At 34.8% G+C, this 72,089-nt stretch overlaps 1 protein-coding gene and 2 long non-coding RNA genes across 3 annotated transcripts; all 3 read left to right on the top strand.

Annotated features, from left to right (window-relative positions):
* The first annotated feature begins 42,248 nt into the window (after window positions 1-42,248).
* On the top strand, window positions 42,249-44,042 carry LOC124541568. Its single transcript, XM_047119486.1, has one exon. It carries the CDS (start codon window positions 42,989-42,991, stop codon window positions 44,027-44,029), a length of 1,041 nt encoding a protein of 346 aa, XP_046975442.1. The 5' UTR covers window positions 42,249-42,988; the 3' UTR covers window positions 44,030-44,042.
* Window positions 44,043-51,451: 7,409 nt separating this feature from the next.
* LOC124541573 lies at window positions 51,452-54,569 on the top strand. Its single transcript, XR_006967262.1, has 3 exons — window positions 51,452-51,703; window positions 52,008-54,103; window positions 54,382-54,569. It is a non-coding gene; the product is annotated as an uncharacterized LOC124541573 (long non-coding RNA).
* Window positions 54,570-60,261: 5,692 nt separating this feature from the next.
* On the top strand, window positions 60,262-61,871 carry LOC124541572. The gene is made up of 5 exons (XR_006967261.1): window positions 60,262-60,379; window positions 60,705-60,872; window positions 60,947-61,193; window positions 61,366-61,629; window positions 61,712-61,871. It is a non-coding gene; the product is annotated as an uncharacterized LOC124541572 (long non-coding RNA).
* The last annotated feature ends 10,218 nt before the right edge of the window (window positions 61,872-72,089 follow it).

Here is a 72,089-nt window from a genome sequence, read left to right as displayed (position 1 = left end):
CTTCGTTTTTATACTTCTCATAGAGGTACGGTATGGTGTTCAGTAAATACCTTATCTGCTGCTTGTCTTTGTTATATGTACGACATTCATTTTTCCCAGCCGTACAGCGGCTAACATCGTCCCTGACGTAAAATTTTACTATTTCTTCAGGTACAAGACTAGCATTCTTCGGCTTCGGTTTCTTGATTTTTCCTTTTAAGCCGATTAATTTGGCTACGTAAGATTGTACTTTGGCATTTGTAATAAATCTTTTTAGAACTGCTTTTTGGGAGCGTTGTTCACATAGGTTGTAAGTTTTTTTCATTGTATCTCCTAGAACTTCTTCTCGTGCCATCATTTTTTGGATTATACTCTCTCGCTTTTTGATGTTTTTCTGCATCTAATTTTAATCTATAGTTTCTTTTTTTCAGTTTATCGCATAAAGTTTGAAGTTTTTTTTATCCGTTCTTCTTTTTTCTTAGACTTACTGCTTAATTTAAAGCACTTGGATCTTAAATATTTCACTTTGGAAATTACGGCCTTGTTATCATTTTTATTTGATTCTTTAGTCTCGTCTTCTTTTAATTTGATTTCCGTTGCAGTCGGTTTTTGTTTTTTAGCACGTTGCTTACGTTTCTGTTCTGCCTACTGATCTCTCTGACTTTTTTTTCCGTAGCATTTAATTCCGAAATCTCTTTTGGCTTACGTTTAAGTCTTTCCATATCCTTCTTACTATACTCTTCATATTTTTGAGGATCACTTTTTATGCGTGCTCTGTACCGCTGCATTTTTTCTACGGCGGTAAGTGCCATTCTGATACCTAAACATAAAATCCATTCTCTAAATAACATTTAGGAATAGTCAAATTTTATTAGTAATTTCAGTAAGTATCTCAGTGTGCCCACATACTAATACTGTCCTGCCCGTTACTATTTTGGTCTGGCTATAGTAATTTACCAAAATCTACAAATAATTTTGTCACGTGAAACTATCATTGCCTTAACATAACATTACAAAAAATCATTTTAGAAACGTCAAACACTTACCGGACAATGATGGAAAAAGCTCTGCAAAAAAGTCCGTTACCGGTCCAAACGTGCACTCTCAAGACTGACACAACAAATACTGACATTTAAAATGGCTGCTAATGTTACCAGTTTGATTTGGGGTTGCTATTTAGATAAAAAGTCGGAGAGTGGTAGAAAAAAGTCAGTACAAAATTAAATATCATTTACAGTCACGGTGCATGGACATGTCCAGTTGACAAAAACGAGGGGACATGATATAAACATTAAAATATTAAAATATTGTATTTAAGTGTATAAAGAGTTAGCATTACGTTAAAACTAAATCTGATCTTACATTATCTAAAATGTTTGAAATATGTTATAAGTAGCAAAATCCCAAAGAAAAAGTGTATACTAGGCCGTCTTTCTAAAAGGGGACAGTACTGGGAGACATAGGATGTCACATTTCTGAGTTTAGTTTTATTACTTTGTTTTAGGTTTCTCACCAAACAACATAGTAAAAAAGAAAACTTTAGTAATTTGAAACCATTTAATAATAACACGACACTTACAAAGTCATAAAAAACGTTAGTTAATGTTGTCTCAAATTTTCGCGATTATTACACATTTAAATAAAACTAATTATAACGGATGAATCGCGTATATTAATTATTTTTAAACATCCCGACGTTTCGAGCACTTTGCAGTGTTCGTGGTCACGGGTAGACTAAGATGACATTTGTCTATTTGAAGAACAAAGGATATATTATTAACAACTACCGCCAACGGTTTCTCAATTGATATCTTGAGTAACGTTCCGGTTGCACGCAGAAGGCACTAACTGTATCTTTAGGTCTTGCCTGTCTTGTCTGTTGGATTTGGGATTTTAAATTTTTAATAAGTGGATCCCAGGTGTTAGAAAGTCTCCAACCATCTTCTCTATTGAAGTTCGGATGTTTTTGAATTTCAATAGCCTCGCGTATCATTCTAGGAATGAATCTGTGTTCTCTAGCGAGGATCTGTGGTTTATCAAATTGGATAAAATGGTTAGGTTTATCCAGAGCGTGTTCACAGACTGCAGACTTAGAAGAACACCTATTTTTGACATCTCCTATATGTTCCTTGACCCTGGTACCGATACTTCTCTTTGTTTGGCCTATGTAAGATAAACCACACTCACATTCGAGTTTATATACTCCTGCAGTTTGTAAAGGAATATTACTCTTGATAGGTCTCAAGAACTGGCTCACTTTCTTATGAGGCTTGTAAAAGGTTTTAATCGAAGCTCACTTCAAGATGTTGCCAATCCTGTCTGTAACTCCTTTTACATATGGTAGAAATGCAGGTTGTCGCTCAACTGTGGGTGGCTTCATACGGCTTCTGCGATGCTGGCGAGGCACGGGCAGCTTGTTCTGGTGGAGCGCAAGCTTGACCTGACGTAGCTCGTCCTCTAGGTGTTCAGCATCGCAGAGATGGTGGGCTCTCTGAAACAAAGATTTGCCAACGGTAGCTAACTGACTAGGGTGGTGGTGCGAGTCACCATTGAGGTATTTGTTGGTGTGTGTGGGTTTCCTATAAACTGTGTGACTTAATGTATTATCAGGATTCTTGATAATAAGGATGTCAAGGAAAGCTAAAGAATTATTTGCCTCTAATTCCATAGTAAATTTAATGTTTTTATTTATAGAATTAAGATGTACTAAAAATGCAGATGTCAGATCACTAGGTAATATTGTGAAAGTGTCATCTACGTACCGTTTATAAAACCTAGGTGTTATTGGTCCGGAGCGAAGAGCCCTCTCCTCCAGGTCTTCCATGAATAAATCGGCGACCACGGGGGATACTGGAGAACCCATGGCTACCCCGTCAACTTGTACATAGAATTCATCATTCCACAATAAATAACCTGATGTGAGGCAGTGATGTAACAGCTCTGCATATTCAATAGGCATGTTGTGTGTCTGTAGCTTCCTCTTGACAATTTCGATGCAGTCTTGTATGGGTAAGCATGTAAACAATGACTGGACATCAAAACTAACGATTGTCTCGTTGTTGGTTAATTTAAGGTCTTTGATTTTGTGATTTTTTTGTTGAAAAAAAATCACTCGTGCCTACATGTGCAAAGCCGCCAAAACATTATGGGTTACCTAAGATCCATAAAACTGGTGCTCCGCTGCGTCCTATTGTAAGCCAAATCGATACACCAACATATAGACTGGCTCAACACATAGCAAGGATATTATCACCCCTCCGAGGACACACTGCGGCGTATGTCAAGGATTCTTACCAGTTTGTTGGTGAAATCAAATACCTTAAATTAACCAACAACGAGACAACGGTTAGTTTTGATGTCCAGTCATTATTATACGTGGGATTAGATTCGACGGAGGGCAGCCACGCCACGCTGGGCAGGCGGGTTGGCGATCGCAGAACGTAGCTTCTCTCACCGGTGACGCTGCTGCCCGTCATCGGCCTGTGGTATTTAGTCTCGCCTATTTGATGGTTATACCGCCATCAGTCGGTCACCAGAGCCCCTTTTGCTGGTCGGCAGGATGCACCACGGGCAGGTGAGGTTGGCTTGGGCGCTGAGATGAAGTTTGTGCCCCCTTACATCCCTTGAAAAGTCAGGAATAGATTTAGCTGAAAGTTCTTTAGTGCTACAATTAATGGTTCTTCCTCTTTGGAAACAGATTTATGAATGTGGCATCGTTGATTGTCTACATATTATGTTGCATCGATTTATCACCTTTATATATTTTAACGGGTGTTTTCAGTTGAATTCGTTTCATATACAAATTTGTCTCTTATTAAATCTTTTTGGTATCTTTACGGTATCAATGAGATGGCACTTTTGGAAATGAATCTATGTGATCACTAACGAACTTTATGTTGTCTTTGTCAATTTTGTTGCGGGATGTGTGTGCGTGTATGAGGACCTCTTTTGTCATGTCAGGGGAAGTAATATTACACGCTCTTCGACGCACTTCGTTCAAAGAAGTACGGAGCATTTTGTCACTGATATCCAGTGTACAAAGAAAAAAAAAGTAGACAATAAATGACTATCTTGTCGTGTACCTTTAACAATTTTTTATAATAAGCTCGTTGACATTTACAGTTATCATTGCAACACTTTTTTCTTGATAGGACCATGGCTTGACATATATATTTCACCGCCATTTTGCGCGATGAGCCGTTGATGGTATCTGGTCATGAATGGTTACTAACTAAGTATAGCATCAATTCACAATGGAATTCATACCGTTTTTGCTTAGCACTATGTACTGTTTTCATTAAGAATTTAAATAATTAGGAATTAAGCAGACTAACTGAATGACATGAGTAATGGTATGAGTTGGCGTTCGTTTTAAATTACGAATTTAGAAAAAAAATAGCAGTATGGTGCAAACCGTGAACGCAGCGTCCAGAAATGATATGAAACTGATGTTTCAATGCAAAAACTGAAGCAGTGTAAAGCGGCCATCAACGACAGCAGTAGCAGCAGAAGCAATAGTTTCAGCAGGCAGCAACACTGAGCAAGAAGCTTCCTAAGTAAAGTAATTCCTCCACAAAACAGCAGCTTCAACTCAGCAAAATGTTTGTCTCTTACAGCTTCCCTTTTTTTAACAAAATAATTGGGCGATTTTATTTCAATTTTCCTATCTAATCTAGAAAATATTATTTCCGGAAGCATGCAGTCAAGACAACTTTTTTGTTACAGTCGACTCTCGTTAATTCGAAACTCGAGGGACTCTTAAAAATTACAAATTATCGAGTGTTTGGAATAACAAATGGTTCGAAATTTGTGACAGAAAATAAATAAAACTTCGAATTATTAAGTGTTGATCAATTATTATTTTTTAACGGCTATTCTATAACAATGCCAAAAGTTTAGAGGTACATTCGTGTATGTACATATGTTATTCATAATGTGAATTAATGAATTTGTCGAAAGAACTCTTTTATACTAATTTGCTTCAAAGCAGATGGTTGCTGAGTCTGAGCAACAATCTGCTTTGAAGCTTATAACTTTTTTTAAGAAAAAAAGTGCCTGAAATGCTTTTCCATCACTTTTGTTTTGTAGACAGAAGCTTTGTAAGGTATTAAATGAGGATCTTGCTTCCCTAACTGACACCTCTTCCAAAGGTTCTGATGTATCGTCCTCATCTTCATCGTCACTTTTTTCAATCGTATCTATCGCAGATAAAATTTCACCATCGGTTAGTGAACCTGAGACAGCAACACCTTCATCCACTTGAACAAAGTCAGAAAAACTCACACCGCATATGTCATCTAATGATTCTGCTGCTCTATCATCCATAAGTATTGGAAGATCATCTTTTAAGAAACCGGATTTCTTGAAGCAATTGAGAATCGTTTGAGGTATTACAGTTATCCATGCCTGATTTCGAGAGTCGACTGTATTATTCTTTCATATTAAACAAAGAAATTATATTCAATAAATAAATAATAGCTTTTTCCCCGAAGTAGTAGTCTTTTTTAATTAATTCAAATTACCTACGCAGGTCGGAACTATTAAAATGAATTCGTGTTTTAGGGTGTTGTGCAATTGTCCTTGGATTTGATTATACCAGTCACGATTAGTGTTCATTGCCAGATCTGTATGATTGTGTTTCCGAAATTGTTTAATTTTTTTCACGTCAATGCCATGATTGATGGTAATCATTAAACAGGAATATGGACACTTCATTTTGCCAAATTTCCATCGGGATTTAATCCTAAATAGTCTATTTCGGCATTTACAAATAAAACCAATTTTGTATGTTCCAAGGACCTTCAAAACTTTTAGGGCTTCTAACTGCTCTAGCGCAATATGTTCATGATCTTTGCCATGTTGGATTAATTGATAACATTTTCCAAATTTGCTCAAAGAAACAAACTTTTTACTAGATGTTCGCATTTAATGAGGCCTCTTTTGCAAACTTTTCCGAAACTAGAAACGTTCAATCGTTGTCTTCTTTCTTGGATCCATTCTATGGAGATTCTGTGAGATTATTTTTTTTAAATGATCATATATGCGAGTTGTGTAGTTCATTTAAATCTGGCTTTTGACAAAAATAAGCATAGCATCATAATAATAATTTCACTCTGTCACTTTTGATGATTTTGATTTTATTTGCGGCTGAATTTTGATTTTAATAGCATTTATTTTTTTACTTTAATTATAAATATTTAATTTATTGCAGTAGTGAGTCTGGCTGATTTGTGCTAAATACCACAACGGACGTTTCATAACAGGCTGAATTAGTACGATTGTCTTCTCGAAAAATGGATTCGTTTACATCCGACAAATTTTGTTAAAACTCTGTAGAATACTTCAGCAACTTCCGTTGAATTTGTAGATCAAACTTTTTGCATTATTGACTAATTTTGATACTATCTTCACTATGCATTGCAAGAGGTGCAAGCTTTCACTGCTCGTACTAAGTTTCAATGATTACTCGTCTCATTTTCACTTTTGGAATCCAGATGCTTACAATGGCATATAAACTGCGTGATTACCAAACACGTGATTTGGTCCATTCAATAAATCGGTTTTGAGATTTCCAATTCTTTGGTAAAATGTGTTTTTAAACATTGGAATTTTTGTACTGAACAGCCAGTACCATTCCGCTTATGGAACCACTACAGTTTTTAAAGCAAATGTGAAAAAAGAAATATCTGTTCGATTATTTTGCTTGTCGATGACTTCTTCGATGACTGAATATTGGAGTTAATTTCAACAGATGGTTGTGGAAGTATTCTCTGTGTGATGGTTACAGGGTCGCGTGTTTCCTGTCCCGGCACATCCGCAATACGCAATTCCCGTTCTGGAGTTGTGATGCGAGGCAAAAGTAGGCTGTGATATAGAGTGATCTTCTTCTGGTATAGACACAAATTCATAATCTTGAAACACATCGGGATCAATGGTGTATATTCCTGATTTTAGAAAACCATTTACGATTGATGCAGTACGCAGTCGTAAGCCTTTCCAAATAGCATTGAAATTTGGTACTGGGTGACTACTGGATCAGGATTATGCATAACCATTTTACAAATTAAACAAAAGTCTAAATAAGTATGAAAATTAATTAAACAATAAATTCAAAATGAGAAAATATATTTTATAAATAATATATCAATAAAGGTCTAAGAATATTTCAATGAAGTTTGAATTATGTTTCGCGAATGTCTAAATTATATTTTTTTTTTAAAAATTGAACTCCAAATTTTTAATAAGGTTATAAATGTATATAACTATATCCTACGCAGTTGCGGTGAAACTAAATATGTAAAAATTACACACCGAAATCCAGTGGTTAAATTAGTGTAATAAAGTTTAACTTCCTTTAAAGTTTCCAGAAATAGGTACGTTTCCAAGAAAAGTTCCATTTAAATCTTCAAAACATCCTATGAAATAAAGTTGAAATGTTCTTCGAAAAGCGTCATAAGTAATCCAATTGAAGATAATGCCAAAGAAAATGATTCAATGTAAAATATCCAAGAAAACAAGTTGAGAAAATAATTGTAAAAAATAACTGAGAAATAATACTCTAGTGATTAGAATCTAAAACGAATCTCGACAACCTATAGGTCACTTTAAGATTTCAGACAACTTACCCGGTCAATCCCGGTTATTTTCCAATAATAACGAAATGCATCGTAAGAAATATTCTAAAAATTCCCTGTAAAGAACCACAACCGTTGTTACGAAACAGAACAATTTAAATTAATTAGAATTTCGAAAAAAGATTCAGGACTTAATTTTTATAATCCGATATGGATTTACTTCCAATTCTTCAAATTAGAACACATTCTTCTTTCTTTAAAATTGTTTTTTTTAAATGCAAAAATATGTATATATTTTATTATACCTAAATTTGACGATTGATATATAAGATCTGAAAATCTGATTCATCTAAAACAGAGTTTAATTTTGTTAATAACAAATAAGTTTTACAATACCAAAACAAATGGATGACTAACACAAACATAAAGCAGAGAATCGATAAGCGCAATGTTCATGCTTTATTTAGCATATTTAAAAGTCTACTGGAATTGTCCTTTCCACTCTAAATGAAAACTGATTAATAAAAAAATACGTTAATAACTGTCTTAAATAAATGTTTAAATAACAATTTATGTCGTTAAAAAATTACCCTATATTTTGACGTTTACTAAGGCACCCTACGACTCCACTGCCAACACAAAGCTTACATATACATATTGAACTATTGATACGAGAGATCCAGTTCGTAAGTTAGATGATCATTGGTGGGATAGCGGTGCCAACAGCATTAACACATTGCTATGGTAATATTTTCGACATGCCAGGTGCAATCAAATGGACTCGACGAACTCGACGAACTCCTTTTTGCGCCAAAACAGTTTGTTGCTGATGAGTAATGAGTCTACACTGCTTTTCATACATATTATTGAGTTGTTACGGGTTTTGAAGAATGTCTAATTCTTCATATAGGTCTTTTACTTCTTGGAAATGCTGAGCGACAATAGGGCGGTTTAATTTCTGTGCTCTGCCTGGATTCATAAAATGGGCTCTTCTTTTGGAAATTTTTGGGTTCCTTTTCAAAAATAAATTAAGCCCGCAATGCCAGAGTCTTTATTGAAATTATGCTTAATATAATTACTATCGTGACTTGTGGAGTAACAGGGACACCGATGTTAGCAAATCGTGCAAAGGTTTGGTTTTTTTTTTATTGTTTGAGTTTTATTTCTACAGGCTCGTGGCCCGTACCTTGGATGTTTAATATATTTTGTTTGCAGTATATTATTTACTATTTTCATTACTTATCATTCTATTTCTACGGAACGGTACAGTCCCTTGTTGAATATCTTATCATATTATCTTATTACAGAAAATCCCTATGTAAGAACAGGTGGGAGAGGCTTCCAGGCAATGACTGAGTAATTAAGTCCAGTTAGTTATGCTGATATATAATATATAATGTGTAGGTTCATTATATCGCTCAATTATCGCCTTTAGGTTAGGTCATTTGTTTTATTAACTACGTTGAGACAAAAGGCGAAAATCCGTCATGGACGCCTGGGAATGGATGGCCCAGTCAGTGCCGGACTCTTACCGGCTAAATACCCCGTTTGTCACCAAATCAAATTGTAGGTTACTAAAATTTTACTTAATAATACAAATAGTTTTGCGTCGTACAAGGAATTTTTTTGGTCGATGTTGAATATGGAACTACGATCTAAGTGCTTAATAGTAGTTTTGTCATTTATGTAATTTCGGAGAGTTCGTCCTGGAATGTTGTAACGTGTAGCTACAGCTCGCTGCGTCAGCTGCCCTCGTTCTATTGCTTCCTAAATCGAGAGTTCATTGGACAGAAGACTGTCCTGAATTGAATGGAATACTGTAATTGAGCCCAAATTAATTCTATTGGATTGAGCTCGTAATGAGGAAGGACTAATTGATTTTTATTTAAGCTATATGATTATATTTGAAATTTTTCATTATTGAATTTATTTAAAAGTTTAGCTTTTATCTCGCCCTGTTGGAAACCTCTGTTTAAAAGACACTTGTATTTCTTCCAAGACGTATTTGGCAGTCGCTCCACCTGTCGTAAGTAGTACCGGTCATTGTCAATTACGACGAATTACCCGATTTCACTTTATCCAGCAACCTTAGGTACCTTAATATAAGACACATATTTTTAGATATTATTGCTGTTATAATATACTAAAATTATTATGAATATCAAGGAGCATGAAAGTAATATTTAGATAATTTTCAAAATAGTAGTCCATTTCCCCGTGGTGCGATTACCAAGGTGACTTCTTGTTTTTTGTTTAGTCTGGCGTCATCAAGAAACCCGTTATTGCTTCCTATATAACGACCATAAGACGCTTGCCTTTTTCAAGATGTTTTAGGCCTGTTGACTATTTATATGGGTCCTATGGGAGTTCTCGACGTCGTTGTCCATCTAAACACAATTAACAGTGTGTGCTAAAAATATTTAAAAGTTTAAAACGGAATATAATTTATTTCTATTATATAACAAGACTTACCTTCATTAACCCAAGTTTCTTTTAAGTAATACATTTTACGGCTTTCGCGCCGATATATTAAGGCTTATTTTTACAGAGTCACAAACCGCTCTCAGTCGTAAGGCTTATTTTTTACAGAGTTACAATCCGCTCTGAGTCTTAAGGCTTATTGAAGGAGTTACCAACCGCTCCAAAAGGATATTAGGATGAGGAAAAGGAATAAAAGGATGCCTAACGAACACAAACGAAACCTAACGACACTATCATACCTTAATAAACCACCTGTCAGGACTGATGTTTCATACCTCTCCACTCTGCTGTCCGGACGATCAACACTTTGCAATACCTAACGACACTATCATACCTTAATAAACCAACTGTCAGGACTGATGTTTCATACCTCTCCACTCTGCTGTCCGGACGATCAACACTTTGCAATACCTAACGACACTATCATACCTTAATAAACCAACTGTCAGGACTGATGTTTCATACCTCTCCACTCTGCTGTCCGGACGATCAACACTTTGCAATACCTAACGACACTATCATACCTTAATAAACCAACTGTCAGGACTGATGTTTCATACCTCTCCACTCTGCTGTCCGGACGATCAACACTTTGCAATACCTAACGACACTATCATACCTTAATAAACCAACTGTCAGGACTGATGTTTCATACCTCTCCACTCTGTTGTCCGGACGATCAACACAACAAGATGAAACATTAATAAATAAGTTTACTTTTTAAGGTTTCTAATATGCCAACAATCTGAATGTTTGCCAATATTAAAATCTTCTAATTCGTAAACCAATGGGCTTAGTTTACGTACACCGTACGTACCTGACACTTTTCGTAATTCGGAGCCAGCTTAGCTGTAAAAAATTTTGTAGCGTCACTAAGTAGAAAGGTTTTCTTCCAAATGTCTCCAACGTTGAACTCTAAATGTCGCCGAGACTTGTTATAATAAATTCTGCTTCTATGGTGGGCCTTAGAAAGAGCAGTCTTAACCTTAGAAGAAATACCTTTTAACGCACCTAATCCACTACCATAAGCCTCCAAAGAAGGAGTACCCTGTTTAGAAAGACAATCTCTGGCTTCCACAAGATACGGGTTCCCTACCGTGTACCAAGAAAAATGAAGAAAAGCGGGTGGCTTCGTTGACCGCAGAATTCATTGCAAACAATACCTTAGGCACAAAAGAATCCCAAGAGCAATGATCCTCTTTAACAAGCGTAGACAAGGCCGTAATGATAGTACGGTTATACCGCTCCACAGTATTTACTTGGGGGCAATATTTAGGTGTAAAGTGAATTTCTGGAATCTGATATTTTTTGATCACGGATTTCATCTCACTACCTGTGAAAACCGTTATCTACAATAATAATAAGTCTTGTACACCAAGGTTTAAAATGTGAAAAAAGCACCGGAAATGTTGATTGTCTGAATCAAAGTTTGGCGGCAACTGTTTGCCGAGTTCATACATAAATTTGGTATTTGCAGTTGCGTTGTCGACCGTGATACCTTGTATTTTATCAATTATGTCATATTCCAATAAACATTCATGGAAAATCGTTGCAATATCTTCCCCAGTATGTCGACCGCGTGATGGTATAAAATCAAGAACTACAGGTCGATACTTCCATTCGTTGTCTACATAATGCACAGTAACCCCGTTGTAACTCGTACCAGCAATTGACGTCCACCCATCAATGGTAAACGACATTTTTGATGATAAAATTGTTGAAGTCGTTCCTTGAGATTCAATTGGAGCTCTTCAAATCGCTCTTTGACTTTCCTTCTAAGTGTAGACCTTGTAGGAAACACCATATTAGGGCAAATACGTCGAAAATATACTGGTGTAGCTACGTCATCGAAAAATGAGAAGGGAAGATATTTTTTCACCACCCAGTCAACTGTAGCTATCGTGATGTTGTCACTGCAGTTTTCCGACTGAAATGAAGCAATAAATCTTGTGTTATTATTTAAAACATACTAGGTTTGAGCGTTTAAGAGGAGGAGGTTTTCTGTTGTTAAATCGAGAAAATTAAGGTTGCACTGTAGGTACTGTAATTTACTAAAATAAAGTACTTGGTTGTTACTGGCCGATTATGAAAACAAATGAAAATATGGGTGTTTATAAAAAATATTTAAGACGATAATTACATACTTAATATGTCGCACCCCTTTTTTTTTATTTTTTTTCTCTGGAAAAACGCTTTACGCGCTTCCCCCACGTGATGGAAGTGGGGGGGGGGGTGTGGGACTCCCCAGTTTCCTGGACGCCGAGTGCACCCAGGACCACCGGGTTTACCCACTAAAAAACCAGCGGTACCCTCTCCGTCTTTCGGCGGGCGCCACGGGATCGCTTACGCATGCTACCGTGACGAATATGTCGCACCCCTAGATGAAAGTACGTAAGTACGAAGTTACGTAAGTTAATGGCGTTTTTGAAAGTATCGCTTGAATAGCTTCGCGGAGTTAAAATTCCCGTAGCGACAACTTCGACCATTGTTAAAAAAATATTCTTACCTGTCCACTTCTTCCAGCGGTTACTAAAGAGCTTGTGATATCTCCACTTAATTTTGGTTTAACAGGAAGAAATATTTGTGATTCCTTTTTGTGGAAAGATATTAAATGTTTCCTTAAGCCTGAAGTGTTTTTGTTTTTCATTTTTATTTCAATCTTTTTATGTTGGCACAATTTACACAAGGCAGTTTGTGATGCATTAATTATTTCGAAAAACTTCTCAAATTTGCTTTTGGGTCTTTTAGATCTGTGACTAAAACTCACGTTACTCGGACTAGAATAATTTGAATCTTCGTCACTCATATTCAATTGTACACGTGATACGTTTTTAGAAAACAACAAGAATTAGTAAAAACAATTATTAAGTTAGACTCGAAGCACAGCTCAATTGGAAATGACTGGAATTAAAATAATTCCTTTATTTATAGAACGTTTCCTTGCTTTTCCTTGCGCAGCCTCGCCACGTGACGGCTCTATTAAAAGGATGCCGCCGCAAATCAAACGATGCCGCATGTGCCGTACAAACACAGATTATTTATTAGCTACTAACATTTAACTAATTTTTTTTTCAAAATTGAGTTTTATCCATATTTAGAATCAGTAAAAAAGACGCATCTGCCAGTATTTTTTGTATATTTCTTAAACTGACACAAGCTAAGTTATCTGCGCCTGAATAAGACGTATTATCGAATTATTCAACTAAGCACTAAGGTAAAAGGACATTTCTAAGTTGAAATGACGTAAAAATGTAAAAGCGTTAAATTTACATTCAAATCATCAATGAAATCATACAATGAAAAGTAGCTTCTACTTGTTGACGGATTTTAAAGACACAACTACCCTGTTGTGATTGTTATACTAATAGAGAAAGACATTTCTGCGTAAATTTGACTTTTCGTCGTAGTATTTTCAAAATTAGTACAACGTAAGTGCCAGATACGTCTGCTCTTCTAAGTATCAGTTGTTGCGCGGGGTGAAGTGGGGTGTGCGGTACAAAGGTTTCGTAGTCACTTGCTCCCAGGCTCAATAAATATTGTAAAATGGTAATTTTGTTTTAAGCGATATTTGTTTGTGCGCTATAAATTTCATTTAATATTGTTATTTATACGTGATGTACACGTTTGTACATTCTCGACGTTTGAGTCGGTTTTAATAAATACTCCGTCTCGATCTACAGGAAAAAGAGATTTATGTCCCCTCCTATTTTATATTTAGAACCTTTTTTATTTTTTTAAATTATTTATTAATATCTTTGTATTTTCTTATTATGAATTTATTTTTAAAGATATTTTTCTTAATATTAAATAACTATTAACAACTACGCGTACTTCAAAGTTAAAAATAAATCATTACAGACTACTTTACAATTTTGGGTTCACAGCAACTCATAATGATATTTTGTTTTTCTTGTTTAGTTCAATAAAGTAGAAGGATCAAATGCATTGATTGTTGTGCGTAGGTAATGTAAGTGTACAAACTGTTTATATTAATAACTCAAGCGAGACTGTTAATTAATCTTATGAGTTCCACTATATGCTGTTTGCTTCTCGTGAATGAGTGACAAATATTTTGTCTCCGAGAACTTTCCTGATTATTGTGGATGAGTGAAGTGAAGCTTGTGTTTGAAGGATGTTGATATTGACGTGTGTATCTGCTTCTCGCAGTACCGCTTCAAGTTCTTCGTCACGGCGCCCGTAGCTCCCACTACAATTGGGATCGTCATGACTGTGGTTTTTCATAATCTGGAGAGTGCTACTTTCAGCCGATGATATTTGCTCATTTTTTCTTTTTCCTTTCCTCCAATGTTATAGTCGGATGGTGCCGCAACATCAATTAGGTATGTTTTATTGATGGTTTTATCTATGTATATAAGGTCCGGTCTATTGTGAGTGATTGTGACGTCTGTTTGTATTGGAATTTCCCACATTAATTTGGCTGTACTATTTTCCTTTACAATGGGCTGCTTGAATTCCTCTCTTCACTGAGTTTCGTCTTTAGTTGCACACAAACGGCATTTACCATCTACGCTTCGTTTCAGTATATCGCGTTCGCGCTGACGAGTTAATACCGCTTGATCTTGTATCGCAAATAAAGATGATTCCAGTGAAGCTGAAATGGGTCGTTTCTTCAGCCACCTGAATGTCTGTTCTACATATGTCCACATTAGCCAAGTCAAGCACCTTTTTGGGGAATCGGCCATGCAGGTTCTTATTTCACCAGGATTCGCTTTGCTTTCTTTATTTTCTTTATTATGCTCTTTTTTATTCCTATATCGGTGTATCTGTCGCTATATTTTTAGCTTTTTTTAAATATGGAATAATTTTCTCTTCTTTGATCCTGTTGTACTATAATTGCTTCGATTAAGTAGTAATTTTTTTTTCAGAATTCATAAGATTGTTCTTTTGTATTTTTTTTGTCTTAAACTGCATCCAATATTAAGAAATTTAATTTAAGATGTACCTAAGCGATTTTATATACATTTTTTTATAAACCCTTGATAATATTATGTTCCTAAGAATTTCTTTGGTAAACAATTTGAAACAATTTGGTATATATGATGTTTTATTGAATAGCATATCCCTAGGTTGTGTTACATATTTATTTTTAGACAGTTTCAATTATCAAATCAAAAAAATCAAGTTAAAGAGTAGCAATGCTGTTTTCTAGTTATCTACGAATTGTCTAGATACTTATGCCTACGATTAAAAGACGTTTTATAAATCACTAAATTGAAAAAACGCTTATACCGAATTGCGTTTTTTCTATGTAGAAAAAAACTTATTTATCGATTATTTTTTCACTAAGATGAAATAGAAAATGTTATTTATTTACTTTTTTATATATGATATATATGTATTTTTTAGTACTATATTTTGGATCAATTTAAAACACGTAATACACCGCGAAAATACTTTTATTTTCTATTTACTTCCCGCAGCATGTTTTTTAATTTCATAAGTATAAATCATTTAATATCTTCAATTTTTAGTTGTTGTAGAAACGTCTTTTTTACATATTACGGCAGTATTCTTCACATATAAGTGAATGTTTTGGCGTACATCTATACTAATATTATAAAGCTGAAGAGTTTGTTTGTATGTTTGATGACAGAAGTTTTAAAATAAATAAATAAATCCTGAACGTCACTATACCTCCAAAGTTACTATTCCTCGTGGACGAAGTTGCGGGCACTGCTAGTAAATACTTACTCTCTTATCGCAGGCTTTTTGTTTTATTAGTAGGTAAGTATCTACGCTTTTTATATTATATTATTAGTATTGTAGAATTGTTTTACATGCTTCAGGTATATTTAAAAGTGGCTACAATATTTCTCAAACGGGTGATATTTGAACACTTGTTTGCTATTTTTTCTTGCAAAATCTTAAGAAATATAATGACTGAATGTACAATATATAGTACCTAAATAATTAGTTTAAAACCATATAATCAATATTATAATATATACTTACTAGAATAAATTATTATGACATCTACTACCTATCCTTACCATTTTATCGTAATCATAATACTACTTTCGTGATATTATGATGATAATGTATTCATTTTCATTCTAAGCACTCTGAAACTTATTTATTCTTTGGAACACACTGTAGGTACTCTTAAAATTCGAAATTATTTTGCATGAGTATACCTACGCCCTGTGGCGGCCATAAAATAGTGTCAAATGTTGTGATTTCGGTGCGGCGGCAACGATTGTTGTATATTCGAAAAGTTGTTGGATTTCAAAAGAAGCCACCGGCGCGTGTATCATAACCATGTACTTCCGAAAAACGGCAAATTTCTTTGAGAAGTAAGTATAAAAATGCGGCATTATCAAAGTGCCGATGATTAAAACATAACTATGCATGCACTCAGTTTGATTTTAATGGATATTTTTTTATTCGCTATGTAGGTATGTTTATGGTATTAGTCGTAGTGCGCATAGGTCCAGTTTTTCATATTCTTTGATACAGTTTTTTGTGTCTCATAGAATTCTTAACCCTCAAAGCCTACACTACACTGCCTGGCGTATACAGTATTCCTACACAGGGGTGACAAGGCACCCCAAAATAAAATAGTTAGTAAAGTATAGAAATAAAAACAGTTATAGAAAATTATACTTTTATTTATATTAATTGGCATTATGAGATCGCGAATCAGCCTTACAATTTTACATTACACATCAATTTGAGCACTTTTGGCATACTTTAACTTGGTGTTCCAAGCAAATTGGAATTTTGCACTTGGTTCACCTGGTCTTGCTCTTCCGATCCCTGTTTCTCGGACAGAAACCATAACGCCCCTGTGTGAGACGTTCAGACCCGGAAGAATCGACAGACATGGGTTGCTTGAGAATCGCCGCGATACTCTCCCTTATATCTCTCGTCAAAGTTGGTGTTTGTAGGCGCATTTTCAAATGTTCATCTATAAGATTCATACCCAATTCTTTTAGAAAACTCCGACGAAGCTTTATGTCAGGCTTATTATTTGCTTTTGAGCATTTGTAGAGAACCCAAGAGTTAATACCAACTCCATTCAATAACCCATAGAAAATGCACATTGGTCAACGTTTGGTTCTTCTTTGGACAGAGTATTTTTTAGCCATTGCATCAAACACATCCACTCCTCCCTTTGTTTTATTATAAAAATGAATAATTTCTGGAAGCTCAACTTCAATGTTGTTATCTGGAAAATCGTGGAGCGTTGACAACATGATGATGACTTTTTTCTTTGTCGATTTCGGTGGGCAATAGGACAACAGAGTGAGAGGTCCATCAGACGCAAACCTAGCGGTATTTCTTTCTCTGTTTGTTAACTCCAAAAAGGAAACTGGTATTTCTCCTTTATTTTTTCGCGTCGTTCCGACCATGGTCAATTCCTTTCCAACCAGATTTTTTGCTAAGGGTATGCTGGTGAACCAGTTGTCCATGGTTATGTTGCGACGGGATCCATACAATGGCTTGGAGAGTTCCATGACGTAGTAATCAGGCACTGACATATTTTGAGGGGAGGGTGTTTGACCCACGTAAACAATGACATTCAACATATAAGCTGTCTTCGAATCGCAAATCATCAAAATTTTTATCCCGTACTTATCGGGCTTTGATAAGTACGGGTTTTCGGTACATTTTAAAGACACAGCGCCCTCTAAAAGCCAATAATTGTTCGTCGATAGTACAACAATCAGTTGGTGTGTAGTATTTGTCACACATTTTTACAATATGATCAAACACTTCACGAATCGGAGCTAAGCGATCGGTAGCTCGACGTTCTTCGCGGGTGTCTCTGTCATCAAATCTTAGGCAATTTGTCAAGAATTCGAATCGACAACGGGACATTATGGCTCTAAAAAGCATCACGTCAGTAAATTTGTCAAACAACTCTTTGGTATTTATGTCATTCATTTTAAATACTCCTGCGAGATAGTAAAGTCCAATTAAAGCCTTTAACTCTACCAATGATACTGGTTTTACAAATGATGGTAAACTGGACGAGGCGATATTCTCTTCACCATCTTCTTCCTCCTGAAAGCCTTTATATTTCTTACGCTGTTTTTCAATTTCTTTATTTGTATGATATGCAATTTTATTTAGTATTTCGTCATTTAGAAAGACAGCCCAACCTTCTATTGGCTTTGTAATACTTTTCGTTTCACCTTTGTTTCCAGATAAATGCATAATAATGTTGCGCTGCTGAGTTCTACGTCTCACTGGCTTTTCTCCACTCCACTTGTGTGTATTATTTTTTCCTTTCCCCTAAAGAACTCTTGGAACATTCAATACCTTTAGTTTTCCTTGTCTTCTTAAATCCTGAGATAGCTCTTGCAAAGTCATATCATCATCGCTACTAAAGGCATCCTCTTCATTATTTGTTTGATCAATCACATTCATATGACGAAAATCTTCTGAAACACCATTGGGTTCATCATCAGAATCTTCTGTAACTGAACCACGAAAAACTAGGTCTTCCTCGTCACTTGATTCCTGATTTACTATGAGAATTTTTCGTACAACCACGCGGCATCTCAGTACAACGCAGAATGAAAGAGGGGAGCGCAAACACCAGCTAGGCGCTCGCTGTTTATGACGTCATATCGTGGCGATGTGGCCGCGGTGCCGCCGCCGCGTGGCGGCGTTGCCGTCGCGATGTGATTGCGATGTGTTTGTAACTTTGTATTACGTAAAGCTTCTGCATACCGCAAGAGTTCCTCCTCAAGTTTCCGCTGCTCTTCCCGAGTACGATTCCTTTGTTCACGCTCCTCGTCTTGTCTTTTCCACTCTGCTTTCTGGTCTTCCCAACGATCTTCGGCAGCTCGACGAGCGGCTTTTCCAGAGTTTCCATTGTTATTGTTTTTCCACATGGTAATCACCATATGTCGAGAGTAATTATGCTGATTGACTACATAGCTTCTGGCGACTCTATATGCTAATGATTGGTTGTATAGTACTTCTGCGCAATTTATACTTATTTGAAACCTACCTAATAAAGGACTGGTCGGAATTCCTTAATTATTGGGAATTTATTTGTGTTTTAATGTCTTCCCTCAAAATCTGTTTCTTTTAACATTATAAATCAATAGTCAATCATACTATAATTACGTAATTTGTAGTCTAAGTTCTGAAGAAGAAGTCTTATGTTATAATTTGATGACACAACGAATATAATCAAATTGGTTGAATGTTGCATCAACAGTTTGTAAAGTTCCGCAAGCACTATTGGTTAAAATACATATTTATGGCTTTCTGCCTTGCTCTTTATTATAATGTGATGCGTGAATATTGTTTGGATGATTATTTCGTACAGTTTCAGTTACTGCATCTTTACTTTTTACGGCTCTTGTCGTAATATTTTTAGAACAAGCAGTGTCACTTGAAGGGTAATATACATTATTCGATTGCTTTGGTTCCTAAATGAGAACTAGCCTAAATTATGTTTAAATTTTATAGTAATTTTATGTGCGGTACTGCTGTTGTCGACATCCCAATGTACTTTCTCTATTTTTCCAATGAATCCGTTTACCAGTCCTTTACTGACATCTACGTTTCTTCGTAACATTACACGTGCACCTATTTTTATCATGATGACATTTTCTAAGCCAGCAGTTAGCGATGAATCATCCTCGTACTTTTTGTGAATTTCATATCATCGTTTTTTCAAATACCGTGGACAGTCTATTTCGTCTAATAATAACAATAATAAAGCCTTTTTTATTTCCTGTAATGTTAACATATTTTATAAAAAAAAATACTTATATCTATGTTAGTGTTGTATTTGTATTATTTCTGTTTTTTTTTTTTGTTAAATTATACTGTAGGAACCCCTTCGTAGGGTATAGGCCACCTCCAATTCTTTCCATTTTTTCCTATTCAATGCTAATTTTAGTATGCCTATTTCGTCTACCGAATTTAATTTAATTTCCGGTTGCTCCATACTTGCCAACATTGCAGTATTGAACTGGTTACACATATTTTTAGTGGCAAATAAACATACTGTATCATAACATAACATCAGACAGCATTCTAAAATAAGTTATGATTTCTTTAAGACGGTCGTTTTGATTTTTAGCTGTTAATTTGATGAGTCGATTAAATAAAGTGCAACTGTCTTGCCTTGTTAATGTACCCACTCTTAAACAATTCAACATTTCGCCGAAATGTTGGTCATTTTTTTGACGCATATTAACAGTTAATCCCAAAATAATTCTTTCCATAAATTTGAAGCACTAAGGGATCCTAAACATTTAAGGACATCTGTGGACTTCAAGCTTTCGAACGGTGACAGTTGTCTCACTGGAGGCAGTTGGAGCAGATCGCCAAATAACACTATATGAATCTTGCCGAACCATCCGTCGTCAGCGTCACCAGTATCAAATATTTCTGTTAAGCGAAGATGGATGTACATTAATGTTATATTGGAAATCATAGATACTTCATCAATTATTAAAAGTACTACATCTTTTAAATCACATTTTAAAACTTTTAATACTTGGTTTGATAAGGAAGTGTACTTGGGACAGTTTCTGTGCTCTACCGGCAGCTGTAGGTGCCTATGTATTGTTAGACCATCTACATTAAAAGCGGGGATACCTGTGGGTGCAGCTACTGCAGTTAACTTATTCATTCGTTTCTTAACTCAGTTTTTAATCGTATTGATTAAATTACTTTACCTTAATCTTCGCTCTCAGAGTGATAATAAATTAAGCATACCTTTTTGTAATTCCCATTCCTACATGTATTTCGTTCACGGCAAAGGCGGTTAGATTGTGGAATGCAATACCTACTCAAGTCCGTCAGTCTCCAACACTTCATTTATTGAAAACCCGTGTTAAATTGCATTACCTGTCAATAAATTAAACCTCCTCTAACCCTTTCAGGGTTGCATTTGCAGAGCAGTGGTTTTTGCACCTGTCTGTTGTATTGACTATTGTATTTTGTATGTATGTATATTTACTTTTAATTTGTTAATGCACTAGCCCACTATGTTTTCTCTTGTAAGACTCTTTCAGTAGGGTTGCCTGGAAGAGATCACTACTTAGTGATAGGGCCGCCCTTTGCATACTTTTGTAGTGTTTTTGATTTTATGCTTTTTCTTGTATTTTGTTTATTTCTTGTGTGCAATAAAGCTGTTTAAATTAAAATTAAATATTATTTTTTCTCGTGCCGCATGTACCACTAACAAATATTCTCATGATTTTAGATTCATAGAATAAAGCTTTACAAATCTACATTTAAACCATTTATAATTTGTTCGGACTCATCTTCAGATACCAAATCTTTAGTATTTCTGAAATCTTCCATTGCATTACAGCTTCAACAGGTAAGAAGTCCAATGGATTCTCTAGACCATCATCTTCGTGATCATCTTCCTGTCGATCTCTTTGAATTTCCGCTACTTTTTCTTCGATCATTTCAAACGCTCTCTCTATGTCATTTAAGAATTCTGTCTTTATTTCTCCGTAATCAAGTCCATCCTTAATTTGATCTTTTAGAACATTAAAGGCTTCAGTGTAAGTATTTTGATGATAATTTATAGTTTTATTTTATTTTGCTTTATTAAGGCACAAACAGTTCACAATACACTTAAATTATAAATAAAATTACAAAAACATACACCAATGAAGCTGCCACAAATAAAAAAAAAACAAATACAATAGTTATAAAAATCAACGAACGTCGCATTGTTATCTTACTTACGGAAAAGGAATACATATTAAGTAATTAAAGTTTTTTAGTAAACTAGGAAAATTTATTTTTGGGTTTCAAACAACATTTTTTTAAATAACTGTAAGGAAACATTGAACATATCAATATGACTAAAACTTTCATTATATTTTACGCAAACTCTATTGATAAATGAGTTTTGAGCGTAATATGTTTTAACTTTAGGAATATAAAATAATGGAGCAATTCTTCAGGTGGCTATTTTTCGAGGGCAGTTGATATTAATTTTGCTTGTAAGGTAAATAGTGTTAATTCTATTGTTTAAAATTTTAAATAAAAATAATTGGTCTCGAAAATCACGTCGACTTTTGAGAGTATTTTTTAAGTTAATATTACATTGAGGAAACCGGCTTTTTATACAATTGTATAACTTTTCTAAACTGTCTATACGAATTTGGTGATATGGATTCCATACAGTAGATGAGTATTCCAGAATAGGTCGAATCAAAGAGTGAAACAATAATAAATGTGTTTCAGGTTTTTTAAATTCTTTACTTACTCTAAGAATACATCCCAATAAACGATAAGACCTAGAAACAATATCATCTATGTGTTTATTGAATAGTAATTTAGAGTCAATAGTAATTCCCAAATCTCGTATATCCAAAACTGATAATTATAAATGATAGGGTTTATTTTGCGTGAAAACGTTATAATGTTACATTTCTTTATGTCTAAATATAGAGAGTTAAGCGCACAATAATTACAAAAATTGTCGATGTCTAATTGTAGGACTTTGCAATCGTTAATACTTTTTATAATTTTAAAAATTTTAGTGTCATCTGTACCCCTAGTACGAGTTTCAATACTTCTTGCGTTAATAACGTATCGTCTATTCGAAAACGTTTACGAAGTATTTGAATTCGATAGTATAAGTTTGACATTACTCGTTTGCGTTAAAACCATGATAGCCATCGAGCTACTCGAAAAGGACTACCACACAATTCATATTTCCGTCTCACTTACACGCGCTAAAAAGAGTGAAAGAAAATATTTTGTCATTTTTATTGTATTTGACATTTCTCGCAAAGTATTGTCTAATGTCTTTAAAAATTTAAAGGTTATATTATCGTATTTTACAATGTTTACATTACTATAAGAAATAAAACGGTGAATGCTTTAATTTTTAAGTGTTATAATAGCAGTGAAAAGAGAAGAAATTACACTGAAACATTGTTTGAAAGATTAATTATATTATAAAATTCATCAAGAGGTACGTAAACATAAATTTATTATTACATTAAGTAAATAAAACGATACGTAATAATTGTAAGGACCGTAAGTTTATAATAAAGATTCTAAACGTTTAAAAAATATATAAACAGTGAATATTGTTATTAATATAGAGGAATTTGTGTTAAACTATAACTAACCTACAAATATTGTTAATTGAATTCTCCTTATAATTTTACGTTGATATACTTATACATATTTAGAGCATCTATTAATAAGTAAAATTAGTTTGCGAACACTTTTATTCTGTATTTAAATTATTGTTTTTATTTCCTGTTTATAAAGTTTAATTTAAAATAAAGTGACTTTCATCTCAATTCAAAAAATTTATTGAGTATAATAATAATGTATATATAATTTAATATAAACATATAATATACATACATAATAGTATAATAATGTACCTATAGATGTTTCTAATATAATAATGCATATTTTTTAAATCATTCTCAATTCAATTTAATTTTACAATATCGTAGAAAATAATAGATATTCAATAAAGAGACAAATCCACTTTTCAGTATATTTATTGTTTGAATTAAATCAAAAGGAAATTATATAGAGACGTAGATAACTGTTCAATGCATGGTCACTTGTTTCTTGGATATTGTCTGCACCAAATCATCATTAATAATAGTATAGCTGCTCCAAATAAAGGATTGATTCACTCATAGCCTGAAAAAAATATATATTTTTATTAATAATGATTACACTAAAGAATGACAGTTAATTATACTTCGCACGATCCCCATCATACCTTCAAAGCATTCTCAACTGCTACCAATATTGTTAGGAATAATAACAAAAATAAGTTAAGTATTTTTGATGTTTTTGAAAATACTCATTTAAACAATATACATTTTTCAATTATAACTTGTTTTACTATTTTGTTTAAGCGATTTTATGATATTATGATAATTGAATTATACTCTTTTACATTATTATCATTTATTTTCGATGTAATTAAATAATACATTAGCATGCCATTTAGAAATATATGTTATATTTAGACTCACCTTGCGTTTGTATCATATTTGTAAATATATTGAAAATAAGTCAGTATTTATTACTCATTTCTCCTTCACATGTTAACGCTAAAAATATTAATATTTTCTAAGGCAATTCTCAAGAAAATATGTTAGTTTAAAATACGGCTAATTAAAGATAAATTTCACCGCAGAATTCAGTTTCGTTGCTTTTTAATGTTCTAAAAGACTACCGTAACAGTTGTAGCTAGTTTTCAAGCATTATATTGCCTCACATGTTTAGTAATTAATTTTCAAAAATAGGTTTCACTGACGCTCACCGAAATAAATTCAGTGAGTTCAAACTCGATAAGAAAGTAACGAAAACGTCAATTTACATGCGTAAATCTGTCAAAAGTATTACTCGTACTACCAAAATGTCGAAAGCCGCGGGTTATTTCGACTTCGAAGTCGATAACGTTAGTAATAAAAACTCGTACTGCCGATTTTAGTTCCTCTGCGTTTACGCTTGGGGCGCTGATAGGATTTGTATGAAAAGAAAACCGAAAGTAAATTACATGAAGTTAACTGTCAAACTCGTACTAAGGGTACTGCATATAAAAGGATGTTTGAATTCTTGAAATTAGTAATAATATCGTTTATAAAAATATTAAAAAAGAGAGGTCCTAAATGTGAGCTTTGCAGAACACCTGATGTTACTGGTACAAACGATGAACAGAAACCTTTAATCGTTACTGCTTGACTTCTTTAAGTCATCTAAGAAGGCTACCATGTACACCGAATCTTGCTAATTTAGTCAACAATGTTTTATGATTTATTTTATCAAATGCCTTCGACCTGTACCGCTGTAGCTGAAGAAGGTGGGGCTGTAACTATGTCAAACCATCGAGCGAAATTATATAAATTTATACTCCCTAAGTATTGAGGACGTTGAGGATAAATTGATCCCATGATTCGAAATAGATGTCAGTAGAATCTGATTCAAGTTCAATAATCTCTTTTTTAGTTTTTACTCTTCGGTTGCGATATATATTTACATCGAGCCATCGGATTGTGATTGTATCACTTGCTTCTAATGCACCACAGAACATAACAGAGAATCTGTTACTGAATGCTCGGAGACCTACATTAAAAAGCCTACTAGCGAGAGATTTGGTAGAATTTATGTTGTCAGAAGTGTCTACTGCGTGACTTTTTTACTTTTAATTGTATATTTGGTAATATAATAATTGAGTACAGCTGTTTTTTCGCCCACATACTGTAAATCAAATGGAAAACGGCCAATGCCTGCTCGAAATTAGTTTTAAGCGGTCCGTACACGCAGTAATCTAAGGGCTGCATACGGTGTGTTGTAAGTTCTAAGAACTCTTGTTTTGACAGCCCGTAAAACAAAGCATCCATGTGGAAGACGTATTCTAGAAGCTCAGTTTCTTGCTGCGTTGAAAAGACAGTAGTAAACCTACGGAGCTTTATTTCACACGAGCCCGTTTTAAGATGACGTTGCAATGTCGTTCTTGGGATCCTATATTTAGTTGCTACGTTTTTGACAGGTTTTCCTAACTCTTGTACTTCTCGCATAGCCTGTTGCATACTTGAGACTTGCCATGATGCCTGCGAAGTTTTCCGTTTGTATTTGTTAACCATCTGAAAATTAAAAAAATACATAAATTGAAGGTTAATACGTTTGAGCTGATGGGTCACAGCGGGCTTGTGTCTGCTTTGCCCTGCCCGCTTTGCCTTTATCGACATTTAAAAAAATCGGAAGAATTCTAACCTCAAAATTTTGAGACATGATGTTTTTAATGCAACCAAAATACTGCCAGATAAACACTTAATAACCAAAATATTTTAATAAAAGGATTGTAAAATTCAAAACAAAGAGAACACATGTTACCTACCTTGAAATATTAAAAAAAACTCGTGAAAATCATTTCGCTGTCGCAGATTCTACACGCGTGATCGCAGGCGGACCGAGCGACTGAGTCGAGGTGGGAGGGGCGCGGGGAACGCGCTCACGCGTCGATAGCGCGCCATTATTTGAAATGGCAATACTGTACAGAATACCCGCTTTGAGCACTGTGCCCTCTTTGGGCCCCCTTCCCCTAATTTTGAGATTAAGAGAAAGGAGTGGCCTGATTTAAATCTCTTCGAATATTACGTCCAAATCGTTGATACTCCTTCCAGTGATTCTCTTCTGCATCCAGCGTTGGTTTGTTCAGAGCATCGTACAAACTTACAGCATTTGCGCGAGGACAAAGAACTGCCAATGCGAAGGATGGTAGTTCTATGTATCATTTGCAGATCTCAGAATCGGTCAGTTGAGCAATTTCGTTGCGTTTAACTCTCAGAACACAGATGACTGTTTTGACATGACACATGACACAAAGATAATCTTTGAATAATTTTAAATCAGCAGCAAGTGGCACCGTAGTAGTTTTATTCCACTTCTTCACATTAAGGTCATCAACAGCTTGGCTAGAAATGTCAAACTTCCAATTCTCTTCAATGAATTTTGATAGTGTTTTTAAATCTGCTTGAACTGAGGCTTCTCTTTCACAACTTTGCAATAAAGCTATAATACTACAACACTGTCTTATTAATGGTCATGTCCATGGCATATGTCGGTGCATCAAATGTTTGTGACGCGTCATTGTACCGAGCTACGGTTTTGGTTGCCTGTACTAAAGTGTCATAGTATTGTGATTTTAATACTTGTTCAAGACTATCAATATTCAGGTTCAGTTTAGTTACTTCCACAAGCAATTTCGGGATTCTATATCTCTCACCTTTCTCAGCCGTGAGATCATGCAAATTATTAATGACTTAGTCAAGTATCATATGATTGTTTGTGCGGAAAACTATTTTTAGTGAAAAAATCCTAGATCAACAGAAAATTCTAAATTCAAATTTGATCTTGATGATACTTACTTAATAAATGATTCATTGTTACAACTGTCGGTTGCGTATATAATAGGTCCTCCTCAAGTTTCCGCTGCTCTTCTCGAATACGACTCCTTTGTTCACGCTCCTCGTCTTGTCTTTTCTACTCTGTCTGGTCCTCCCAACCTCCTCGGCAGCTCGACGAGCGGCTTCTCCAAAATTTCCATTGTTATTGTTTTTCCACATGGTGATTATATGTCCAGAGTAAATATGCTGATTGACTATATAGCTCCTGTCGACAGTGTCGAAGATAAACAGGGTTATTGGTAATTCGACGTATATCCGTTAGGAGGTCATAGGGGTGACAATTTGCAATAATTTTAACTCCCCAAATGCTTAATCCAAAAGTGAACTATTTTTGATTTATCACGTTTTTTAGCTTTTTCAAAATTTGACAAAAATGCAACTTCAAAAATTTTTTTTTAAAAAAAGTATCAAATAAAATCATATTTTTTTTTCAAATATGAAAATGCTAAATTCAAATTTGATCTTGATGATACCTACTTAATAAAGGATTCATTGTTACAACTGTTGGTTGAATATATGATAAATATTATTTTGTTGATGAACAAGGTGCAAATAACACCAGCTACTGTTATTATTTGAAGCTGTTGCAGAAAATACCTATACATAACTAGAGTGTTCTTTTGACTTTTGTTTTTCCTTCTAATTCCTAAAGTATTTACTTATATGCCAGTATTATTAAGCATACAACATCTAGGTCCTTTTCTCGTTTTGATATTAAAAGCTTGTTTGGCACCCTGCGTCTGATTTCCTTTATTTTATATACATACAACGCAGCCTTTACAGAATCTGCCACCACTTAGACCATTCTAGAGCCATGATCAACGGTTGATATGTTTCTGGTAAACCAGCTCGTAACAGAGTCCCTAACCACTCGTAATCCAACAGAAAATAATAAGCCTGAGCTTATGTGCTGATGTCATAATTTTGTAGTTCTTCTTTATTTTGAATTTTCTAATGTTGTGCTTATCAGTTCACATAGCAGACCAAACCGTCGCTTCTATCCTATACCATCAGAGATCTTGACGAGATTATCTCATTGTTGCTTCTTGTACATATACATAACTAGCTTCTGCCCGCGACTTCGTCCGCGTGGAAGTCATAAAACGTAAAATACCCTTTTTCCGTGTTCCCAACAAACATGCTTGCAAACTTCCCTGTGTTAGATGGTAACTGGCTGTTGCAAAAAATATTCTACACATTTATATATGTCATTGTACTACACATTATTTCTAAGTCTATACATTTTCCTTATAAAAAACATTTACTGTTTTTTTAATTAGGTGTCAATATAAACAGATTGGAGGAACTGACTCGTGAGCAAGCCAATAAAAATTAAGTAAATTTTTATTAGCTATTCATTAAGCAATGATAATGTTTTTGAAATTAGTTATTTATTAATGTTCAAGACAAACCACTGTAGTCAAGAGAATTCATATTTATTTATAGATTTTTCTTATAAAATTATGAAGCAATTTTTAATCATTCTTAATTCAAAATTATTTTATAAAACCATGCCTATAATACAAAATAAAAGATACTAAATAGAGAGATAAATCCATTTTTCTTAGTATAATGATTGTTAGAATGAAATAATTAGAAAATTAATTATATGGATTGCAGTTTAATGCATGGCGACATGTTTCTTGGGTGTTTGTTGTCTGGCAGTCTGCACCAAATTATCATTAATAGCTTAGCTGCTCAAAATAAAGGATTGATACACTGATAGCCTGAAAAATAAATTTATTTCATTTCAAAATATTTACACTAAAGATTATTAGTTGATTAATAATACTATGGTTTATCTCCATTATATCTACAACACATTCTCAGCTGCCGCCAATGAACATAATAAAAATAAGTAAAGTATTTATGTTATGTTTTCGAATGCACTCATTTAACCGAAAGGTACAAATAACAAATATATCTTCTGTTGTGAAATTTTGTTCTCTAATTTAAGTAATATAATAATAAAATATTATTAAATTACTTAAATGTCTTTACAATTGTAATTTATATTTAATTTTATTAAATAACGTGTTAGCATGTCATAAAATATATTTTAAATTTACTCACCTTGCGGTTGTATCATATATGTAATTAGGTTATATATATAATAATATTTAAAACAATTTAATCAGTATTATCTTATTTTTATTGAGCATTAATTCCATCTTCACATGTACAAATATTTAATAACTTTGTTCTAAGGCAATGATCAATAATGTTATAACCATTTTAGCTAATATAATATTGTTTTCCGTATTTGATAGTTAATTTTCAACATGAGCCCTCACTGGCTCCCAGCTAAATAAATTGAGTTACAATTCCAACCCGATAAGAAATATCTCGAATATTTCCAAGATTCAAGAAAACAGAAAATAATGCAATAAATAAAATTATACCCCGTAAACGGAGGAAAATACATTAAATTAACAAAACCAATTTGATTACAAAGAAGTATCTCTTATTAATTTATATACAAAAAGTAATGTTCTCATATACGAATTATATAATAGCCTTCGCAAGTTCTAAACCTGTAACTTGTCCGTTCTAATTTTATTATTCCGAAAATTTGGCTTGCTTGTGGAAACTAGCTATCGAAAATAATAATTCGTATACGAGAACTAGCGAAGATAAACATTAGGCTATAATATATTATCCTAATATATCGAAATAAATGAAATTTTATGTACTTATAAATAAATTCACGACTGGCCATCGAACTTGGCACCCATTTAGGTCTCACTTCTTTTGTCGTTGAAGTCAACAACCAAGGTTCATATCATAATATTGAACTTGGCTCTCATTTTACATTTATGTTTTTGATGGGATAATTGTTTCACTGCATCCTTAAAATAAACGCAATATATTTTTTTAATTAAAATTGTAGAAAATGCCATACCGAGGCATTGCCTAGCAACACTGATATATATGGGGGGGTCATCAATAACGGGGAGGTAAACAATAAAAAAAAATTGCATTAAATATTGTTATTAAAAACTAATCACAATTTTTTATACATTTATTATTTAGCAGTGAATTTGGTGAAGTAAAAAAGCAATAAATATTTTTTAGTAAAATTTTACGTACCCTTCATGAGAATTCCATAGTGCCCCAGGGCCAGCATGGGGTACCCAATTCGGGGCAGTACGGGGTACACTATTTTAACAGGTACAAAATGAGCGGGTGTAGATTTCTTCTAAATCTGCGTCATGAACTCCTGCACATGCTGTATGGGCCCACTGTCCACATCGCTCGCAGGCCATTTAACGCTCCGAAGACTTTTAATAAGTATGGTTTAATCAAGACAGTAGATGCATAAAGCATCCTCCTTAGCAGTCTCTCTATCAGAGCGTTTTTTGGTTTTGTTTTGAGCCTTTTTTGGTTTTTTCATATATTTTTTCAACCGGGGATCATCAGGATTTGAACATTTCTTTGTCCGTTTAAATTCTTCTCGGTCTACTAATTCATTTTTGTAGGGAGTTGAAGTGAGAACAACGGTCTTCCCTCTACAATAGTTTTTTCTCGCTTTATTCGTTTGTTCGACTGCGGGGATAGGGAGAATATCTTTGGAAGAAGTGTTTTCAAAGGAAGTTGTGAAATAACGACAAACTGTTCGAATTGGAGATCGGGAAACGCTGTTTTCTTCTGGCGTAGGTAGTCAAGGCTGAGGTTCTGAGGTAGTTGACTGTATGAAATCTGTCGATATCGCAAGTAAACTAAGTTCAAGAGGTTGCTGAATTTCAGCAGTTGAAGGAGCTGTTTCAGGTCTGTCACTCCTCAGCGGAATGAGGAGCTCGATCCAATAACTCTAACTTGATTCTCTGTCGAGGAAATATTAGCATGGGAGGCATATAAGTTCCGGCTGCATTGAAACAAATCTCGACGGTAATCGTCTGCCCTCGTTCTGCTGAAGAAAGGAAAGAAGTAGGCACCTACTTCTTTTCTTCCTTTTTCAGCAATGATTTTGCTCTTTGTTTTGGAAACGCATGATATTCCAGTTCGCAATTATATATTCTAGCTGACGTTAAATTATATTTGCCATGCACTTCCCTAAGCAAAGAATAAAATTTATTCACGACCACTTTGTTGAAACCATTGCTCGCGCTGCCGATGTGGTTTCTGGTTTACGAATAGATAAATCCGGGTGCCGTTGCATGGATCCTTTTAACCAATGTGAGCCGGGTACTGTAATACTACGAATGGATATTGGAAAAATATTTGCCTTCCAAAATAATACAACATTTGTTAATGAATTATTTTTATATTCATGATCGTAGTTAACTACAATAACATCCACTGTTTTTGAAAGTTCGAAGTCGTGGTGAGCTACACAAAAGTAACCTTTCTTCAGTTTGGTAACATACATTTGCAATTGCATCTGAGCTTGGTACTTTTTTTGTTATGTTGCCAATATGAAGGTAATGAGTTTTGGTCTCTTCACTTGTCGGACACTTCACTTCAATTACGGCATCCTTACAAATTCCATTTGAAGATGCCGCGATCATGGGGTACTCAGATGACAGGAACAGGCCACAGGGCTTTAGTCTCTTTTTCAGCAAATTTTCAACTTTTTTATTGACTGAAGATTCTAGTTTTCGGCCTCTTTACATGGCAGGTGTCTGGGGTTTTTGCTCCCATGATCGCTGCTACTAATGAGCCATCTGATGTTCGGCAGCGACTTACATCGAAAGTTAGATAGATGGTATGATGCGAGCATATCGAAGCTCATGCCACAGTGGACTGTTATTCTGTTTTTTTTTTTGTTGCAGCTTCTATTTCGATCGATACATTGTCATTAAGATACTCTTTAAATGATCCTAAAATGCTGCCAATGTCATTGTCTAAATCATCACTTGTTCACAAGAAAATGATGTTAAGAAAACTGTCTGACATTACTATATATATATGCTATACATATGCTTGAAGTCTAATATACCAACATTTATGAGTTCACGATTTGTAATTTTCCTCTTTTTTACCTCTTGTACAAACTCTGTGAAGAGGCTAGTATTAGTAGGTACGAGCTTAAAATATGTGACTCTGGAGAGCCTCGGTTACTTCCAGAAACATTCCACCTCAGTTGCAAGAAGGTTCCTCTGTGCGACGATGGGTCCACATGAGAAATACTGCAATACAGCCACCAGCTGAAGCTGCACAGCCCAAGCATTTACAGCTAACAACAACAACAGCAACCTGTAAATTCCCACTGCTGGGCTAAAGGCCTCCTCTCCCTTTGAGGAGAAGGTTTGGAACATATTCCACCACGCTGTTCCAATGCGGGTTGGTGGAATACACATGTGGCAAAATTTCTTTGAAATTTGTCACATGCAGGTTTCCTCACGATGTTTTCCGTCACCGCTGAGCACGAGATGAATTATAAAGACAAATTAAGCACATCAATCAGCGGTGCTTGCCTGGGTTTGAACCCGCAATCATCGGTTAAGATGCACGCGTTCTAACCACTGGGCCAGCTTTAGTTCATTATTTCACTTGATATAGTCTAATTACCCGTAAACTATTATTATACTTACTTTGTTGTTTTCATATGTTTAGCTCAGAAGCATAAAAACAAAAATTAATATGACACAAATAAGCACATGCAAGCAAACGAGGTTTACGAGTAACTGTCGTCATCCTAAGTCCACCCAATCAGGAGCGTTTTATGTCACGAGACAAACGCATAAAAAATTCATTTTTATTTTCAACTTTTGTTAGTAAAAACCTTAAAATTTATTAACTCATAATATATACTTTATTGTTTATATAATAATTTTAATGTATGAAAGAGAGCATAAATAAAGTGTAAATTCGTATGTGTGTGTGCGTGTGTGTTTGTCTGTAAGTATGTGTGACAGTGAATGAGTGACTGAATAATTGTGTAAGTGAATGAATGAATATATGGGAATGTGTGAATGGCTTCCCATATCACTCCCCCGCGGAGCTCGTTACTACGGGCGGAAAAAAATTGGGAAGTGTACTTGGCGACCTGATCGGGTACGCCTTTCTATCAGCTCTTTTTCAGATCGCTGTGACTTTGTTGTTGGTTGTTCATCAAGTATATAGGCTGGTTTCACTCGGTCTATGGTTACTTTGATGGATTTTCCCCTGATTAGTAGTGTCAATGTCTTCTGGTCTCTTTTCAGTACATGATAACGTCCGCTGTAAGCTGGCTGTAATGAGCTACGTTTTGCGTCATCACGTCGGTAGATATGGCATGTAGTTAAGTCTTTGAAGATAAAAGTTGACTTGTATCCATGTCTAGATGCTGGTTGCGGTCTTAAATGTTGCGCAAATAAGAGTAAGCAGGCGTGAGGCGATGAAGTCAGTTATATCATTTGTTGGACTGACAGCAGGTGATGTCCTCTTTCGCTCCGTTTGGTTTGCTGTTTTCACTCGCTGGCTGTTTATCTTTCCTTCCCTTGAAGGAGGTAAGTTGACGGCGACAGGGGTTTCCTTTGTTTCTATTCTATGAGCTCTCTCTAGCCAATTAGAGACGCGCTGTGACGTCTCCCCGTCGGATTCTATGCTGTCGTCATCGCTATCTTTTTCCAGCTCTATTGTAGCGAGGCGGGCAGCTGCGAGTTTAACTTGAAGATTTATTATTAATACTTCTTTAGCTTGGGCGATTCTAACCGCCTCTTCTCTCCTTCTATTTGAGAGTATGCTCTTTGTTTTCTTTTTGGCTGCCGCGAGGTCTGTAGACGCAGTCCGTATCGGTACGTTGTATTTCTTCGTTTAAATCCGACTCGAAGGACCAAAATGTTGGAGATTCACAACTGTCAAACTATTAGCGTGTATCCGAATGAGTTTGTGTAACTCGGTCAATCACAGTGGGTTTAGTCATAAATCTCATAAAAATAGTTTGGATATTAGAATTATTTGTATTGTTTTTGACTGATATTTGAAATAAAACTGATTCAATTAAATTCAAATATTTTTGTTTATTTTGGGTTTAACAAAAAAACAAATAAATTTCGTTTCAATTTTTTTATTAAAATATTTTTTTTAATTATTCGTTCGTCGTCGTTCGTTATTAAAATATCTTGGATACTTGCAATCAATATTTCACCCACTTTCACTGAAGCTACGAGCTAAAATTTTTCAATTGATACTATTTCCAATCTTTAAAAAATATTGAATTACGTATATGACACTTCTAAATATTTTAGTTCTTTGGTTCACAACAATTACATATTTCAAGATGGCCCAGTGGGTAGAACGCGCGCATCTTATTGCGGGTTCAAACCCAGGCAAGCACCACTAAATATTCATGTGATGTGCTAATTTGTATTTATTTATTTTTTTTATTATTAAATTTCATCCATACATAACTATATTTCCTTTTATAAACAAAATTGATAAAATTAAACTCTAACGTAATAGAAATAGCTTCCGTGTTATTTTTTTTCGATTTTCTTAATTCTGAAAAAATAAATGCATAGTTTTTAGGAATTAAATTTTAATAATTATAAAATATATGTATATTTTTAAATATAGTCCTTTAAAAATAATAAAATTTTAGTTCGGGGATGTGCGAGGATCGAACCCGCACACTTTTCTTGGACTTGCTTGCATTGACCAAATACTCCATGGTGACTGTAAGAAATCTGTCGAAAAATCTGATTCTATGCGAACTAATTGCATTGTTTTTAATAAATGTTTCCAATAATCATTATTTATATGTTTACTAATTATTAATTAAATACTCTTACCTTTTCATATTATCTTTCATATGTTCAGCTTTTTAATTTATATGAACGTTTTTTAGTTTTCTTCACAGATTGTACTTTATTTCCCATGTTTACAAAATTAAACTTTATAAAAAATAACTTAACAAAAAAATAAATGGCTAACTACAACTAGACTATTTTAACTTAATATATTTATTTACATAAAAGAATAATATTCGACAATTAATTTACAATTAAAATTACACAAAAATAAAATCTACGAGATTTTATTCGCAACGATGCGGTGAAAAGAGCGACACGTCTGTATAGCAACAGGCCTCGGCCGGCAGTGTCTGTACGAGGCGCTCACGCACACATGCTTACGCATTTTGGTCGAAAATAAGAAAATCTGATTTAAAAAAAATCTATTGATTTTACTAAATAATTAAGATAATAAATTTTTAGTATATTGTTTGTAGAATAATCTGACAAAAGACCAAAATTATTGAAGGTATATAAGTGTAGTTAAAAAACAAAAAAAGACTTTTTTAGAGGTAACTTTGCGATTTTTTTCTATCGTACCAAATTAATTACATCATGTTTTCAATACAATTAATAACTAGCATCTATCCTGAAGATTAACATATATTTTTTTCATTTGGTTTATTGCATTGGATTATATACTTTTTGGCATTTTAAAACTTGCATTTAGCTCATGTAGTCCCCTTAATTCTACTCTCACAGATAAACAGCAAAGTATTGCACAAACAATTTTAATAAAGTTGTCTTAAATTTTCGCGATTATTACACATTTAAATAAAACTAGTTATAACGGATTTGAATCGCGTATATTAATTATGGGGATGTCAAAAATAATGAATATACGCGATTCAAATCCGTTATAACTAGTTTTATTTAAATTTTAATAAGTATAAATACTCAGTAAATTGATTTGCGGGCAATTCATCTAAAACAATGTTGTTGTTGTTTTTTTCAGTTATTTTTTTTTTAATTTTTTGTGTTGTTTTTTGTATTAAGTTTATTATTATTTTCTTGAACGAACGATGGAGACAAGCTGATTTCAAAGATGAAAGAAAGAATAAAATTAAAAAAAAAGAAAAATATAAAATGATGAAATAAATTCTTCATATTGACAGACTGTTCGCAATTGATTTGACGTATACAATTCTGTCTCTATATTTCGGATCGTCATAGTTGGGCGGGTGTGGGGCATCACGGGTAGTGTGTGGGACAGAGCCGGGCCGATGTAAGGAAGACAGAAGCTTCACAAGAGGTCACAATTTTTTCAATAAGATCGATGAAGACTGCAGAGTCGCGAGACTGATGTGTAATGGGGAAATAGCAATGTTTCTAGGCGATTTGTTTTTAGTCGAATTGTTTTAGTCGAATTGCTTGAGTCGAATTGTCTTTAGTTGAATTATTTTAGACGAATTGTTATTAGTCGATTTGTTTTTAGTCGAATAGTTTTTAGACGAATTGATTTAGACGAATTGTTTTAGTCGAATTTTTCGTAGATGCAAATTATCTTTAACCACAAGATTTCAGATGTTTCTTCAAGCCTGGAAAATATGTCATCTACCTCAAAGGACTGTTAGAGTCATTACTTTTTTAAACATTGTATAACTATAATTTATTAGAATAATTTAATTAATGATATTACGATTGAATATTTTTAGAACATGTGGTAATGTAATATATTTCATTTTTCACGATTAATGCTGACTGAATGTCTGGTGCTGGCCGGTAAGAAAAAGAAATGTCATAAAGACGAACGCGGCGGCAATGTTTGGATTTAATGTGGAAAATGATAGACTAGACTTAAATATATAAATACTGGTTATATAGTGAAACATTTATTAGTGAGTAAATGTCAATAAATAAATCTGGATTCTGGAAGAGAATCGTTTTTTTTAAAACTCGTGACAATCCTAGGATGACATACAAGCTGCAAGTTCAAGTACGGAGTTGGAGGGTCACCTAAATAATAGCTAACTTGAGAAACATGTTCATAATATTTCAATGCTAATTAGAAGGAGCAATCCAACGGACGAAATAATAAATACGCTTGAAGGGAAATGGGGTAGGTGTAACAAGACACGTCTGCACTGTTCGAAAATGATTTTAATAATAAACATTAAATAATCAAAGTAAAGATATTCGATGATTGAATGAGTGGTGAGCGAATGTGAATGTGTGAAAGATTGAATAATAGAATGAAAGATAAATCTTTTGAGGCTTGAATTTTTGTACATTCCAACAACGCTTAAGGCATCATTAAGAGTATTTTTAGAAGAACCCCTTCTAAAATAGCAGGAAAGTGTTCTAAAATGTTGGAAGGAAAAGGTCGTGTATACACAACTTAATCAATTGGCGCGTGCATTGAGTGCACCAGCAACGCGAGTAGAGTGGAACGACTTTTTTCGGCATTAAAGTTTACAGTTTCAAATTTGAGGATGAATTTAAAAGACGATATAATAGAAGATATTTTATTTGTGCGATGTAACAATTAGGATAATGTACAATACAATAAATCGAAGAACTAGTCGCATCTAAAATGTATAATTTGCCCTAATAGCAGTAACCTCTATCCGTATAGAACTGGTGATATTTTTTACGACTATATGTTCGTTACTAATGAGTGATTTTGTTAGACTTTTATAAAAGTAAGTCAAAACGACAAAAAAAGGATCTTATTCATACATAAATTTATTAAATATAGGTGCCTCTTTCTTGCTTTAAAATATTACTTTTGCGTTAATTTATTTTTAATAAATTTATTTAATGAGTAACTTAAATTTTGTCTGTTAAAGTCTAAATTAAAGCGAGCGCTAGTAAAATGTATTTAACGACACTGGAGCGCCATTATCATCTTTGTCTCTTAATATAGGATTTGTATCACTCATTATGAAGGCGTGGGAATGTTGTTATTAATTCCAGAAATAAAAGTTGTTATCGTTAGGTTACAATGTTGTAATGCTTTACAAGCGTTCGTACAATTATTTTCAATAATTAAATTAAATAATTAACTGGGATTGCAATTATAGACGTCGGTGATCCGTTTGCGTGACAAACACTGTTTTTTTTCCGGCCGTTATTCGTTGCCTTAGCAATATTAGCCATCTAGCGGCGATGCACGTCAAACGTTTCATCAGAGCGAACTTAACTCACCCTCGTCCAATACTCAAAACTTTACAATTTACTTCAACATTAATGAAATAGATAGCGCCGCATTTGGCGGGCGTCGACATATTTTTTTAGAAAAAAACTCACGATGCTTTCTTATATTTTTATTGTTGAATTTTCTCACTAAATTGACCTCTACATATTTTCCTAATTTAATTATAAAACCCGCTATGTTATCACATATTTCCCATTGTATTAAATCACTCTGTTTAAAAAACACATTGTTGTTTACATGAGAATTACGTCGTTCGCAGCCGAAGGACTTAAAAAAAACCGAAAGTACTTTAAAAGCGAGTTTATTTTAATTCACAAACTTATTTTACAAATATTAATACTAATTTAATTAGACTACTTCATGTGCTGAGGTTGTAACACAGAATCCCTCCGAACTAGGGATTGCAATCCAGCGGCGTTTTCAATCCAGCTGGATTTTTGCTGGATTGACCTGAATCCAGCTGGATCCAGCGCGGATCCAGCAAAACGTGGAACGAAAATAAAAAGATGACATTTTTAAGACTTTTTTTATTAATTTGTACTTCTTACGATAATCTTTGAAATCTTCCACTCATTTGGTGATATGTTATATTAATTTGCTTTGGTTTTTTAATAATTTGAGATCAAAATAATCAACATAAAATTAAATAACAAACATATAACCTTATATTCATATAACATTTAAGATAATGTTTCTAAGTAAGCACTATCTTATTACGCGTATGTTTAATGATAGGACGGCTAATCAGTAGCAATCAGTCTCGTAATTCTTTTAAAATTAACTTAATTAACATTCTTTTAAAAAAGGACCGTAATAATAACACTATTTTAATTTTCAATAGTATTTTTGTATCAAACAAAAAAGATCTGAAATAATCTTCTCTCCGCTCGTTAATCCTTAATAATTAGGCAGTTTAAAGTCTGACGATAAGAGACTACTTCTTTTTTTGAATTATCTGAAAGTAAGACCTTAGAAAACAAATTTTATCTATAGTCTTATCTCCCAACCTGCTTCGCACAGAACTGCATATGTAGCCGGCTGCTGAGAATGCCCTTTCGGCCTCTACACTGGTCGGTTTTAAGGTCATTAAATACTCATAAACCATAGATAAATGTTCACCTCGCACTCCTTCGGTCTCATAAACGCTCATTTCTTTTTTCAGGATCTTTTCGTAATCTAATTGACCACTTGGCTTTTGTTTATTAAAGTTCTCCTTCTCTCTTTTAAGTTCTATCTCAAGCTCTAGCTCTAAAGTCATTTTAACGGGTTCTGCGTCATCATCTACACGATCTTCTTCTATCTCCATGGTATCTTCTTGCACCGGCTCTACAATATATTGTTTATTTACTCGTTTTAACAATGTTTTCATCTCCTGCCGCATCGCATTCTTTTTTGGTAATGGAAAATAGCCAGGTTTTTTTACTGCTTCTTCATACTTTTTTGGATTTTTCAAGTACACTAACGTACCAGTAACTTCGGAGAGGCGTCGTTCTGCGATTCTGTTGCGTAGTGCTTCAGCTAGCTCGGCGCTTAGGGAAGTGCCCTGGTTATTTAGCTTGTCTAAGACAAATTTCAGGGTTGTGTCGGCAGTTATCAATGTGGACTCTCTTCTGCAAAGAGCTTCTACAGCCAGTTTCAACGGTTGTAGACTGACAATCACCTCATTGATTATTGACCATTCATCGCCGGAAAATTTTATTTCGGAACCGACGTCTATCAATGCTTTATCGATGCAAACTTTTAGGTTGTAGAAACGTTCCAGCATACTGAGCAAACTGTTCCATCTCGTGCGGCAATCAAGAATCAGACTTAGTTCTTTACCTTTATCTTCCTTAACATATTTTTGCAAAAATAAATCATCTTTGGTGGGTGATTTTTTGAAAATTTTTACAACTTTGCGTACTTTCATGAGCAGTGCGCTGTATCGTGGAATTAATTCACCAGAGTCCACTAATGTTCGTTCTACTGTAACTGCCAAGCCATCGTTCATCTCTGTCTCTAAGTCTTCATCGTCTTCGCATTCATCACTTTCATCTGTTGCGGCTTGTTCTACTTCCTTATGAGGTTTCTTATTGTATAGCACGTCCACCACAGCCAACTGGATACCATGAGCGTAGCATAATTGTTGATAACAAGGCAAAAGTTTTGCAACTTTTACCATTACGGAGGCGCCATCGGTAGTGATACCAATGGTATCGGTTTCCATCACTAAGCCGAAAATATTCAGCCTTTCCGACACTAATTCAATGCAGTGTTCGGCAGTGCAGGAGCCATGAAATCTATGATTTTTTTGGGAGGTCCACTCGTCAAAACTCAATGAGAATCTTTGTCCTTTTTGCTTTAAATTAGTGAATTCTTTAATGAAATCAGCTTGAATATTCTCTGCATATCTGTAAATGATCGCTCTGATGGTATTTGGAGAAGTCGGCAATTGAAAACCTGATTTTGCGAATAATAATCTCAAGTCGGATGATGTACAAAATGTACTTAGACTAAAGCCATCTTTACACACCATCCTAGTGACCAAACTCTCCATTGAATTTTCTTTTTCAAAGTAGAAATCAATAGTCTTCTTGGTCTTCTTGCTCGGAACTACTTCCTGATAATCTTAATTTTTTGAAGTAGTTGCTATAGCATCAGTGGAAGCTTGTGAATTTGCATTATCCAAATCTTTGTTGGATGAACTAGCTTTGTTGCCACTGACATTACTTATGACACTGATACAGTGTACTTTTTGTAAATGCCCTTTTAACCCTGTAGTGGAGCGGTTGCTAATAAGCAATGTTTTTAGGCATAGCGAGCACTTGGCACTTCGACTTTACGAAAAAGTCCCACAAACTTTTTTTACCGTCGGTAGAATTCTTGGTCGACATTTTAAACTGTCCGAAAAACAGCGTTAAATCTGTAATGAAGAAAATATCGGTGAAGTATAAGTATGCCTAAAGATAAATAAATACAACTATCGCGATGCAATAACTTAACAAAACCAATGAGGTAATATTTTATTTAAACTGTCGCGATTGCTATTACACATTTTGTAGGTATTTCGGGTTTCAAATTACGTTCAAACTTCCTTTTGTTTATTTCTGATATTTTGGCGCTATTGCAAGCACCGCACCGTGGTTACGGGAGGACTAATAGTTTGAACGCGTTTTTAAACCCGAAAAACCTATAAAAACCTATCTTTATACACATGGCACAGCTTTTTCCAATCAAAATTGCGCATTTTAGCAGTCTTGTTTAATAGCAACAATACTCACACACACACACACAAACTTCTAAATAACTAAATAGTCCACTGTAGGATATGTACCTACTTCCTGCAATTAAAGGTAGGTATTACAATAAGATCGGTTTAAATAAGAAAACAAAAACAAAAAGATTTCGCGATGTGTTGACGAACCTCACAAAACGTGTCTTCCTTTTCCTTCTTCGAGAAAGTAAGAGACATGAATCAAATCAACATTAATACTAAAATTAAAAATAAACATTTTACTTTACTTACCATTCAGTCTCTCAAACAACAACCAACACGCACTCCATATGCACTTTAGTGACACAAAGACACTTTCTATCGAGACGAGAGTAGTTATTCAACTCATCAACTGTCTTTGATTTATAAAATAAACAAACATAAGCGGTACAGGTGGTAAGAGGGCGGGCGGCGTTGCCTTTCATGCGGCAAGTGCTATAGTGACAGAACGGCAACGTTGCCGCGCCGATTCGAAAATGGCGGCAACTCAAAACTAAACAATAGAAATTGATACGTTTGCGGATCCGCATCGCTGGATCAAGATGTATGCTGGATCCAGCATGTTTAAAAAGGCGCTGGATCCAGCTGGATTGCTGTATGCTGGATCCAGCAATTGCAATCCCTACTCCGAACCAATTATTATAAAATAATATTAATACTTTTCTAAGAGAGACAGAAATTATAAAGAAAGATCGGTGTGGTCCGTTGTTGGGCGGCGTGATGTTGCGCAAGCGTTGCTGGTACCGGGCCGTCATCGGTGGCCTCGGCGAACGCGATGTCCTAATGTACCCCAATAGGGTGGTCGCATACATAACATGGGGTTCACAATTTAAAAAAAAAATTGACCTATGCTATCATAGGTCAATTTTTTTTTAAATTGTATAATATATTTTAATTTCAACTTAAAACAAATATGTTGACACGATACACTATGAATGTTATGTACATTTGTAATCGATGTACATATCAGAAGTTGTTTTTCTTTTTTTGGATGTTGTGTAAGCCATCAATTAATATGTGTATTGTTAGTGTACTTATTAAATAAATAAATAAATGGGTGATGAATCACAACCAGGGCCGTCGCCCTTTTAAAAAGAGGACAAAGCGTGGCTATTCGTCAAATAATGAAAAACTCCCGACGGTAGACACGGTTGTCGAAACGATCGAGGACCACTATGTATAAGATTTAAAAAAAAAAAAACAATTTCAATTGACACACGACGTTATAATTAATCTGGCAATCAACTCAGACACCATTATGGCAAATAAAACTTCACTCTCTCTTATCACCTCCATCCTCAACGAAATTAGGCTGCAGTTTGAGGAGGAACTAAGCCCAGACGACCCAAAGCTGACTCTAATTAATACAGTAACGCCTGAACAAATTCATTCCTCAGGGTTAATAAAATCAAATGCAAAAGCAAAAGTAAAAAGCCAGATCATAGATTATATAAAAAAAAAAAAAAAAGGGAACAAGTGCTGCCACCGCAGCGTAAACAACTTTAGAGTTTGCTCCTTTAATAAAATAATAAGTTAGTGGATTTTGTGAACTGTTTTAGTAGAAAAGTATGTGCCCCTGTAATTAATTAGTCAAAGAACTGTTTCTAATATGAAAATATGAATATCTCTCGAAATCTATAGTATAAAACAGTTTTGCAGTGCAAAGTGAAACAAGTTTTTAAGTGATATTGTGTCTTTAATTTCTACTTCTACCTTGTTTTAATATTATAATACATAACTCATATTTATTTTGGTATAACTTGGTCAATAAATTCACATAAGCTCGTAACGAATACGGTGGCGCAGCGGTGTGAGACTCAAGATCTGCCGCCTCAGTCGAAGGTTCAAACCCACGGCCAATGCCCATGATAAGTTATTTATTTTTAAAATATTTTATCTAATAAAGTAAAATATAAAACATGGTTGTTGTTTGTGAAACTTGCCATACAAATATCGGGGCCAATCAAAAAAGGATTAAATGTATAAACTGTACAAACATGTTTCATTCTGATTGCGTTAACTTTACTAATGAATCTTCTACCGCAAGAGCAGCATGGAAGTGTTCGCCGTGCTTATCGGTATCTAAAAAAGGAAAAAATAATACAAATTTGAGCACAAACCGGGGTGTCACTGATACAGACACAAATGAAATCGTTTTATCTGAGATAAGAGCATTTCGTGCTGAAGTTAATATTAGGCTTAATGAGCAGGATGAAGCATTGAAAATGTTACAATCAAGTTTTACTTCGATGCGAAATGAATTAAACGAACTGCAAATGAAAGTAAAATATTTAGAAAACAAATCCGAGTGCTCAAGTTCTATGGAATCTAAGATTACCCGTTTGGCAGAACGGAACGAAGCATTAGAAAACCAAATAAATCTAAAAGAGCAGCGAGACCGTTTTAATAATATTGAAATCTACGGCATTCCGCAACTTCCAAAAGAAAATGTCTATAACATAATAATCGAGTTAGCTAATCTCTTAAAAATTAATTTACAAAAGAATGATATCGATCATGCATATAGAACAAGAGTATGGAATTCAGGAAAAGAGTCGACCTCGCCGCCTCAAGAAGAAGTTCAATCTGACGAAGTCTCTTTTGCAAACGTAGTTTCTACGCAAAAAGGATCAAGAGAATCGCGAATTGTTGTAAGATTGAACAGCCGTGAGTTAAAAATTAAACTGTTGCGAGCTGATAAAACATGGCGAAACGATCGAACGGGTGGTAGTCTAACAACTAGTGACGCGGGATTCAGCGGCGAAAAGCATCGTATCTTTTTCAACGATCATTTGACTCCTATGAACAAACATATTTTGCGTGCGGCAAAACAAAAGGCACGTGAAAAAAATTATGCTTACGTGTGGGTGAAGGAGTGCAAGATATTTGTTCGTAAAACAGAAAAGTCGCGTGCTATTCAGATTTCTAAGATAAATGACATTAACACGGTTATAATATGACTATTTAGAAATAATTATAATATAAGGTTATCTATCATTAGTAAACGTAATCATTTTAGCAGTATTTTTTATATACTTTTTATTAAGAGCGTGATAAATTTTGTTTGTTATACTTATGTGTACTGTTTTAGTGTCATTGAGCTGCGAGATATTATTTTTAACAACATAATGTTTCTCTTGTTCATTTTACCAAAAAGATGAAAAGGAAAAATATTAATTTTAAACTGTCTGTTCTGAATGCACAGTCCCTTAATACCGGTAGAGATGAACTTGTTAGTACTATCACATCATTAAGTCCTGACATAACTACAATAACTGAAACCTGGCTGAGTAGTTCGTCTGAAATAAAATCTTATAAAATTAACGGGTATACTCTAATTCATAAACCCAGGTGGAATACTCAGAGAGGAGGAGGAGTTGCATTTTACATTCGGAATGGGATTCAAGTGAAAGAATTAGGTGTCGGGTCATCTGAATTAGAGCAATTGTGGTTAGAAGTAAAACTTAAGCGACATAAAATTGCAGTTGGTGTATTTTACAGGCCCCCAAAGTGTAGTTTTAAAGTTTTTTTGGATGAATTGGAAGATTCTTTATCTGCAATAGGTCCAACTTATAATTATATATTTGTCACAGGTGATATCAATATCAATTTATTGTGTAAGGATGGCATTAATCAATCGGAATTTCAACAGTTATTATCCGAGCACGGCTTACAACAGATAGTCCGTGATGCAACACGTATAACACCTCATAGTCGTTCTTTATTAGATGTAATTTGTTGTAGTGTTGAACTAAATCCAGATGAAGTAATTTTAAAACATAACGATGACCTCAGTGATCACGCTTTTGTTCAGGCCAGTTTCCCGATTGAAATTTACAAAACAGATATAAGAACTGTAAACTATAGGCCATTTGATCAATTTGATATTGAAACTTATCAATTTGCTTCTTCAATAACTCCTTGGGAATGGGTACTCCAAATAAAAGATATTAACAATATGGTGGATTGTTTCACATCTTTGATGCTCGGTCTATTTGATCACTTTGTACCGTTAAAAACTAAAAAATTTACTGCTCCTCCAACTCCCTGGATAACAAATACCGTAAAATCAATTATGCTTGATAGAGATTGCGCGTGTAAACGAGCAAAGGAAACAAATAATCATAGTGATTTGAATACTTATAAATTATATAGAAATCTGGTACTTTCGACTTCGCGTACTGAAAAACAGTATTATTTTACTCACAAAATTAATCAAAATATCCGTAACTCAAGCAAAATGTGGAAAGAACTGCAAACAATACTAGGTTCTTCATCACAAAATAATATGTTACCAGTTCATCTTTGCGATCCAGATAAAATTAATAAAAGTTTTATAGAAACAATTCCAACAACTGGAAGTAATAAAAATATTAATAATGATCACAGTATTAAGTTTGATCAGTCCAAAGAAAAATTTAATTTTCATAAAGTATCTTCAGAAGATGTACTCAAAATAATAAATTCTATAAGCTCGAATGCTATGGGAGTTGATGGTATGAGCATAAAAATGATTAAACTCACATTACCTTATTCATTGGATACAATAACTCATATTGTGAATTATTCGGTAGTTAACAGCGAATTCCCATACAAGTGGAAAACAGCCCTGATTAAACCACTTCCAAAGAAAGCCAGTGTTGAAACTATAAAAGATCTAAGACCCATAGGATTGCTACCGGTTTTATCTAAAATTGTAGAAAAAGTAGTATATAATCAAATATCAAATTATTTTGAAAGCAATAATATTATACCACTTCAACAATCTGGTTTTCGTAGAATGCATAGTACTACAACAGCGCTTTTTTATATAGTCGATGAACTTTTGTCAGCATCAAATGATAACAGTGCGTGTGTTTTGGTATTACTAGATTATAGTCGCGCGTTTGACTGCCTTAATCATAATATTTTAATTAATAAATTGCGAATGTATGGATGTGATGAGCCCGTATGTAATTGGTTTAAAAATTACTTCTCAGACCGTTTTCAAATCGTAGAGTGCATGGATAGGAATGGTAAATTAACTAGATCAAGTCCCCTAAGTATCACTAGAGGCGTGGTGCAAGGATCTATCTTAGGTCCTCTGCTTTATTCTGTTTATACGTCTGATTTAATTAACTACACAAAATCTTCTTTAATACATATGTATGCTGACGATACACAGGTTTTAATGAAATTAAACTTAAATATAGATTTTACTAAAAATATTGACAGTTTAAATGAAGATTTAGCATCAATTCATATGTGGTCAAATTATCATGATCTTATTTTAAATCCACAAAAGTGTACTTTTATGATATTTGGCACAAAAAGACAAATAGATGTAATCCATCGAAGCAATCCTACTATTTTGATCAACAACTGCCCCATCGAAGAGGTGTCTAAAGTTAAAAATCTCGGTGTACTATTTGAAGGATCGCTACGTTTTAAGGAACATGTTCAAGAAAAAATTGCCAAAAGTTATGCCTCCCTTAAGATGATCTACAAATTTAGGCCGTTTTTAAGTATTGCTGTTAGAAGAAGACTGGTGGATTCCTTAGTACTCTCACATCTTGACTATTGCGATGTAGTTTATGGACCTTGTCTGTTAAAACAAACAGAATCTAAGATTCAAAAGGTACAGAACTCTTGTATGAGGTTCTGTTATGATATTCCACGTGGATCCAATATTACTCCAATTTTAAATAGTTATAATATGTTAAATATGAAGCACCGTCGTATTCTGAAATTGAATACTATTGTATATAGTCTGAAAAAGAACTTATTTAACCTTATTTAGCCCGAAAATTGAACTGGCTAAACTCTATGGATTCCGGTAATCACCGCCCCTCCCGTATTTTAAATGTAGTTGTACCCCGTCCTTGCTTAGTATCATTTAGAGGTAGTTTCCGTTTTGCAGCATCAAAATGTTGGAACGATATTCCACCTCCGATTAAATTTGCCTCATCTATTTTTACATTTCGGAAACTTTGCAAAAAATGGCTTACTGAATATCAAAAGTCGCAGTCAAACTGGCTAAACGCGAGACTACCCACATGATTCCATTACTATACTTACTTTAAATTGTACATTAACAGACAGTTTTTTTTGTTTTTTGTTACAAGATTTTATATGATTTATTATATTACATTAAATATAAAATTTTATCTCAGGCAGCTCACTACTAACTTCAAATTTATCACAATTTTTTTGTTACCCTATATATATTTATTTTCTTCTAAACTTTGTTACTATAAAATAACTAGTTTACACTTTGTGTTGGCAGCATTTGTTTGTAGGTGCAGACTGAAAAGCAGCTTTAAGCTGAGTCTACGACCTTTTTTCCAGCATAGATTAATGTGTTTTTTTTTTCTTCTGTGTTTTTTTTATTTAGTAGTAAGAAATTTGTTAACATCCTCTATGCTTGGCGAATAAACTTCTTTATTATTATTATTATTATTATATTAAAAGGTCAAGGCGAAGTGAGCGATAGACCAGATTTGCAAATTTAGAGGAAGAGGTATTTGCTCAAGATGGAATCTTATCAGCGGGAAAATCGAAAAAAATATTACTTATCGGTACGGTCGGCAACACGCGGTCCGACGTGCTACTGAATGTTTTTTTTAATATGTTATAATTATCAAAATAAACACCTTAATTGGCAAGTAAGCGCGCCTTTTAAAAACGCACTTCGCTCTGTCTGCGAACGAACAAATGAGCGACGCCGACGCGGGAAATAGGCGCGCGGCTAATTCCCCGCTCCCTGCCGTTTGTGGACTGACAGGCTCGCTGTCGGCGCTCCGTGAATCGCTTCGTTGCGTGATTAGTTTCAATTGTGAGCCACGGTAAGTGTCAGATTCCTATTTATTTTATACTTATATATGGTTACAATCTACGTAAGTAGGGTAAGGAGAGGTAATGGCGCTCACTTCGGTAAATCTATCAAAATGTAACATAGCAATACGCCACGTCGCATGAAGGCGCGGGGGAAGGGGGCCACTAATGGGCGGCGATGCAAACGAACAGTCAGCCGGCGTCATCTGGCAATGAAGTGCGTTTCTTCATTAGCGGCCGCGCTGATGTAATTTTACGTTAGGTGTTTTCTGCCGGTAAATCTAAAACTTTAATCCATATTTAATTATCAATTTAATTTTTCTGATAGTGAAACTATTCTATTTTGTGAATATAGTCAATTTAAACTCGTAATTTGTATATTTTTATTACTATTTTAAATCAATCGCAAAATGGCCGTTTAGGGTAATACCACTCATTGAGCGCCATTACCTCATAGTGTTAAATTTTTTTTATTGTTGTAGATGTACCAAGAAATCGTCAAAGGACCTTCAGTCTGCTAAAGCAGCAATTGAAGGAGGCTTGTCGAAGAGACAAGCCGCATAACAATATAAAATACCATTTTCAACTTTAAGAAATCGACTAAAAAATGAATGAAAAAATGTTTACAAATGTGCTGAGCTCAACAATATCAAAAATATTTTTTATAACAGCAGCAAAACAGCTGGACTGGATTGGGTACACGACTTTAGACGCAATCCTTCAGTCTCTATACGCAAAGCTGAAGCGACAAGCTTAAATAGAATTCCTGCTTTCAAAAAAGAAGAAATTACGCATTTCTATGACAAACTTGGCGATTTAATGGAAAAACATAAGTTTATTTCCAGCAATATTTATAACGCTGACGAAACTGGTATCACCACGATGATAGACCCGGAAAAAATGCTTGGCAAAAAAGGACAAAGAATAGTGGGGTTTGTTGCAAGTGGCGAGCGAGGGAGGAACACAACAGTCATGTGCGCGATGAGTGCAGCCGGAAATTTCATACCGCCCATGTTTATTTTTGACAGACAGATAATGACACCTTTATTAGAAAAAGATGGACCAGCTGGTGCGTTATATGCCAACTCAAAAATCAAAATCAACTTTATTCAGGTAGTTTATAAACACTTTTGAATCGTCATTTTACTGAAGCTACCACCGGTTCGGAAAGTAGATTCTATCGAGAAGAACCGGCAAGAAACTCAGTAATTACTCTTTTTTAACATTTAAAAAATATAAAGTCATGTTAATTAAATACAATTATTTAAATTAATGTACTGTAATTAATGTAATGTAATGTAATGACTGTTGACTTCCTGCATGGAAGTCAACAGTCACATGCAACTCTAAAAATGGATGGATAAACGAAGATTTATTTGTCACTTGGCTCAAACATTTTGCAGCATTTGCTAAGCCGACCCAAGAATCACCCGTTTTATTAATTTTAGATAATCACAGCAGTCATATTTCGCTTCAAGCTTATAATTTTTGCAAAGCAAACTACATCATAATGCTTTCCATTCCACCACACAGTTCTCACAGAATACAGCCACTGGATGTGTCTTTTTATGGGCCGCTAAAAACTGCTTATAAACATGAATGCAACAGGCACATGAAGATACATTTAATGTCTACAGTAACTCCATATGATGTTGCAGGTCTCTTCAATAAAGCATATGTACAGGTTGCGAATATAAGCAAAGCAGAGTCTGGATTTCGAGCCACAGGAATTTACCCATTGAACCCGAATGTTTTTACTGAAGAAGACTTTTTGGCAGAGTCGCTGATGGCACAAGAATCAGAACAAATAGCTGAAAATAAAGATCCTAATATCTAGAATCCTGACGATGTGCAGTGTGATGGTAGGGCTCTAATTTAAGGACATAAGTCTCCTGTGGCAGGTCCATCAGGATCAATGCTCTGAAACAGTTCTGGCAGTTAATCGTAATCAAAAAGCTGTTGGTGAGCAAAGAACTCCGGTATTCTTTGCTGCTATAGCAAATACACCTACTACAGTACCATCTTCTAAGCGAGTTCAAAGAAAGCGAAAACAACATGCTACCATTTTAACTGCAACTCCTATGTAAATTATTTTAGAAAATAAAGAAAAGAAAAAAGTTGAGAAACGTAAAAAGATGGAAAAAACGTTGCTCAAGAGAAAAACAAACCTAAGAAACAAAAATCATACAAGAAAAAAAAGTCTGTCTGAAGAACTGGACTGGAAAGTCCAGTTCTTCAGACAGTGAAGATGAAGACCTTTGCGACGATGACAGCGATAACGAATTACATGTGGATGATGAAAATTGTAACAATTGCATTATTTGCGAAGAATTTGGAAAAAATAACGAGTTGTGGTATCGTAGCACCGTCTGCGGACTGTGGGCACATGCTGTATGTTCAGGGTGGGACTCACCAGATGGATTTATCTGAGATCTGTGTATCCAAAAATAATATACCTATACCAATTTCTAATTCGTCCTACCTCTAACAATAATATTTATTTTATATAATACTATGTTAATCGATGTTAATTAGAAAGTTGATTTTAAGTTTGAAAACTTTACCATTTTTGTTAAATTAAAAAAGGCTGATCTTTCGTACAAATGGTGGATAATTGATAATAAGTTATTTATTTTAGTTAGTATTTTTATTTATGACGTTGATCTCATTACTTTATCTTTTATCAAAACGTATATTATTGGTTACCCCGTGCCCCGAGCGGCATTATCCATAGTCAGGGGGCAATGCCGCTCAAGAATTTTTATTTCAAAGTTTTTCTACTACTAGTAGATAAAAGATATATGCTTTTATTGTTAAATTGTTGATTATTTGAGACTTTGTTACTTTTTTAATTTTAATTTAATATATATAATTTAAAAAATACACCATGTTTTCTTTAAGTGAACATCCGTCATTTAGAGTAAGGAGGGGTCCTTACCCTAAACGATTCGAAATAAATGCGACGGAGAAGCGTTTGGTCATTTATATTAATAAGCCACTTCAGTGTGTAGGTATTGACTGCTTGTTGTTTACGTGTCGCTTCGCATTCGCAGATCGCTCCGTAGGTCACCGTATTACAGAGTGACATATTTACTACAAGATAATGCTTTTATTTTTACAGTTAATGATGGCTTAAAAAAAAAGAAAAGTAATAGAAAAACAACGATGCATGGACAGGTTTATACTTTTTTGTTAATTGCAATGGCAAACCGCTATGCTTAATATGCCAAAAAACTCTTGCTATGCAAAGAGAATATAACCTTAAACGCCACTAAGATAAAGTCAAATTTGCATGCCTAGTGAGTGAGTTACGGAAAACTAAAATTAACGCACTGAAATCTGAAGATTCTGATCTGAAGTAAAGAACCAAGAAAATATTTTTAAGCTTCAAGTCCAAAGTAACGAGTCGAGCATACGTGCAAGTTTAGGGGAAGCAGAAATACTTGCGAAGTCTGGCCGACTATTTACCGATAGTGAACTATTAAAACAATGTCCCTATGTTATGGTTGAAGAGTTATGCCCAGATCTAAAAAAGAAATTTGATTGTTTTTGCTAGAACGTGTACCCGGCGAACTGAAGATTTGGACTTTAATTTATATCAGCAACTCCGGAAAAAAGCACAACAATTTGAATGGTTCTTTTTAGCTACCAATGAGAGTAGGGGAGTGTGGGGTAAACGCGAACGCGGGGTAAACCTGAACGCAACGGTTGTGATATGTTAGAAAGAGATAGGCGTATTTCACTGGTCGCTATCTCGAACATCACGCCACCACTAGTGCCAGTCAACGAAACGAGCGACGCGGAGGCACGTACTTATTAAGGTATGCATTTTGTTATATTTTGCAAGATTTTGATGTAATTTTTTCGAAAATGCAACTCGATATTACTTGACTTTTATTAACAATATTTATTTAACTTTTATTTACTGGAATCCTTACATAATAAGGTGCTAAATAACAATGACGTAATCGACAAAAGTAATATAACCTAAAATATTTAACTCAATATTTTTTTTCGATTTGGCGGGGTAAAGGCGACCATTCCATGTCGGGTAATCTCGAACGTTCCTTATTACCCCATCATATTGTTGATTCCCAGTTAATCTAATTTGTATTATTGTTCCAGGTGCCTCGTAATTACAAACGAAAAACAGTGACGAAATACAGTCTAGAAGATCTCAAAAAGGCTGTAAATGATGCTCAAACCAATAAACTTACCATCGGCAAAGCTGCAGAAACTTATAATGTTCCAAAAACTACAATTTTTGATCACATAAAGAAGCCAGTGATTAAATTGCCAATAGCTGGTCGAAAAACATTATTCACAGGCGAGAAAGCGGTCGTGGATTATATAATAAAATGCAGTAAACTTTATTACGGCCTAACCATAAAAAAATTCGCCAAATTGCGTACTAATATGCTGAGATAAACAAACTTACTCATAATTTCAACCGAGTAAAAAAGCTGGCCGGTAAAGACTGGTATAGAAAGACAGTTTCATGAAAAGTCATCCCAGCCTATCTCTGAGAACACCTGAGGCGACTTCACTGAATCGTATCACAGCATTCAATAAAACTGAAGTTTAAGTTTTTTATGATAATTTGAAAGCTATACAAGAGAAATATCATATTCAACCTGATAAAATGTTTAGCGTCGATAAGACAGGTATATCAACAGTCCAGAAGAATCAGAAAATAGTGGCAGTAAGAGGTCAGAAACAAGTTGGTAACAGAACAGAACAGAACAGTGGTTTGTGCATTTAGTGCAACGCATGAATCGACTATTACTAAAAGGTAGTAACCCTAACATGATTGGAGCTGTGTCAGCCTCTGGATAGATGAATGAAAGTCTTTTTGTTGATTGGCTACACCACTTCATTTCATATGCAAAGCCTTCAAAAGAAGATCCAGTGTTTCTCATATTGGATAACCATGAAAGCCACATAAGTCTTGATGCTTATTCACTATGCAGAGAACATGGAATCATTATGCTGACTTTGCCGCCACACACCTCACATAAACTTGAACCTTTGGACTTGACATATTTTGGCCCTATCAAGGCAGCATACAATCAAGAAGAAGAATCACATGGCGTATCGATGCAATTACCATGGGAAAAAATTGGTAAGTGAAACAACTGACGGCGACAGGAACATGAGGAAAAATGGGTTGACTCATCGTCAATTCCAGCAGTTTCTGACAGATACGGAAGCTTGTATGTTTAAATGAAGATACATAACTTGATTAAGCGCTTCTTGGTTGTATCAATTATAATGGTTGACATACTAGTTGAGCTACTAGCATGGCGGAGTGGAACATTTCACACAAAGTCACTACTATTGTTAGCGATAATTCAACAAATATCTTGTCTGCTGTAAGAATTGCTTAATGGCGGTCCACCTCTTGTTTCGCTCGCTCCTTATATCTTGTCGTATAAGAAGCTACAGAAGAAATTGTTTTGAACGAAGTGACAAACATTGTAGAGTTTTTCAATCGTAGCTCACAGGGAAAATTAAAAGTTGCTGCTACACAGGGCAATTGTTTGTTGAATATGTCTGTTCGCAAATTTAAGGAGAACGTAAAGACCGCTGAACATCAACATTCGATATTCTGAAGCGAACAGTAGAGGTACAGCTGGGTGATTCCGAATCCCATTTTTCGATTCCTTATTTGGAATTTGTGATGAAAATTCTATTTGGCATTCAGCAAACAGAGATTGTAATACGAAATAACTTCACATTGACATTAATTGGCATTCTGTATCTCGATTTCGAAATTAAAAACTAAAATTTACCTCGATTACATACGTCAGATATACAGTTGTTCCCGTGTGTCGGAAGCATCTGGTGAAAACGAAAAATAATATATATCTTCTTTTAAAACTTTTTGATAGCATCAAATAAGATTTAAAAGTAAGTATTATTTAATCACTTTATAAAGTATTTTATGGATTGTATTTTTTGGTATTAATTAACAAATAAACCATACCTTTCTTCTAGATGGCAAGGCCCTGGGTTCTGTTGAACCTTTTAATGGAAGCACATGAGATAGAAATAAATTCAAGTGTTAAGCAAGCCCGAGAGATTAGCCGGTTGCCAATAAAGTGTCGCAACGATGAATTCATTAGAATTTATCGTCTAAATGCAGACCTTATTGACGACCTTGAAGAAGAGCTTCGCCCGTTGATCCCATCATCAAACGTGGAGTTTCGATTGGGTCTGAGGTATGCATATTTATTTCTTACAAATATATTAAACGTTACTTATTATATTTGCTTCTTATAACATTATAAAATGATTTGTGTAATTAAATAAATTAATAAAATTAATTTCTTATTTTGTTTGATTAAGCATTCTTAATCGGTGCGTCTTGCCACTCTAATTCCTTCAAGTTCGAATTCAAAATCGCTTTTACGAATGTCACGAGTAGGAAGGCGATTAACGACGCGCCGTCAATGAAAGCAACTCTCCCGTATATTAATTTTGTAATTATTTATTTTAGATTCTTTGCACGCTGTCGTTTCTGGAAAGCGGCAGTTATCAAAGAATATTGGGCACCAGTCTTAATAGTTACTTATCACAAGCATCCGTCTCGCAATGCATTAACGTAGCAGTGGAAGCATTGAACCACCCGTCAATTATCAAAAAACGTATCAGATTTCCACAAAATAATACAGAGAGACAAATATTAAAAGAACGGTGAGTAGTTTTCTAAAATTATTATTATTAAGCCTTATAAGTAATAAGATATTCACAGAATATATAACTTAACCAAGTACCTAATTAGACACAGATTATAAGTTCAAAAATCTTTTAATTACAGTTTTTATGAGCTGAGATGGTCCAGTGGTAAGAACGCGTGCATCTTAACCTATGACTTCGGGTTCAAACCCAGACAGGCACCACTATATATATCCCTTTTATTTGCTTAATTGTGTTTATATTTCATTTCTTGCTCGGCGGTGAAGGAAAAAATCGTGAGGAATCCTGCGTGAGTCTAATTTCATCGAAATGTTGCCACATGTGCATTAAATCAACCCGCATCGGAACAAAGTGGTGGAATATGGTCCAAGCCCTCTCCTTAGTTTACTTTTTTGTACATTTTTTATGAAAAATGTCTCATCCCGAGTGTTATTGGGTGCATCGACGGGACTTATGTTGCCATTATAAGACCTAATGAAAATGAAGACAGATATTTATGCAGAAAAGGATTTCATGCGAGAAATTTTATGTTGGGAAGTTGAAATTGTAACAATTATGTATTAAATATAACTCTGAACAATGTTCGCTCTAATGTATGTTTTTTAATTTAATTTTACAGATCGTGGATGCAGACTTAAATATTCTACATGTCGATGCATCATACGGGGGGAGTAGCCATAATAGCTTTGAATACAAAGCTATTATTGAATACAATAATAGTGCTATTAAAAATCACCTTTCCATTTTAACAAGCTCCGGTGAAATAGCCTATTTGTTGGGTAATAATTGTTTCATATAATAATATCTGTGATCACTATAATTACGTAAAATCTGTAACATATGGTTTTAATATTAAATCTTTATAATTTCAGGGGTCTCAGGCTATCCACAACGGCAACGCATATTTAATGTCTCCAGTGTCCGATTCACTTAATGGCACTCCCGAAGCATAATACAACCATCTACACGCTTCTGCGCGTAATGCTGTAGAAAGGGCTATTGGAGTACTCAAGGCACGATTCCGCTGCCTATTGGGCCACCGAGTACTACACTATAACCCGGAGAAAGCATCAAAAATCATAATAGCATGTTGTGTTCTGCACAATATATGTAATCGTGCAGGATTGTCTGCTCCAGTGTTGAGGGGAAATGTCGTGTCAATGGAGAACACGCAACATGACTTACATTTTCTAGACTCGGCAGAAATTGCATTGGGGCGCAATTTTAAAGGGCAATTAATAAGTAACTTGTGGCGTAGCAGAAATGACCACTTGTCGTAAGGGACATAATATCTTAGCAACCACATGTTAGTTTTAAGCGTGAGAGACATAACATCTTATTTCATATCCCTATGGTCGGAGTTAGGTTGGTTAATATTTATTAAATTAGTTAATATGTTAAATGTTTAAACATTCAAATCAATTATAACAAAAAAGGAACAAAACATAAGGAACGCTTTTGTGCGAAAGGTTACTATACAATTAGTGAGTTTATGTTTGATAGCACACCTTGGGAATGAAACGATCGCCTCCTGGCTGTTTCTATTCATATACAATATGTATCTAATTAATTTGACAAAGACCCGCTGAATTTCTTTCGCCGGTTCTTCTCGGGTCAGGGTGTTCCTTTTTCCGAACCGGTGGTAGTGTTTAGTTTGACCATCGAGAAGAAAGTGTAATGCTTCTACGTTGAATAAAGTAATATAAGTTTGAGTTTGAAAAACAAAAAAAAATATAGGAATTCTTGTGTGCACTATGACTATTACACAATTCCCACATCTTGAAAATGAAACGAGCAATCGAACGATCTATCCCTTTGTTGTATTAATTTTTAACATCAAGACAGTCAAAAAGTAAGTAATGCCTGTGTATTGAACAAAGTTTTTTTAAAAAAACTTTACGGTTACGTTAATGTAATGGATGCTTAATCATTGTTATAAATTTGTTATATACAAGACCCACGATAGTTTTATATGGTAAATAAAAATATGCTATATTTTATATAAAAGTTTATGTTTATTAATTTTTAATCCTGAAACTTAGATTAAGATGCTGCCTGATTGTAAAATCATGTATATTATAATAACATTAATAACAAAATACTAAAGGTTCAGATATGTCTGAAAAATAACATCTAGATTAATAATAACATCTATATTATATATGTATATAATACCAATAACAATAACAATGATATAGTCAAAAATGATTATTATTAAAAAGTAATGTGGTTAGATTCGGCTAGCAGCCTTAAGCCCTCCCTCATGGCCTTTAGCCCCTCTCCAAGAGCTTTGACTCCCTCTGCTAGCGAATTGTGAGTTTGGGCCATCTCTTCCATCACTTTGACGACTCTACCTTCATGTGACAGTCGCTGGTCCTCTAACTTCAAAAATTTCTCGGCCATGCTGTTAAACTGAGAGCGTCGTTGTGATGGTGGTGACCCTCTTATAGCTTGAAATGTGTGACGCCGAGGAGCTGAAAAATAAAAGAAATTATAGTATTTAAAAAAAAATAACTATCTTTTAAGTATTACGTCAGTGCTTATTATGTACAGCTGTATTATTATTGTTTTTTTATTATAAAAAGCCAAAATACTGCAGTCAAACCCATTATTGAGTTATTTAGAATGGGAATTATAGCTAATAAGTATAAAAACCCAACCCAAAGAGAATAAGATAATTACTGAAATTTGCACTGGGATTGTCACGATGCCTAGCTGTTGGTGGAAGTTCTGGTTATCTTATTTGTTCTGGTGAAGGCTAAAAAAATACAATACTTGTTATAATATAATTACATATATGTAATATTAACATATTTACATAGTTCCTTCCGAGACAAACACTATATTGAATTATCATTTACAATTTTACCTCTCTGTGCTGTGGAAATGGGTTTGTTGCAATGTTTCTATCGAAATTGTTGTCCACATTCAAATTATCCTAAAACAGTCTTAGTTTATATTTTAGTGCAGTGATTAATAATTAATATGTTTATTGTTTTAAATGTATAAAAAAACCTTAAAAACGTATGGTAGAAATGTTGATTTTACCAAAGCAAGAGCATGCCACTGAGAATCACTTGGTCCATGTATTATTTGTTCAGAAGGAACAAGCACTGGTACTGGTGTTTCCTGGAAATTATTATACTTAAAGACAATGCCTTTCTATTATATATTATACTTATTATATATACATGTATTTGAAAATATTAAAAACTCGTACCTTTATCCATTTTTTGCTACATTTTATTGCGCCTCCTCCGGAACTATTTAAAATGGTAGTTATTTTTTCCCATTCTTTAAAAGCTCTGGCCTTTGCGTTAGTATAGGGTTTCTTATAAATCCCTTTGCAAGGCTAGGTCTCTCTTCCAAAAAGGATACGAAAGTCTCCACTTGAGCTGCAGACGGATGAGAAACACGTTCAATAAGACTGAAATACATTAAATGATGTTATTAACTCGACTTCTTGAGTTAATAATGATATTTTTTGTAATTGAATTGTTGAACTGGAAATAAAATATTACTAGCCAAATAACGAATGAATGTAACAGGTACTTACTCCATCTTCCGAATTTATTTATAATGTTTTGGGGTATTTATTATACAAACAGTAGTAACAATGATTTAACAAAGTTTAAGTAGATATTTGAATTTAAATTTACAACATGAGAAAAATGACACGAACAAGGTAAAAATACACGCAAAGAAACTTAATATTCAGCCAGGTAATTATAAATTTCGTCTGAAATTGCGTTAGGTTTTATTTTTATATTAAAAATTAATCATTTATGGAATATTCGGTACAAAATATGACTACATTATTTTTTTTAATCCTCAGGTTTTTAGATATTTGCAATCGGAAATATTTTTTAAAAACCGGCAACAAGAGTCTTTGCACTATCGTCTCATATGACAGTTTTCACTTCACACAATTTGACATATCGTTACGGAATACCAAATATTTTTCCATTCAAGGTCGTTTCGATATGAGTTAAGAAATGAAAACTGTTTCAAATCCTAATGTGGTTTTTGCAGAATTGCACGGCAGAATGCAGTAATAGTTATCGTTGCACGTCTACTCCCTGACTTAACTGTAAATTAAGAGGACTGGTCATAGGAGTTTGATCTTTACTTACTCCTACTACAATTCTACAATTAAGTCACTAGAATTCACCTGCCCTAATTTAAAAAAAATCAAATATTTGTGTTGCACAGCAAAATCCACAGCCTCGGAAAGGCTTTTTCCCAAAGGTCACCTTCTGTACCAGCAACAGAATAGACTGAAAGGAAAACACCTGTCAAAGTTAATTTTTTGGTGCATGCTTTTAAACTCTTTAAAATATTTTAAAACTTCACTCTGTTTTAAAAAAATAAACAAAGGCCATACGTGTAAAGTCATCAACAAAAAGTAGGAAATATCCATCAATCGAAGTAGACTCCGTGGATCTGCAAACATCGGCATGTGTTACAACCAGAGGTTCAATGCTCCTTGTATCAGTATGACTAAATGGCAGACGTGATTACTTCCCCTGCACACGTGCTATTGTTGATTATAAACTTATCTGTGTATGAAATAATGAGTCGAGATGGCCCAGTGGTTAGAACGCGTGCATCTTAACCGATGATTGCGGGTTCAAACCCAGGCAAGCACCGCTGATTCATGTGCTTAATTTGTCTTTATAATTCATCTCGTGCTCAGCGGTGAAGGAAAACATCGTGAGGAAACCTGCATGTGACAAATTTCATAGAAATTCTGCCACATGTGTATTCCACCAACCCGCATTGGAACAGCGTGGTGTAATATGTTCCAAACCTTCTCCTCAAAGGGAGAGGAGGCCTTTAGCCCAGCAGTGGGAATTTACAGGCTATTGTTGTTGTTGTTGTTGTGTATGAAATTTCCGTATCTGTTCCATCTTTCATATTATTCTGGTCGTTTCTATTCAAGTAGCCCAATCTCCTATGCCAGACTTAACAAATAACTGTTGAAGAAAAAAATAAACATTGTTTATGTTCCACTAACAACTTATAAACACCGTATTTTTGGTTAGCTACAACCACCAAACTGTTATCTCTGATTTGTGGCAATTTGAGGAGAATAGGGAACATGCAAATATAATATTTATGATTTTTTTTTTCTATTAAAACGTTAAAATATATAAAAGAAGGACCATTGCAAGGTTTATATTTGATAAAATGTTGTATTTTAACAATAATTAGGAATTAAAGTAATGTGAAATGGAACGTATTTCAAAACACAAATTAGCGTTCAGTGACGTCACTAATGTTATGACTATTTATTTGAGGTTATAGTAACTATAACATTACAACTGTTATAATCAAAACGAACATTGAAATGAAAATTAATTGCGGTTTTCGAATAAAAATAGAAGTTGGATTTGTCAAAGCAGACTCCAGAAATCAACCTAAAGTTACTGTTGATATGGTTGTAACTTATTTTATCGAAAGTGCAGAGTTTTCAAGTGTAGAAATTAAAGGAACTAAACTACTACGGTATGTGTAAATCATAGTCAATTTTGTATTTAATTCAGCGGCTTCTACATATAGTAATTATTTCAGCTCTACAAGAGAATCTTACGGCGATAATGCAATCGGCTACGTCCAAATCAAAAGAGATGGAGAATATATGTATATATATATATGATAATATATATGCACGGTAAAATGTAGAGTTACTCCGGAACATAAAGTACGGAAAGAAGGTTATCGTGTTACAGCGATTATAAATGAAACACAAGGCTCAGTTCTGTCCTGCAAATGTGAAGACTGTATAGATTCTGAAGGTAAAAAAATAGGTTTATTTTTCAATTAAATTCTTAGTTTAATGGCTTTTAATTGCCGACAGGGCACAGATTGGTTCGCCAATGTCACGTAGGATGGAGAAGATACGAATGAGATTGATCAATCTCACTTAGCCAAGTATAGTAGTAGTAATTTCCTTGTTAATCCTTAACCTAAAACAACACAAACATTAAGAGTTAATAATAATATAAATTAAAATAGTTGTTAATATTCTTAACAACATTTAAAATAAAATATGAGACTAAATTAGACTATTCACAAGGTTAATTTTCAAAAAAGTTAAACTGTGGTGTGGATTATTGACAGGTGGGTGCAAGCATGCCGCTGCACTGTTATTATGGTTGCACAGAAGATCTGAGGAGCCTCCGATTACGTCCGTCACATGTTATTGGAAGAAGTCAAAATATCTACATGTGCTTCTGGAAAATCCTTTATAAAAGCCAAAGAAATAGAACATACAACAGTTTCTCTCAAGTAAGTAGTTTTTCAACTTTTTTGTTTAAAGAAATAATCAGATATATGTTACAATAATAACTGCACATTTTTAGATGAATATTTTAAGTGAATATGTAGATGCTGTCAAAAAAACAGATTGTCAAGCAAGTATTCTCCGTTACTTTCGAGAAGAACAACAAACTGTTAGCATTCACAAACTGTGTTCAAGCTTGATTGGGAAATTGGGCTCTGCACAGTCATTTCTTGAAATATTATCAAAGCAAATGACCACTGATAGTATTGAGATGATATTTCCACCACCAAACATCAAAGTGATTCACCATTGTGGTTCGAGTTGAGGTAAGTAGTTAGACTTCTAGTTTAGTTTATTTATGTATTTATTACAAAATATCATGAATCTATAATATTATGTACAGAAGTATAGTAAAAAATTGTCTTGACTGTCAAACTCACTTTCCTATACAAATATTACATGATTGAAATTTTTACTATAATGTTTTTATTTGCGTAGGTATGGAAGGATCACTGCCTCAACTCTTTATTAAACTGCTCATTCTTAAACTAAAATGGGTTCCCTTCTGAACAGAATTATGGGAGAACTTTCCAAATTTACATCCATTGCAATGGATAGAGGAAAAAAACTAGAAAAAGAAGTTCTTAAAGTAGTGAGCACAAAAGCAAATGTAATTCATCATCACAGCTCTGTAAACTGCAACTGCAGTAATTTTCCGAATGCTGCCTAGCCAAACTAGATTTACTGAGTTCTCAAATTTCGGTTATTTAAATATTTTCAATAAAAGAATTTATAATGTTATGTTCAAGGCTTGTGTAGTAATATAATTGTTACCTCATTTCAGATTGAAATTGAAGAATCTGGACTTGTACTTAACGCTGAGTATCCTATTTTTGGTGCAACACCTGATGGGCTTACTGAAAATTATGTAGTAGAGGTGAAATGTCCTTCTACAGAAGCTACCGTACCTTCCTATGTGAAAAACAATAAAATAACACCAAAATTTTGGACACAAGTGCAACTTCAAATGTTTTGCAGCAAAAGAAAAATGGCACTTTTCTGTATAGCACATCCAGATTTTGAAAAATCTAAAGAAGTAGATATCTATAATGTGCCATTTGATGACAGTATTGAATCTGTTATGAATGCGGCAAAGAAATTCTGGATAGATGCTGTATTTCCAAAATTAAAAGATATATATAACTTTTAAGCACATCATTCTTTAAGTAAATAAAACTATGTTTTGTATGTACAGTTTTTTATTGAATTTTAATTACATTTCTTGTAAGGTGATTGTTAATTAATAAGAGCACAGCATATTCATAACTTTTACGCATATCAGTCTTATAGTAAATAAAACTATGTTTTGTATGTATAGTTTTTATTGAATTTTAATTAAAGGTGATTGTAAATTAATAAGAGCACAACAAATGATTATGCTATGGTCTAAATTCGGAATTAAAAAATGATCCACACAAGCATGTGGCTTCAGCAAAGAAAATTCACGTAGTCTCCTGATCACTCTTTCAATATGTATTCTAAGGCTTGCAATTTTTTTTGACCTTAAAACATCATCTCTAGAACTTTTCTTAGTATTGCTAACGCTAGGTGGTCTAATCAATTCAAATTTGTTCTTTGCCAACAGTCCTTCAATGCGCTTGAATCCTCTATCTGCCATGATGCAAGCTCCAGGTGGTAAAATATCCATAAATCCAGATTCTTCAAAAATTTTTAAATCAGATGTTCGACCACCAAAACCTTCTGAGATAAAATTTATAAGCCCGTCAGGTGTTGATGATATCAAAGATTTTATAGTGTTACATCTCTTGTAAGATGAATAGGTCAGGGATTGGTGTACTGCATTACTGGGAATTTCTATTTCTATTTCGAGACAATCAATTATATAGTATACTTTTGAATAACAATTTCTAAAGCTAATAGGCAAGTTGGCAAGAACTGACTTTTCTGATGGTTTTATAATCATCATCATCATCAGCCCGTTTTCGTCCACTGTTGGACATAGGCCTCTCCAAGTGCACGCCACTGTGGTCTTTCTCCGGCTACTCGCATCCAGCTCCTGCCTGCCGCCTTGCGTAAATCGTCACTCCACCGTGCCTGAGGATGGTTTATAATAAATGTCCTTAATACATCAGCCATTCTCCTGCAATTTTTAGAAAATATTCTACTTGCTGTTGTATGATGCATATCAAAATCTTCTGATAAGATAGTAAATGATTCATTTAGCCGTAACTTTTTTAAAATTAAGCTAACATGATTAAGACTGCATTTTAGGTGTTTTTGTAAGAAATCCAAAAGAATAATGCTAGAAAGTGGAATTCCTATGTACAGCTGAGGCTGTGCCATTATCCTACCCATTGTTATGTCACATAACTCGACTCGTCTTTGTTTTGGCTGTTTACCACTTAAAACAGATTTTGAAGTACTACCACTCTCTTCTTCGGGTTTAAACAAACGTCTAGTGATAGTCTCACTATCAGAGTCAGAGTAAATAAATTTATATATATTTAGTTTTATTGGTGATGTTGTACTATCTCTTACATTGACCCTCCTAGGTGATAATGCTACGGTTCTTTGGGGTATCTTTATTTCAACCTGAACTTGATTTGAGATTTTATGAGGATATATGGACACCTAAACACTTTTATCGTTAGATATTTCAATATATTGAGATTTGAGACTCATGCGTTTCTATAATTAATGTACACTGAAGATATAATAATTAATTCCTTCATTAGAAAGGAAGCATTATTCTAATAATATTAAATAGTTTTAATGTTTCTCTGCCTGTAGCAAAAGAATAAATCAATATAATACCTGGTGTATTTTCAATGCTCTCATGAATTTCACGTCTTTTCCTTTTCATTACCGCTGATCTAGGTTTTAATGGCATCATTCAAATTTGGCATTCGAAAATATGTGGTACCACATCTTTTTTCAGAAAAAGTTTCCCTCCCATCATTTTAAACTTCATCCAATTTACGACGTCGTTTTCTAACTGGAAAATTAAAAGTTATTGTCCAGTTTGGTAAGTATTAGGTAGGTTACTATGTTTCTTTGGCGTACAAGCAGATTATTTAAGCGTATAACAAGTTTATTCGCCAACTTACATCAAAGTGGTCTTCACAGCATCGAATGATAGTCTTTGGGGAAAAATGGTCATTCCTTCTCACAGCTTAAAACCACTTTTTTTCTAAGTTTTGAGTCAGAAGGTCCAGTCAAAAACAATTTATTGGCAAACTTTGTAGAAGTAGATGGACACATTGGCTCAAAACATGCGTCAACACGGGTTTTTTTCGGAATATCGATGGTATAGTTATGATCTATGATCACTTAATGTTGATGGATAGTCCATTTTTATTTTTTACATAAAAGGATCTCAATGCTCGAGAAAAAATGGAATAAAGTATGAAATCCAGTGAGGAAAATTACAATCAGTGGGCTAGTGTCAGACAGGGCTACAGGAGTGACGTCATACGAAATATAGATGCGTTTTCGCGCGGAAATTTAAATAGACATATTGAAACCACATTTGTTGCAGTAAATTACTGTGTTTTAATTTTTTAAATATACATGTGGTCTATCCTACATGGAGTTCTTTAAAATAAACACATAAATAAAAATATTGCATCTTCCCTATTCATGTTGTTTAAACATAAATAAATTAAACATAAGTTAACTAATGGAATTCATGTTTGTTGTGTGGTTAAAAACACACAAGACATCTTTCAAGGTTGTCTCATTTTTGCAACTTGGAGTAACCGTAATGATATTCACATCACCCGAATACAATTGTGACATGACATTTTGATTTGCCCCATAATCTCCTTGATGCTCGATGAATATGATGCATTCTGCGTCATGTTTACATCTGTCGTCATATGAAATCTTTCGCCGATATCGAAGTAAAAATCTTGTTTACTGTTGCTAGTGATGGGGACATCGAGTTCCGTCGTGGTCGATGTCGGAGCTAGTTTAAATGATTTGTATTGTCTTTTTCATTCTGCCGCAGCAAGGTGATTCGCAACTTGCTTTGTCACCGAATCGATAGTGATATTTGCATCCATGTTGCGTCGCCGGGCTTTACAGCTGATTTGTTGCGATAAGACGAGCTAGGACGAGATCGTGAGCGGCAATATTGTCGTGATTGATGTCGATGTTTTGAGCGACCGCGTTTCTCGTTTATTTGAAGCGACAGCTTTTGTAATTGTTTCGATAAGATTGAAAATTGAGTAGACACGCAGCTATTGTCGTAAGTTCGGAACATTCAACCATCTTGTCAGCCATGGCCGCGAGTGTGTAGAGTGACGATTCCGTGTTTATAGACAACACGACGCATACCGTACTGGGTAAGTGGTTGAGCCACTCGTCACGGAGACCGCCCTTGGGGATCATCCCGGAACTGAGCTCTCTTATTTTACGCAGTAACTGAGAAGGCTTTTGATCTTCTAGCTATACACCACTGATTAGCTTTTGGAAGTTTTTTACGTCTGACTTGTCATGTACCGCGAGTAAACGGTTCATTAATGTGTTATATTTTTCTTAGGCAGGCGTTTTATATAATATGGCAGAGATGTATTGCAGTTCTGTGGTTTGCAGATGTTGTAGGACGTCGAAGAACCTCTGGTCATCAGCAGTCTGATTACAGAAAGCGGTTAACTAAAAACTCGGGTTTAAACTACGGTTTAAGCAAAAACGTTGTTATAAAAAATGGTTTAGCGATAAACCATATATTATAATGTGGACTGACGTGAAACCTCAGCGACTCTAGTTTTACGATGGTTTAAAGCGTATCGGTCAAAGTTTCTGTTATAAGTTTAAAAGTTACAATTAGTTGCATCTTATTTTCTTTCTGTTGTGTTGTATTGTTTTAACGTAAAAAATGGATATGGTTGATTTAATGGATATCGAGGACATGGAAGTCATCGAGTTGTTACAAACACCACGCGTTAATAACAGAAATCGTCTGAGAAGAAATCCTTTCATTGAACTATCCGATGAAGATTGCAAGCAAAAGTATGAGTTTAACAAACGTTACACAAAGAAAATTATTGACTTAATAAGGGAAGATTTATCCAGAGATCCTAGAAGATGCTCAGTGGCTTCCGAAATACAAGTCATTTGCGTATTACGAAGCTGGGCTCGACATGAAGTAAGTCGATACATTAGTACCTATGAGTATTAGTGTGTACAAATTATGCCGTAAGTTTCATACTAATATACGTACATATTATTTTTCTTTATTATCCAGGATGACACAGCGGATTTACATGGACTCTCACAACCTTTTATAAGTCAAACGTGTAAAAATTTTGCAGGCGCCGTTGCTCAAATATCACACAAATTTATAAAAATGCCTGCTACATTATCAGAACAAGAGGAAGCAATGCAAAAACTTCGTAGAATAGCCAACTTCCCTACAGTAATTGGTGCAATTGACTGTACTCATATTAGAATTAAAAAGTTAAATGTAGATGGTGGTCATCTATATATTAACCGCAAAGCATTTCCATCCTTGAATATCCAGGTATTCATATTACTTTACATCAATACAATATTAATACTGTTATCATTTATTCAGGCAGGCAGTTATTAACTTTTGTTGTTGGAGGAAGCTTTTGTACACCGATTTTCTATAATGTGGCGCGACTACCCAATCATCTCACGTAGTATATCCTAATAATAGTATATTAGAATTAGGCACATAATTTATTTGAAGACTGATTTCAAATTTGAAGTAAAATTACTTCAGTACTTACTTTTCCTCAACAACAACAACAACACAACAACAACAACAACAGCCTGTAAATTCCCACTGCTGGGCTAAAGGCCTCCTCTTCCTTAGAGGAGAAGGTTTGGAACATATTCCACCACGCTGTTTCAATGCGGGTTGGTGGAATACGCATGTGGCAGAATTTCTAATTTGACCCCCTGAAGACATCTGCCGTCTCATTACACAAAACTAAATAAACCTGTACTATCTAGTCCAGAGAATTGGAGTATTGAGGAAATATAATAAGAGTCGAGATGGCCCAGTGGTTTGAACGCGTGCATCTCAACCGATGATTGCGGGTTCAAACCCAGGCAAGCACCACCATATATATGTGCTTAATTGTGTGTTTTAAATTCATCTCGTGCTCAGCGGTGAAGGAAAACATCGTGAGGAAACCTGCATGTGTCTAATTTCATTGAAATTCTGCCACATGTTCATTCCACCAACCCGCATTGGAACAGCATGGTGGAATACGTTCCAAACCCTCTCCTTAATGGAAGAGGAGGCCTTATCTTGTCTACAGTATCGCGCTAATTGCGTCATTCCGTTTCTTTCGTGGTTACGTGAATGAGCTTTTGGTGTTTTCGTGTGCGTTTTGTGGATTACCGTCAATTTTTCTGCTCTTGAACTTTGTTACCTGTTTTACTCGAACTACCTGGCTTGTTTTTACTGATTTTGATTTTGCACTACATTTGACCGTTGCGCATTGTTTGGATTCTGCCTGTACCTAGCGATTTGAATTTTTTGAAGTGGATCCTAATGTCCCATCATGCAATCGGGATTACCCAGCGAATGTCACTCAAGGTAATAATTATTGTTTTTAAATAAGTAATTTTAGGGCCTTTGTATTGTTATCTTGTTATCAGAACTACCAAAACTAATAAATTATTTTGTAGATGAAACCCAAGGAGACTCGTAAACCCGTGTTGACAGTCAGCCTGACAAACGAAGACTGTACACGTCGGAGTTTATAAAAAATTGGGCACTCGTGAGCAAGGCATTGCCTTTGCTGAAGAGCAAGGCTTAGTGGAACCAGTTAAAGAATGCAGAGTACATCGAGTGCTCTTCCACGTTGATTATACTGCTGACACCACTGTTGGCATGTTCTATTGTACGAAAAAAACATGTAAAAATAAATCTAGAAAATCAAGAACCGTAGGGACTTGGTTCGAAAATGTGAAACTGAATTTATTCCATGTTTATTTTCTGATGTAATCTTATGTACACTTAGGGTCGCAAGATAAAGTTATATTTGAAGACCCATTGAAAGATGAGAAGCAGCAATGCTTAAGTCGGGCAACCATATCCGATTGGTGGCCCGGGAAAAAATGTGCAGATAGATGAGAGCAAATTTGGGAAGTGAAAATATAATAAAGGTAATTAATAAGTAACAAATTGGATTGCAATTTATACAGTAATTTTTTTATTGTTTACAGGGCGTAGGGTGGAGGGGCACTGGATTCTCGGAATTATTGAGGACGGGAGCGAGGACCTACGGTTAGAGGTGTGCCCTGAGAATGTGCGGTCTGCAGATGTGTTGGTGCCACTCATACAAAAACACGTCGAGGTTGGCACCACCGTTCATACAGAATGCTGGAGGACCTATGATTGTTTGAACAAGTATGGTTACATCCATAAAAAGGTGAACCGTAGTTGTCCCGACAATCCATTTGTGGCCGAAGATGGAACCCACACCCAAAGGGTCGAGGCCCAATGGCGGGCCTGAAGCGGCAGTGAAGCGATTCTTTTGTAAAGAAAATTACAATCACCCGGAGGATTTGGTGGATTTTTGTTTGGTGGGATGTAAGGGGGCGCAAACTACACCTTAGTGCCCCAAGCCAACCTCACCTGCCCGTGGTGCATCCTGCCGACCAGCAAACGAGGCTCTGGCGACCGACTGATGGCGGTATAACCATCAATATAATAGGCGTAGCTAAATACCACAGGCCGGTGACGGGCCTGCGACGACGACGACGCCTGCCCAGCGTGGCGATTATGGGCACAACCTCCACATGCAGCACACACGCAAGCCACGGCCCCCAGTTCCCGGCAGCCCCGCTATTCCTCGTCATGGTGGCGACGATGGTAACGGCGGGACGGGGGGTGCTAAGAATCACCGGGCTACGGGAGGCCACCACAACCGACTGACCCTTGCGACGTACAACGGACGCACGCTACGGCTTGACTCGCATCTAGCGCAACTTGAGGTAGAACTTGGGAAAATTAGGTGGCACATATTAGGGCTATGTGAAGTCCGTAGAGAGGGAGAGGACACCGTAACCCTCGAATCAGGCCACCTAATGTACTTTCGAGAGGGTGACCAAAAATCCCAAGGTGGCGTTGGGTTTCTGGTAAATAAGTCCCTAGTTGACAACGTGGTGGAAATCTCCAGTGTGTCGAACAGGGTAGCGTACCTCATTATAAAGCTCACCGAGAGGTACAGCCTCAAGGTGGTGCAAGCGTACGCACCGACCTCGACACACTCGGACGATGAAGTGGAAATAAACTAAAAATGTCGAAGCGTAAGAGAGTGGTGTAATCACTTAAAGACAAAATAAATATTATTGATTCATTAAAAAAAGGAGAAACGGGTCGTAAGTTAGCTGATAAGTATGGTGTAGGTACATCCACGATAAGTGATATTAAGAGGAATACAGATTCAATTTTGTTGAACACCTGCAAATTAGAACAAATTACTACAAAGAGTAAACATCGAAAAATGATGAAGAAACCTAAAAATGAACTATTGGATGAAGCATTGTATTGTTGGTTTTTACAAAAACGGTCAACTGGGCAACCGATATCTGGTCCTTTGCTCTGTGAAAAAGCGTTACAGTTAAATGTAATTAGGTGGCGATGAATTGTTTGCAGCAAGTAACGGTTGGTTGTACAGATTTAAATCTCGTCATGGAATTCGTGAATTGGAAATACAAGGTGAAAAAATGTCGGCTAATTTAGATGCAGCAAATTCTTTTAAAGATGATTTTAAGAAGAAATTGAATGAAAATAACTATGACTTGGATTTTATTTATAATGCTGATGAAACTGGATTAAACTGGAAGTCATTACCTTCAAAATCTTTAGCTTTTAGGCGAGAGAATTCAGCTCCAGGATATAAAACTAGCAGAGAGCGAGTAACAATATTAGTTTACGCTAACGCTACTGGGACCCATAAAATACCTTTGCTCCTCATCGGGAAATCAAAAAAACCCAGATGTTTTAAAAATATTAGAGTGCCCTTAATTTATAAAAATCAAAAAAGCGCATGGATGAACTCAGAAATATTCATCGACTGGTATGACAACACTTTTATCCCTGAAGTAAAAAAAAAGACAAAACGAAATTGGCAAACAAGGAAATGTCCTACTTTTGCTGGATAATGCGCCAACCCATCCTTCGGCTGAACTGTTAGAGAGAGAAAATGGAAAGTTTAAAGTAAAATTTTTGCCTCCTAATGTGACATCCTTGCTACAACCAATTGACCAAAGTGTTATTGAAACATTGAAACGACTTTATAGAAAACAACTTTTACGCAGGTTGTTATCGGTTGATCAAGATAATGTAGAAGTCGTTTTATCATTTTATATTTTAAGGAAATGAATTTAAAGGAGTGTTGTTACATGGTTGTAGATGCGTGGGATTTGATTGAAAGAAAGACTTTAAACAAGGCTTGGAACAGAGTACTAGTTAAAGCTACAAATTTGCCAGGATTGTGATGATTATGATATGAAAGAGTGGGTCACTTGTGACAGTAATGATCAAGGTTTTCAGATTATGTCGGATGACGAAATCGTAGAAAACATATTGCATATAAATGAACAGCTGGAAATGCAAGAGGATGAAACAGAAGAAAATCTAGACGTGGAAAATGATGCAGGACCATCTCATGATGAAGCGCTACAGCTCTCAAGTGGTTTGAAAAACAAACAGAGAGTGATACTGAGTTTACTACAGCTGAAACGAATTCGTGATTTAGCAGCAATGAAGAGAAAAAGTGGCTTACGCAGTATTTTAGTATGTATGTAATTTAAGAAAATATGTATGTACCTACTTACATAAATAAGTGCATATATCGTATGTTGGAAAATATATCTCTAAATAATTTCTTAATAAACATTGATTTTCGTTGATTTGTTGTTTTTAATAAACACGTAACAATATATGCGCTATGTACATATGCACAAAACCCACTTTTCTTCATGCATTCGATTATCCGGATTTTCGATTATCCGAATGCCTGACAACAATTAGGGCCTGTCCGCACAGCGATATTTCACCGCGCGGTTTTTTTCGTCATTCTGTAACACATTGAATCATATGGAAGTATCCGCACAGGCGATAAAAAAATCGCGCGATAAAAAAATCTGTGAATTCATGCAGAATTGACGCGATGCGGTGCGGAAATAAATCCGCGCGAATGTTTTGTGCAGTATAAAGTAGCTATGGCTATGTCCGCACTGCGAAATAAAATTCGCGCGTTTTGCTCAGTCGTGCAACGGTGGCGTTAAGGAAAGGATGTCGCGCGCCTCTTCTCCCGCCCGATCGGTGGTCGCGCAGGCCTTACCGGAAAATAACGATATTGATGTGGAACAATTAATCTCACTGATGCACATGAGACCTCCTCTGTGGGACAAATTTGATCAAAAATACCACGATAGAACATTGAAGGCGAGGTTGTGGGAGGAAATTTATCAAAACTTATATTTTACTTGGGAACAGTGGAGTGATGCTGAAAGAAAACAAAAAGGTAAGAAAAGTGAATACTTTATTTTACTATTTCAATGAAGACTTTATTTAATACGCGGCTCGTAAGTAGAATCCAAATGGCAGTATTTCTTTGTATGGTAGGGAGTCACACATATTGTATACCCTATCGGTTTAGGTAATAAACTAAATGTAAACAATCTTGGTATGTATTTTATACGAAAAATGTGAAATTGGTTTTATTACGTAAAATTTTTACATAAAAAAGACATACCACGAATGTTTACCTTTATTACCTATATACATAAACCGATAGGGTATAGGTACCGCCATTTTGTTGCAACTCATGCGCTGCGTATTATAAAAATGTATAATAAATTACAGGTAATACTTTTTTATCTGTGTACAGATAGATTTATATTCTTTCATATTGCCATGAAATTGACCCTTTCGATGAATCAAAATATTCTGCAAAATATTGTCTGGTTTCAATGCTGGATATTCTAGATCTCACAGGAGTAGGGCACAAACTTTGAAGCTCGCTCCCATACAGTCTCTCTTTAAACCTAATTCCATCATGTTTGCGAACGTAATTATGTAAAATGCAACACGCTTTAATTATTTGATCACAAGTTGATAGTTTTACATCTAAAGCTCGATGTAAAATTCTCCATTTATTAGTAAGTATGCCAAACGTGCATTCTACAAATCTTCTTGCTAGTGTGAG

The sequence above is a fragment of the Vanessa cardui genome, chromosome 28, assembly GCF_905220365.1.
Source record: "Vanessa cardui chromosome 28, ilVanCard2.1, whole genome shotgun sequence".
NCBI classification, from domain to species: Eukaryota; Metazoa; Arthropoda; class Insecta; order Lepidoptera; family Nymphalidae; genus Vanessa; species Vanessa cardui.
The sequence above is the reverse complement of the archived record's forward strand: the minus strand, read 5'-3'. Positions and strand labels throughout refer to the sequence as shown.

Coding starts and splice junctions, on each gene's coding strand:
- LOC124541568 (XM_047119486.1), top strand. CDS start 42,989: ATGGTTGTTGTTTGTGAAACTTGCCATACAAATATCGGGGCCAATCAA.